This window comes from Dendrobates tinctorius, unplaced genomic scaffold, assembly GCF_039654945.1.
Source record: "Dendrobates tinctorius isolate UK_male_01 unplaced genomic scaffold, ASM3965494v1 ptg000017l, whole genome shotgun sequence".
NCBI lineage: Eukaryota > Metazoa > Chordata > Amphibia > Anura > Dendrobatidae > Dendrobates > Dendrobates tinctorius.
Window position 1 is genome coordinate 11,473,174 of NW_027361685.1, and position 72,089 is coordinate 11,545,262.

Below are 72,089 nucleotides of genomic sequence, written 5' to 3' on the forward strand. Positions count from 1 at the left end.
AGCATTTCAGGGTTAAATTTTCTCCTGACTTCTTTCCTCCGGGCAAGCGCACTGTAAAATGCAGATCCTGCACCAAAAAAAACCTTGCAGGGTCCGTCCAGGCATGCTGGCGGACGCAAAAAATTTGGCGAATCCGCAAAAAAATGGATCCAACGGACGGCCATCCGTCAATATCCGCTGGTAATGCAAGTCAATGGGGAAAAAACTGGCAGATTTTGACTGATGGTCAAAAACGGAAGCGTGAAACAGACCTTAACAGAAGCAAACAGTCTAGATCACGTGAAGTCATTATTGCCCTCTACTCCTCTTTGGTCAGACCTCATCTGGAATATTGTGTCCAGTTTTGGGCACCACATTTTAAAAAAGACATCAACAAACTGGAGCAAGTTCAGAAAAGAGCGACCAGATTGGTGACCGGTCTGCAAACCCTGTCTTATGAGGAAAGGTTGCAGGATTTGGCAATGTTTAGTTTGCAAAAGAGAAGACTGAGAGGAGACTTAATAGCTGTCTACAAATATCTAAAGGGCTGTCACATTGTAGAAGGATCAACTTTATTCTCATTTGCACAAGGAAAGACTAGAAGCAATGGGATGAAACTGAATGGGAGGAGACACAGATTAGATATTAGAAAAACTTTTTGACAGTTAGAGTGATCAATGAGTGGAACAGGCTGCCACGAGAAGTGGTGAGTTCTCCTTCAATGGAAGTCTTCAAACAGAGGCTGGACAGACATCTGACTGGGATGATTTAGCGAATCCTGCTTTGAGCAGGGGGTTGGACCAGATGGCCCAGGAGGTCCCTTCCAACTCTACCATTCTATGAAACCGCTGACCATAGACAAATGTCAGCTCTGCACAAAGCCCTGCTAGCGCTGACGTTTATCTACCGTTGGCAGTCATGAAGCGGTTAAGTTAAGGGTACCATCATTTCTGTCCAGGCCTATTTCATGAGTTTAATTTTTTTCATTCTGTGGAAGCATGGCTGAAAAGCAATGTCTGACTTTCATTTGTTCATTTTCAGAGATTTTTTATTTATTATTACTTTTGTCAGATTCAAGTTATTTCTGTGACCATTGTGGGTTTTTCTGTCATTAAACGAGGGGTAACAACAACATTGACCACGTGTGTAGGAGGAGTGAATATTTTGACTCCACAGCCACTTTCCGGAAATTAACACTTAGTGGATGTTGGAGTGGAAATTACACATTTGCCATTTTCTTACCCAGCACATAGTGCCCAGATTGTGCTCCAGGAGACACCGCAAATTAAGTGGATTCTTCTCACTATAATATTGCTAAATACAGGGATCCTAAATGTTGTTTGCGCACACTGCAAGACTCCGAAGTGAGAGCGGATTTTGCTGGAATGGTTTATAGAAACCTTGTTGCTTTTCAACAGCCTTTGAGTCACTAATAGTGCGGGAATCTCTGTTTTTCTATTGACAGATGATGGACCTGAGTGGGGACTTGTTTTTTGTGAGATGAGAATTGGTATTATTTTCGCCTACATAACATTGATTGGTTTCTTTTTATTCGATATTTGGGAGGCAGAATGAACAAACAGTTGAACACCGCACACTACTGGTTCATCCAACAAGGTTTCCTATTAGACTGTGAACTGTCATTGTCTTGGTAAATAATTAAAGTAGAAACGTTCAAAAATATAAAACTCAAGGATATTTTATTAGAAAATAATTGTTTTTATCTTAGCAGATGACTGTACCAGGAGATCAGAGGGACAGCTGACATCTTCAATTTTTAAATCTGATGATCTTGAGATCCTACAAGATACAACTGAAGTGATTGCTGTTACTCCAGATATATCATCCATTCACAGCAAAGATCTGTCATCTGATCCTATGAAACAGGTCCCATCTTCTGATTCATTACCGACTACTAAGGAAAATCAAAGTCACAAAAGAGGCATTAAAAAACAAACTTCTCCTAAAACAAAGAAGTCATTTTCATGTTCAGAATGTGGGAAATGTTTTACATGGAAATCACATTTTGTTAGGCACCAAAGAACTCACACAGGGGAGAAGCCTTTTTCATGTTCAGAATGTGGGAAATGTTTTAACCATAAAGGGCATCTTGTTATACACCAAAGAACTCACACAGGAGAGAAGCCTTTTTTATGTTCAGAATGTGGGAAATGTTTTAGCCAAAAACTGCTTCTTGTTAGACACCAGAGAATTCACACAGGGAAGAAGCCTTTTTCATGTTCAGAATGTGGGAAATGTTTTAACCAGAAATCACATTTGGTTAAGCACCAGAGAACTCACACAGGGGAGAAGCCTTTTTCATGTTCAGAATGTGGGAAATGTTTCAACTATAAAAGGGATCTTGAGCAACACCAAAGAACTCACATAGGGGAGAAGCCTTTTTCATGTTCAGAATGTGGGAAATGTTTTACCCATAAATGGAATCTTGTTACTCATCAAAGAATTCACACAGGGGAGAAGCCTTTTTTATGTTCAGTATGTGGGAAATGTTTTAGCCGGAAAGTGCTTCTTGTTACACACCAGAGAATTCACACAGGGAAGAAGCCTTTTTCATGTTCAGAATGTGGGAAATGTTTTAACCAGAAATCACATTTGGTTAAGCACCAGAGAACTCACACAGGGGAGAAGCCTTTTTCATGTTCAGAATGTGGGAAATATTTTAACCGGAAAGCGCTTCTTGTTAGACATCAGAGCAGTCACATAGAGGAGAAGCCTTTTTCATTTTCTTAATGTGGAAAATATTTTACTTGGAAATCAACTGTTAATAAACATCAGAGATGTCACATAGGGGAGAAGCCTTTTTTATGTTCATAATGTTGGAATAGTTTTAACCAAAATTGAATCTTCTTAAATGGGTTGTCTCTTGTCATTCCTCATGTTTGCTGACAAAAGGATAAAACTAAACTTTATTCCAAATGTAAAACTACACCCATAATTCACCCCTGAAAGTTAATCAGTAGGTGACTAAGAGAAAAAATATGTACCCCACAGTTCAGTGTATAGGGTGAGGTGACGTATACACACTCACTCTCCAAGCCTCTCATCTCTGAGGGTTTCATCATCCTCACCAAAGACGACTCATCAGGAGACTATTTAATATTGACCTATATTCAAGTGAGACTAGACAAAAAAAACCCCTAAAATCATGCATCATGTTATCTGAAACAGTCAGACAACTAGCCCCATATTGGCAGATCCCAGACCTCAGACTATATACTGTGTAAGTTTATAAGCCCCTCCAATGTCAGGAATTGATAGTATGTGACAATACAGTATCATTCTTGTGTTTTCCTCCTATAGGGACTGCCCTAGTTTGGTAATGTAACTGCTGATAATTAGTAGTGCAGACAAATTGTCCTAGACTAAACTCAGTCTTCAGACGGCCCAATATGTACCACTCAGGGAAAACTTACCTGCTCCAAAGATCATTAGCAGCTTCTAACTAATGGCCATGCTGCGGTCTGTCAGGGAATGAGTGCAATATCGTTATACAGACTAGGGATATGTGCAATCATAATGTCTGGGGGATCTGTGCCATTATTTAGTATGAATATGGAAATTATCTCTGAAAGGTAAGTGTTCCCTGAGTGGTATATACGGGATTGTCACATACTATCTATTCCTGACACTGGAGAGGCTTATAAACTTACAGTATATAGTTTGGGGTACTGCGGTCGGCCAATATGGGGCTAGTTTTCTGACTGTTTCGGATAACATGATACATGATTTCAGGGTTTTCTTCGTCTAGTCCCGCGTGAACATAGTTCAATATTAAATAGTCTCCTGATGAATGAATGAATCCAGTGAATATTCATGCCAGCAGGAAGCCGGTGGCTGACACTGCGCGCTACTGAAGAGGAATGAATGCTCACTGCTCTCTGTGTGCACAGTCCCGGTGAGTACTCCGGTAGCTGTGCTCTGCTTGAGAACAACGCATGACGTCCCTGCCATGTGCTGTATACAAGCATAAAGCAGTTGCTGGCATTGGAGCAGACGCTGTGAGGGAGCGCAAGGATAGGTAAGTGTAATGGGTTTTTTTAATGTCTTCTGATGGGGCCATGCATACCCGGATGGGGGTGGTGGCCAATTATAAGGATTGGCCATACATACCAGGACCGCAATGGGGGCCAATCATACCAGAATAGGGATGGGGCCCTGCAAATCAGGATAGGGATGGGGCTATGCATAATAGTATAGGGATGAGGGCGATAATTACTGTCAGGATAGGGATGAGGAGGCATGCATAACAGGATGGGAATGAGGAGCCATGCATATCAGGGTAGGGATGAGGGGGCCATGCATACCAGGATAGGGATGAGGGGGTCATGCATACCAGCGTAGGGATGAGGGGGCCATGCATGCCAGGATAGGGAAGAGGGGGTCATGCATACCAGGGTAGAGATGAGGGGGCCAGGCATACCAGGGTAGGGATGAGGGGGCCAGGCATACCAGGGTAGGGATGAGGGGGCCATGCATACCAGGATAGAGATGAGGGGGCCATGCATACCAGGATAGAGATGAGGGGGCCATGCATACCAGGATAGAGATGAGGGGGCCATGCATACCAGGATAGGGATGAGGGATCCATGCATACCAGGATAGGGATGAGAGGGCCATGCATACCAGGATAGGGATGAGGGGGCCATGCATACCAGGATAGGGATGAGAGGGCCATGCATACAGTACCAGGATTGGAATGAGAGGGCCATGCATACCAGGATAGGGATGAGGGGGCATGCATACCAAGGTAGGGATGAGGGGGACATGCATACCACGGTAGGGTTGAGAGATCCATGCATGCCAGGATAGGGATGAGGGATCCATGCATGCCAGGATAGGGATGAGGGGGCATGCATGCCAGGGTAGGGATGAGAGATCCATGCATGCCAGGATAGGGATGAGGGATCCATGCATACCAGGGTAGGGATGAGGGGGCCATGCATACCAGGGTAGGGATGAGGGGGCCATGCATACCAGGGTAGGGATGAGGGGGCCATGCATACCAGGATAGGGATGAGGGGGCCATGCATACCAGGGTAGGGATGAGGGGGCCATGCATGCCAGGGTAGGGATGAGGGGGCCATGCATACCAGGGTAGGGATGAGGGGGCCATGCATACCAGGGTAGGGATGAGGGGGCCATGCATACCAGGATATGGGATATTGAGTACAGAATTTACTACATTTTTTGCTTCAATTTTTTTCCTAATTTCCTCCTCTAAAACCTAGGTGCGTCCTATAGTCCCAAAAATACGGTATATATATATATCTTTTTTTATCAGTGAGCTCAGTCCTCATGTTTGGCCTCATTAAAATAAAAACACTCATACTCCGCTGGCGTGCCGGCTCCACTTCAGTGATGTCGATACTCACTGTCCCGGGGCTTATGTGAGGTTGTTACATCACACGAGCCCGGCACCCAATCAGCGGCAGTATTCTGACTCTTCCTGCTGGCTGTGAATCCCAAGGGTTCTTACTATCAGCTTCTTAGATAATTGTATAACTCGTACTCACACCACCAGGCGTTTTCAGGTAGTTTTAACTCCATCGGCAATGCAACTGTAGAAAGACCAAGAATACCTCTTTGTGGCGTTTTGACTTTTTTTTCTCATTACGCCGTTTAGCAATCAGGTTAATTTTTTTATTAAATTGATAGATCAAGAAATTCTGAACGCGGTGATACCAAATATGTATGTGCTTTTTTTTTATTGTTTTATTTTGAGTGGGGCGAAAGGGGGGTAATTTGAACTTTTATATTTTTTTTATTATTTTTAAAAACATTTTTTACTTTTGGCATTGTGAAAACATACAGCATTGTATCTTAATTAACCAGACGACTATTTTTAGCAAACGAAGAATAATAGAATGTTATCTGTATGTTGGCTTTAAATTTAAGTATTGATTTCTGGTTGGTCAAGAAAACAGACTTTTGTTTGTGTAAGCCGGTAATATTGACTTTTATTGTGTGCTTATCCTTGATCACTAGTGATGTTTGCTGATATGCTAATTATACATTGTGTTATGGAGCCAGTTTGATGACTTCTAAAGCAGAGAGGGAAAAACTAAGTAATGCTATAATAATCTCATCTCCATTCTTACCCTTTATGTAAATACTGAATGAGGGACACTTGTTAAGTCTAAAAATAGGTTACATGCCTCTGTATAAAGATACAGAGAGAGAGACAGCCAGACAGATTCTGCCAAGACATCTATACATCTCAAAAGGACCAGAGACAGGACAGCAGCTTTTTTAGATCATGGCTCCATTACGAGGGACACGGATCTATGATTCTATAGGAAACAACCTAGGGGTTTTCAGCCTCGGCTGGAAGAATACAGATCTGCTCCATTGACCATTGCTAAAACATAGATACGTTTGGAGAAGTCAGGTTGTGATCCTCGGTTCAGCTGTCCTTGTATGGACTGTCGTCTTCTTACGCTTATCATTACCTCCTCTGTGTGTGCCATAGGTGCGGTAGTGACTCTGGAAGATCTGTAGTCACAGCTGCTATTATCCCGGCGGGTCAGTGGAAGGGTGAGACTCTGTAATGTGCCCCATCTTGGGTACTGTGCTGGGACTGCTCTATGTGTTATCTGCCTGTTTTGTGGCTCAGTAAAGCATTGCCACACTGTTTTACCTTCACCCTGTGTTGCCTGAGTAGCATTTTGCCCATGTTAAAAGGAGAATGGGAGTTTGGCCGAACGATCCCTGGTCCATGCGTTTTCGGCTAGCGGGCAGCGCTCATAGAAATAGACTTCTGCTGGAGACCTCTGGTTGTCATGCTAACCCATCAGTGACCCACAATCATGACGGGGTCACTGAAGGGCGGGATTTCCGGCGCACTTGCTGGCATGTGCCAGAAAAGATGTGGACTCAGCGCTGGAGCAGACATCAAAGGGAGGGAGCCCGACATCCGCATACATTTACACCTGATGTTGGAAAGGGGTTAAAGGGGATTGTTTTTACAGAGACAGAAGTGGTAATCAATCATGTATACATACAAATAATAACAAAAATACACAGCTTCTAATGGTAAATAGTATAGAGTTACCACAAGAAAACATAATTTGTGTAAATCATGTGTAGATATAAAAATTCAGGCAAATGTCAAATGTAGCGCCATCTAGTGGCCATGTGCAGAAGTGCCATCATAGAGTAACATGTATCCTAAGAGAGCGTCACTATCAAGGTGGAAATGAGATGAAAGGGAAGGTGCCGTGATTTTTGATAATTTATTGTAAAAATGAAAATGATCTAAGAATATGATTTCATCTAAGCTTGACTCTGTTATGTTTATTTTTTACTCTTTTAGTGCAGCCACTGGGCGCTGCCATTTTACCTTGCAGGTCTGTAATGGCTGCTGAACGACACTTTCCATCCTCAAATACGGCAGTCCCTGGGCATAGCAGACATCAGTCGGACACCGACCCTATCTCTAACATTGCAGCCGCATCAGCTGTGACCTGGGTACGCCTCTGTGGGCTGCTCAATTCACAGCTGTAGTTGTGGCCAGACGCCATTTTATTAGAGACCAGCGCTATCCGCTAAGCTCCATTTACACTCTATCACAAGCCCTATTATGCCGGATGCTGTACTGTTCACTTCCAGCATAATAGGTCTTGGATGGTCACGTTGCGCTTACCGTAAGAGCTGCAGGAGATCAGGACAGGATACTGGACGAGTTCCTGGAATCCTGACGAGCTGCTGCCTGCTGTAGACCCGACGAGCTGCTGCCTGCTGTAGACCTGACGAGCTGCTGCCTGCTGTAGACCTGACGAGCTGCTGCCTGCTGTAGACCCGACGAGCTGCTGCCTGCTGTAGACCCGACGAGCTGCTGCCTGCTGTAGACCCGACGAGCTGCTGCCTACTGAAGACCCGACGAGCTGCTGCCTGCTGTAGACCCGACGAGCTGCTGCCTACTGAAGACCCGACAAGCTGCTGGAGACAAGATGACCTGCTGTATACCAGGTGTGTTGCAGCAAGGAAGGGAGTGGGGTGGTGACATCATCCATTGGTAACTATCAGGGCTGCATAGGTGAAGGGCCAGGAAAACTGCTTTTTGTACAGAGGCAAAAATATGAGAGGTGGTTGATGGTATATGTCAGGGGGGAAGTAGCATATGGAGGTTGTGCGTGGCATATACAGGGGGAGCTGGCATATGGAGGTTGTGCGTGGCATATACAGGGTGATCTGGCATATGGAGGTTGTGTGTGGCATATACAGGGGTGAGCTGGCATATGGAGGTTGTGTGTGGCATATACAGGGTGATCTGGCATATGGAGGTTGTGCGTGGCATATACAGGGTGATCTGGCATATGGAGGTTGTGTGTGGCATATACAGGGGTGAGCTGGCATATGGAGGTTGTGCGTGGCATATACAGGGGTGAGCTGGCATATGGAGGTTGTGTGTGGCATATACAGGGGTGAGCAGGCATATGGAGGTTGTGCGTGGCATGTACAGGGTGAGCTGGCATATGGAGGTTGTGTGTGGCATATACAGGGGTGAGCTGGCATATGGAGGTTGTGCGTGGCATGTACAGGGTGAGCTGGCATATGGAGGTTGTGTGTGGCATATACAGGGGGAGCTGGCATATGGAGGTTGTGTGTGGCATATACAGGGGTGAGCTGGCATATGGAGGTTGTCTGTGGCATATACAGGGGTGAGCTGGCGTATGGAGGTTGTGTGTGGCATATACAGGTGTGAGCTGGCATATGGAGGTGGTGAATGGCATATACAGGGGGAGCTGGCATATGGAGGTTGTGTGTGGCATATACAGGGTGATCTGGCATATGGAGGTTGTGTGTGGCATATACAGGGGTGAGCTGGCATATGGAGGTTGTGTGTGGCATATACAGGGTGATCTGGCATATGGAGGTTGTGCGTGGCATATACAGGGTGATCTGGCATATGGAGGTTGTGTGTGGCATATACAGGGGTGAGCTGGCATATGGAGGTTGTGCGTGGCATATACAGGGGTGAGCTGGCATATGGAGGTTGTGTGTGGCATATACAAGGGTGAGCAGGCATATGGAGGTTGTGCGTGGCATGTACAGGGTGAGCTGGCATATGGAGGTTGTGTGTGGCATATACAGGGGTGAGCTGGCATATGGAGGTTGTGCGTGGCATGTACAGGGTGAGCTGGCATATGGAGGTTGTGTGTGGCATATACAGGGGGAGCTGGCATATGGAGGTTGTCTGTGGCATATACAGGGGTGAGCTGGCGTATGGAGGTTGTGTGTGGCATATACAGGTGTGAGCTGGCATATGGAGGTGGTGAATGGCATATACAGGGGGAGCTGGCATATGGAGGTTGTGTGTGGCATATACAGGGTGATCTGGCATATGGAGGTTGTGTGTGGCATATACAGGGGTGAGCTGGCATATGGAGGTTGTGTGTGGCATATACAGGGTGATCTGGCATATGGAGGTTGTGCGTGGCATATACAGGGTGATCTGGCATATGGAGGTTGTGTGTGGCATATACAGGGGTGAGCTGGCATATGGAGGTTGTGCGTGGCATGTACAGGGTGAGCTGGCATATGGAGGTTGTGTATGGCATATACAGGGGTGAGCTGGCATATGGAGGTTGTGTGTGGCATATACAGGGGTGAGCAGGCATATGGAGGTTGTGCGTGGCATGTACAGGGTGAGCTGGCATATGGAGGTTGTGTGTGGCATATACAGGGGTGAGCTGGCATATGGAGGTTGTGCGTGGCATGTACAGGGTGAGCTGGCATATGGAGGTTGTGTGTGGCATATACAGGGGGAGCTGGCATATGGAGGTTGTGTGTGGCATATACAGGGGTGAGCTGGCATATGGAGGTTGTCTGTGGCATATACAGGGGTGAGCTGGCGTATGGAGGTTGTGTGTGGCATATACAGGGGTGAGCAGGCATATGGAGGTTGTGCGTGGCATGTACAGGGTGAGCTGGCATATGGAGGTTGTGTGTGGCATATACAGGGGGAGCTGGCATATGGAGGTTGTCTGTGGCATATACAGGGGTGAGCTGGCGTATGGAGGTTATGCGTGGCATATACAGGGGTGAGCTGGGATATGGTGGTTGTGTGTGGCATATACAGGGGGGAGCTGGGATATGGTGGATGTGTGTGGCATATACAGGGGGGAGTTGGCTTATGGAGTTTGTGCATGGCATATACAGGGGTGATCTGGCATATGGAGGTTGTGCGTGGCATATACAGGGGGGAGTTGGCTTATGGAGTTTGTGCATGGCATATACAGGGGTGATCTGGCATATGGAGGTTGTGCGTGGCATATACAGGGGTGAGCTGGGATATGGTGGTTGTGTGTGGCATATACAGGGGTGAGCTGGGATATGGTGGTTGTGTGGCATATACAGGGGGGAGCTGGCATATGAAGGTTGTGCGTGGCATATACAGGGGTGAGCTGGCATATGGAGTTTGTGCATGGCATGTAAAGGGGTGATCTGGCATATGGAGGTTGTGTGTGGCATATACAGGGGTGAGCTGGCATATGGAGATTGTGCATGGCATATACAGGGGTGATCTGGCATATGGAGGCTGTGCATGGCATATACAGGGGGGAGCTGGCATATGGAGGTTGTGTGTGGCATATACTCCTCACACAATGTGCCCATACAATACCCAACACGTGCACAGTAGGATGACTCTACAGTGTCCCTAGTGCGGTATGATGCAGCAACCGTGTCCACACCATAGTATCATGTCCCCACAACCACTAACACAGTATAATGCTGCAACCGTGTCCACAACATAGTATCATGCCCCCACAACCACTAACACAGTATGATGCTGCAACCGTGTCCACAACATAGTATCATGCCCCCACAACCACTAACGCAGTATGATGCTGCAACCGTGTCCACAACATAGTATCATTCCCCCACAACCACTAACACAGTATGAGGCAGCAACTGTGTCCACAACATAGTGTCATGCCCCCACAACCACTAATGCAGTATGATGCTGCAACCGTGTCCACAACATAGTATCATGCCCCCTCAACCATTAGCGCAGTATGATGCAGCAACCGTGTCCACAACATAGTATCATGCTCCCACAACCACTAATGCAGTATGAGGCAGCAACTGTGTCCACAACATAGTATCATGCCCCCACAACCATTAGCGCAGTATGATGCAGCAACCGTGTCCACAACATAGTATCATGCCCCCTCAACCATTAGCGCAGTATGATGCAGCAACCGTGTCCACAACATAGTATCATGCTCCCACAACCACTAATGCAGTATGAGGCAGCAACTGTGTCCACAACATAGTATCATGCCCCCTCAACCATTAGCGCAGTATGATGCAGCAACCGTGTCCACAACATAGTATCATGCTCCCACAACCACTAATGCAGTATGATGCTGCAACCGTGTCCACAACATCGTATCATGCCCCCACTAACACAGTATGATGCAGCAACAATGTCCACAACATAGTATCATGCCCCCACAACCACTAACACAGTATGATGCAGCAACATTGTCCACAACATAGTATCATGCCCCCACAACCATTAGCGCAGTATGATGCTGCAACCGTGTCCACACCATGTTATGATGCCCCCAGAACCATTAGCGCAGTATGATGCAGCAACCGTGTCCACAACATAGTATCATGCTCCCACAACCACTAATGCAGTATGATGCTGCAACCGTGTCCACAACATAGTATCATGCCCCCACTAACACAGTATGATGCAGCAACAATGTCCACAACAGAGTATCATGCCCCCACAACCATTAGCACAGTATGATGCAGCAACAATGTCCATAACATAGTATCATGCCCACACAACCATTAGCACAGTATGATGCAGCAACCGTGTCCACAACATAGTATCATGCCCCCACAACCACTAACACAGTATGATGCTGCAACAATGTCCATAACATAGTATCATGCCCCCACAACCATTAGCACAGTATGATGCAGCAACAATGTCCACAACATAGTATCATGCCCCACAACCATTAGCACAGTATGATGCTGCAACAATGTCCACAACATAGTATCATGCCCCCAGAACCATTAGCGCAGTACGATGCAGCAACCGTGTCCACAACATAGTATCATGCCCCCACAACCACTAATGCAGTATGATGCTGCAACCGTGTCCACAACATAGTATCATGCCCCCACAACCATTAGCGTAGTATGAGGCAGCAACCGTGTCCACACCATATTATGATGCCCCCAGAACCATTAGCACAGTATGATGCTGCAATCGTGTATACAGCATAGTATCATGCCCCCACAACCACTAACATAGTATGATGTGACCATTGCACACCCCATTCATTATGATACTGCAACAGCCCCCTCCAATGCAGTATGTTGTCCCCACAGTGCCCCCAACACCGTATGATGCCAACAGTCTTCCCCCACATACATTATGAGGCCCCTACACTGTAAGAATCTTCTACATCCCCCCACACAGTATGATGCCTCCACAGCCCCACAAAACAGTATGATGGCCCAACAGTACCCCATACACAATGTGATGGCCCCCAAAGTCTCACACACCGTATGATGGTCCCAGCTGCCTCCAATATAAAGTATGATTTCCCCCACAGTTCCCTACATAGTTTGATTACCCATACAGTCCCCTCACACAAAATTGAGGCCCCCACACATAGCATGATGTCCTCATAACTATGTCCAAGAAGTATCATTTCTCCTTGCGGAGAATGACATGCTAAGCATGTCGAGGTGAGGAGACTTAAAGCCGCAATGCTCCTCTGGGAAATATGCTAATTATGCAAATTGTCTCTTCAGAGAGGAAGAGGACTAGAACTCTAGTGCCACCTATTGGAGGTAGCAATCCTAAAAGTCAATGTTGACCCTTTAACGAGCCTAGTTACATGACTTAGGATAAAAGCCAAGCCAGAATCTCCATTTGCAGACACTGTGTTTCAGGGTACTGCCCCTCATCAGTGCAAAGTGGGAGAAGATCTGGTTTGGCTGTGAGAGAGGCATCTGACCGATATCCAAGAAGTATCATTTCTCCTTGCGGAGAATGACATGCTAAGCATGTACCCCGAAGCACAGTGTCTGCAAATGGAGATTCTGGCTTGGCTTTTATCCTAAGTCATGTAACTAGGCTCGTTAAAGGGTCAACATTGCCTTTTAGGATTGCTACCTCCAATAGGTGGCACTAGAGTTCTAGTCCCATAACTATGTACACAGTATGGTGACCCCCACAATTCCCTCCACAGCACACACAGTATGATTGCTCCTACTCAGCATGCTGGCGCCATTCCAAAAGAATTCACTGACAAAATTGTTTAAAAATGTTCTCACGCAGCCCAATTCCTCCAGTGCCCTTCACCCGTCTGTGCAGGCGCGATCTAGTCTCATCATTGTGCCTTCTGTGCTGACACTCAGATCTACAGACTGAATACAGTTCTACCATTGAATTCCACTGTATTGGCCTCGGATGCAGATACTGGTGAAATGTAGCCACCAGCACAGGGAGGGCAATGTTGCTTGACACCACGCCCCCCACACACTCACGGCTCCCATCATGGCTGCATGGTTTGCCGCTGTTAGCTTGAAGCGGGTGGCATACTGCTATCATTTAGACACTTTTGTCTATGAATGATTACTTTGTGATCGGTGGGGGTCCAACTACTAAAAGCAGGGTTCTGCAATGAGCCATCAGAATGGAGCGGTGGCGGCACATGCGTTCCACCGCTTCTTGTATTGTCTATAGGATTGCTAGAGAGAATCAAGTAGAGCTGTACGCATGTAACGGCCATCCAGGCAAAAAATTGAGTGATGGAGGCCACAACTGTTTCATCGTCCTGTTCTCTGGATCTATGGGGATCCAATCTGTCCGACTCCCACCAATCACAATGACCAATCCTGTGGAAAATGTGAAGCTAAAGACTGTTTATAGATGGACGGTAGTTTGCTGCGAGGTCAGGTGGATCTTCTGCATTGTCTCTAATGGGCCATCCAGTTGTTAGCGAAGGTAGAAATGACCATTCTCGACCAATAGAAACTTTACAGCATACTAGACTTCTATTGTAGAAAAATAAAAGTCTAGTTGTTATGCGTCTCCATTGCTTTTCTGTACAAGTTAAAAGAAAGTATACCAATGCGTATACATCAAACGTGATGATAACACAGCCCTAAACCTGAACTCCAATGCAGTTTCACATTGAAGAGCAGTTTTATAGTTACACGTAGCTAGAATTTACAGGAAACATTGGAAATTTATTGAGGCTTTTGTTTCAGTTTTCGCGCATAAAAAAAAATCACAAAGTTTGTTCCGTTTCGTGCAGCACTGAAAATTTGTTGCAAAGTACAATAATGCAGCCCGAAAAGCAACTGACTTCAAGCTTCAATTCATCTCATTAATATTATTATTATTATTATACATTTTATAGCGCCATTTATTCCATGGCACTTTACATGTGAAATGGGCAAATATGGACAAGTATAATAAACATGAGCAAAACAAGGTGCACACAAGTACAGAAGGAGAGAGGACCCTGCCCGCGAGGGCTCCCCATCTACAGGACACGGGTGAGGGTACAGTAGGAGAGAGTAGAGCTGGTCGTGTGGCAGTTCAGTAGACTGAGGATCACCGCAGGTTGCAGGCTTGTCGGAAGAGGTGGGTCTTCAGGTTCTTTTTGAAGGTTTCCGTCGTAGGGGAAAGTCTGATGTGTTGAGGTAGAAAGTTCCAGAGTATGGGGGAAGCACGGGAGAAGTCTTGTATGCGGTTGTGCGTAGAAGAGATAAGAGGGGAGTAGAGAAGGAGATCTTGAGAGGATCGAAGGTTGTGTGTGGGTAAGTACCGGGAGACCATGTCACAGATGTATAGAGGAGACAGGTTGTGGATGGCTTTGTATGTCATAGTTAGGGTTTTGAACTGGAGCCTCTGGTCTATAGGAAACCAGTGAAAGGCTTGGCATAGAGGAGAGGCTAAAGAATAACAGGGAGATAGGTGGATTAGTTGGGCAGCAGAGTGTAGGATGGATTAGATTGGTGCTAGAGGGGAGGCCAGAGAGTAGGAGGTAGCAGTAGTCGAGGCGGGAGATGGTAAGGGCATGCGCTAGTGGTTTTGTGGCTTCATAGTCAAGGATTGTATGGATCCGGGAAATATTTTTGAGTTTGTGTCAGTAGGAGGAGGCAAGGACTTGGATATGTGGCTTGAAAGAGAGGGCAGAGTCGAGGATCACCCCGAGGCATTGAGCATGCGGGACTGGGGAAAGTTTATCTCATGACAAATTCCCTCTTGTAAGTCACTTTGTAAGGACATTATTTTGTCATGTGCATATCTTATATATACTCTCCTCTCCGTAGCTCAGATCTGCTTGTCTTGTGTCAAAAGCGAGCTCCTTCTGATAAGTTTTATATATGTCCTAGTTTAGTCTTTATCCTGTGACATAATCTCTCCCAGAATGCAGAGCAGAAGACATTAGATTAGCCCACCAAGGGATGTGTCTGTCTACAGATGGTAAGCTGTTTTAGGGGCAATCAGCAGAAATGTACTACAACCAGACTTTCTGTAGTTCAGGATCATTAGACCCTTAATTACTGCTGTACAAACCTTATGGGTTCTTCTAATGAGTGCACCAGTGTTACAGGACGATGCTTCAGAAGAAGACTACAGCGCTGTGTCCTGCACTGTGCAGATGCTCAGGCTGATGCTTGCAGCCTTGAGCATTAACAATGATCGGAGTCCAAATTGGTCTAGGATCATGTAACCCCTTAGATAACAAAATGAATGGTGACTGCCAAAAAGTATAATAAAAAAACACAAGTTCTCATAAAGCTATGTTGAAAGAAAGATGAAAAAATTGTGGATCTTGACATGCAATGATAAAAAATGGAGAAAATGGTTGGTACTTGGAGCCATATTCTTGGTATCAGAAGGCACAGATCCTACTGACAGCTGTCAGTGATGGTAATTCATACATGTCTATGAGGCAGACAGAGAAGCTGCATGATGTGCAGTGTAGAGGACAGGCAGTCACCTGCGTCCTCCAAGTTTGTGAAGTCGACTCATTTGTATTGATGTCAGAGGAGAATGCAACTTTTGTTTTATTTCATTTTGGCAGTGATCCCACCGGCTTTGTCTTTTTGGTGGTAATGGCTATTTTCTGAGGCTTCAAATGCTTTGGCTTCCTATTTAAAAAAAACACTTAAGTGTGAACAGCAATGTATAAATTATGTCATGTCTAAGCTCCAGTAACAGAGGCGTATCTAGGCTTTCTGGCACCCGGGGCAAGAATTTGGTTCGGCGCCCCCCCCAGTACATATGCGACTTGCAAGTACCCACAAGCCGCTCTCCCTAATGCTCTCAATGTTCAGTAAAAAACTGAAAGCAGGAAGAGAAGCTCGTTGTCACAGGATCATAACTATGAAAATCGCATATGAGTGAAGTGTCCATGTGATGACTACTGGAACCTGCAGAGCTGAATCCTGACATTGCAGCTTCTGAATTCTCACAACGAATGCACTGCACACTTTTAGGATCCTCCCTTGCCGATGTACAGTCATGTCAGCACAAGTATGCGAGTTATATACTTCTGGCCACATTCCGACTAGACGTGCCCGGCCCCGCTCTGTTCATTTTCATTGAGTGAGGCCACACATGTCTAGTCAGCATGTGACCGTATGTATGTAAATTACCGGCACGAGAGAATCCTGACAGTGTTCAGTGAGCACTGTGAGAATTCAGAAGTCTGCAGTCACATAGAATGTCTGCAGACTCAGCACAAACCTGGACAACCCCTGTAATGCTCCTAACAAATAAAAACATGAGAATAAGTCAGTATCACAGATAATATATACATCCAGGTACCTTATAGATGACGGCGTCTCTGGAGTCGTTTTCCTTCTTTTCTTCTTCTTGTCCAGACCCCATGATGAGTTTTCTCATCCACAGCTGTCTCTGTAGACTTCCATCTTCTCCGTTCTTCTGCACCAATTCTCCACGCGATGCTTTAAAGATTGAAGTGTCATTATAATGCCCCTAAATACAAATATCTGCAATATACTGTCACCTCATACTATTCCCCTCCCTCCTCATACTGTCTCCTCATATATTTACCCCCTCACTCTCTATACTGTCTGCTCACACATACCCCTGACTCCCCATACTGTGTCTGCACACATCCCATCACCCTCACTCCCCATACTGTGTCCACATACATTTTTCCCATCACTCCCCATACTGTGTCCACATACATTCACCCGTTCGCACCCCTTACTGTCTGCACCCATCCCCCATACTGTTTCCTCATACATGCCTCGGCACACAAAATTTATGAAATATAATGCTCAACTTTATAAGACTAAAGCAATTCTGATAAAGTTATTTCAATACATATACTGTATGCTGATACAAAGAAAGTACCTCAGATTACCACCACCGAGATAAGCAATACTGTGGTAATCTGAGGTACTTTCTTTGTATCAGCATATATGTATTGAAATAACTTTATCAGAATTGCTTTAGTCTTATAAACTTGAGCATTATATTTCATAAATTTTGTGTGCCGAAGTTTTTCTACTGTACAATATATGTCTTTTAACTCTGAGCACCTAAATTGGCAGTGAGCACCCCATTCTCTACAGTATTCCTCATAAATACTCTTCATTTTGTGTCCTCAAATCACCCCACACACATTAAATCCCATCCCCACTCCAAATCCCCCCACATTAAGTATTCCCCATCCCCACTCAATAACCCCCGTCCCAACACCCAAATCCCCACACACACTCATTATGTAGCCCCCACTCATTATGTACCCCCACTCATTATGTACCCCCACACATTAACCCCCATCCCCACTCATTAACCCCCCCACACATTAACCCCCATCCCCACTCATTAACCCCCCCCACACATTAACCCCCATCCCCACTCATTAACCCCCCACACATTAACCCCCATCCCCACTCATTAACCCCCCTCACATATTAACCCTCATCCCCACTCATTAACCCCCCCACACAATAACCCCCATCCCCACTCATTAACGCTCCACACATAAACCCCCATCCCCACTCATTAACCCCCCACACATTAACCCCATCCCCACTCATTAACCCCCCACACATTAACCCCCATCTCCACTCATTAACCCCCACACATTAACCCCCATCTCCACTCATTAACCCCTCAACTCATTTACCCCCATCCCCACTCATTAACCCCCATCTCCACTTATTAACCCCCATCCCCACTCATTAACCCCCATCCCCACTCATTAACCCCCCACTCATTAAACCCCATCCCCACATTAACCCCCATCTCCACTCATTAACCCCAAACATTAACCCCCATCCCCACTCATTAACCCCCCACTCATTAAACCCCATCAAAGGTTAGAAGTGGTACCGTATCCCCGGATAACATGTATGGATAGCGTACACATTCAAAATATATGTCTATACAGCATGAGGCAGGCTCAGACGGTGTTAGGCCCAGTATGGATTGCACGTCATTGCACAAAGGTTAGAAAGGGTACCGTATCCCCGGATAACATGTATGGATAGCGTACACATTCAAAATATATGTCTCAGGAGGCAGGCTCAGACGGTGTCAGGCACAGTATGGATTTGACGGCCCAGATTACACAGTGGAGGAGCAGGGAGAGGTAAAGATTGCAAATGCTGGGGCCCTGGCCAAGCAAGGGGGGCCCACTCGTGGGCGTCGGTACTGGCACTGGGCCCCTCATAGTACAGCGGTGTGTCTGACGGCGGGTGTGCACCACCACCGTCAGAGACACTTGATTGCACTATGAGGGACCCTGTGCCAGTGCCCGCGCCCAAGAGTCGGCCTACCCACCTGTCCAGGGCAACGGCACTCGCACGGTGTCGTGCGCTAGGTGGTGACCCCGGCCATGGGGGGGGAGGCAGCACAGTTAGGGAGTTTTAGAAAGTGGCATATGTTGATGTTGGACATTCAACTGATGCAAAAGGCGAAATAGGTGAAGTACCAGGAAGAGGTGGACCAAAGCAAGCCATTTTTCTGTCACCCTATGTGTCATCAGGGGAAGGTGGGACAAAATCCTTGGAAACCCATGCGTGGTTCATTTTATTGAAGGTTAGATCATCCACATTTTGGGTTGACAGACGGGTCCTTTTTTCTGTCAGGATTGATCCAGCTGCACTGAAGACTCTTTCCGATAGCACACTTGCAGCTGGGCAAGCGAGCTCCTGTAAGGCATATTGGGCCAATTCAGGCCAGGTGTCCAGTTTAGCGGCCCAATAGTCAAAGGGGAATGACCTGTGTGGGAGAACATCGATATGGGAGGAAAAGTAGTTTGTAACCATAGTTGACAACTGCTGTCTCCTGTCACTTTCCATCGATGCAGTATTACCAGTTGTGTGAGCGGTATTTGAAAAATCAGTCCACAACATTGTCATGAAACCCCTGTCTCCAACGCCACTTCTGCTGTGTGCACCACGAACACCTCTGCCAAGCTGCCCCCGGCCCGTACGGCTCGTGTGAGAACCATCACCGCTGCTGTGTGCTGGGAATGCCTCAAGCAACCGATTTACCAGAGTTGCTTGTTTATTAGCCAATATTAGGTCAAGGTTCTCCTGTGGCATGATGTTTTGTAATTTGCCTTTATAGCGTGGATCCAGGATGCTGGCCAACCAGTAGTCGTCATCGTTCATCATTTTGGCAATGCGGGGGTCCCTTTTTAGGATCCGCAAGGCATAATCTGACATGTGGGCCAATGTTCCCGGTGTCAATGATGCACTGCGAGTGCTGGTTGGAGGAGCACTTTCTGGCAAATCCACATCCCTCCAGTCACGCACAAACCCTGTACCAGACCTTGCCACGCCAACATTTTCACTTGCCCCACGAGATGCATCCTCCTCCCCTAAGTAATCATCCCCATCATCCTCCTCCTCCTCCTCCTCTTCTTCCTCCACCTCGTCCAGGAGAGGTCCCTGAGCAGACAATGGCTGAATGTCATCAAGGATTCCCTCCTCCTCTTCCTCCTCATCAACATTGGCTGCAGACGCCTGCTCCTTAAGGTGCATCAAAGTTTGCATGAGCAGACGCATAAGTGGGATGCTCATGCTTAGGATGGCGTCGTCTGCGCTTACCAGCCGTGTGCATTCCTCAAAACACTGAAGGACTTTACAAAGGTCTTTCAGCTTCTACCACTGCACGCCTGTCAACTCCATGTCTGCTCTCAAAGTGCCTGGCCGTGTATCCTCCCACAAATGCATTATGGCCTGCCTCTGCTCGCACAGCCGCTCCACCATGTGCAGGGTGGAGTTCCACCTTGTTGCAATGTCGATAATGAGGCGGTGGTTGGGAAGGTGGAGCAATCGCTGCAGCTTCTGCATACGAACGGAGTGTACAGACGACCGGCGGATGTGCGCGCACAGTCTTCGCACCTTCTGGAGCAGGGCTGTTAACTCCGGATAATTTTTGAGGAAGCACTGCACCACCAGGTTCAAGGTGTGAGCCAAGCAAGGTATGTGGCTGAGTTTTGAAAGGGCTATGGCTGCCACAAAATTACGGCCGTTATCACTAACTACCTTGCCTGCCTCAAGATGTACACTGCCCAGCCATGACTCAGTTTGTCGCTTCAAGTACTCGGCCAGCACCTCGGCGGTGTGTCTGTCGCCCAAACACATCATCTGCAACACAGCCTGCTGACGCTTTCCACTAGCTGCTCGATAGGGGGACACATCGTGTGCAACAGTGGCAGCTGCAGATGGAGTGCTCGTACGACTGCGCTCTGTGGACGAGCTGTCGCTTCTGGAGGAGGAGGAGGAGGAGGAGGGTCGAACGCCTACAGCCAACTGTTTCCTATACCGTGGGCTAGGCAGCACTGTCCCACCACCGCTGTCCCCTGTGGACCCTGCATCCACCACATTAACCCAGTGCGCAGTGATGGACACGTAACGGCCCTGGCCATGCCGACTGGACCATGCATCAGTTGTGAGGTGCACCTTTCCGCTCACTGACTGTTTGAGTGCATGGACAATGCGGTCTTTCACATGATGGTGGAGGGCTGGGATGGCTTTGCGAGAGAAGTGGCGACTGGGTAGGTCATAGCGTGGTACTGCATAGGCCATGAGTTCGCGGAAAGCTGTGCTTTCCACCAACCGAAAGGGCATCATCTCAAACGAGATTAGTTTGGCAATGTGGGCGTTCAAACCCAGTGTACGCGGATGAGAGACTGAGTACTTTCTTGACCTACTCATAGTGTCTGGGAGGGTGAGCTGGACTTGAGAGCTGCATATGGTGGAAGTAGCGGTGGACAGGGCGGACTGAGAGAGGGTTGATGATGGTGATGGAGTTGGTGTTCTTTCTGATGGCCTAGAATCAGTCTTTCGTTGATATAACAGTGGGATTCCCTGACTGCTGTGGCCTTGCAACGACACCTCAACATTTGCTGCTGTGCTAACCGGTGGGCTTACAGTGGGGGAAACAATGTAGCGTTGCTGACTACCTTCGTTGTGATCAGTTGCACATGTGGCACTTGAGGTTTGGTGTTGTGTCCACGCTTGCAAGTGCATGCTGGTTAAATGTCTAAGCATGCAACTGGTATTCAAATTTTTCAGATTTTTCCCTCGGCTAAAGGTCTTTGCGCACTTCTTACAGATAACCTTGGCCTGATCATGAGGATTTTGTTCAAAAAAGTGCCACACTGCACTCTTCCTACTTTGGCAGACATTTTGCGGCCTAGCACGCTGTGATCTTTTGACCCTCTGGACAAGCTGTCCAGCAACTCTTTTGATGTTTGGAACCTGTCTTTGGAGTGCTCCGGGCCTGCCAGATAACAGCTGTTGCGATGTCGATGTCTGCTGTGGATGCTCCTCATCTGAGCTATTGGAAGCAGCACCCTCTTCCCCCAATGGATGCCAATCTGGGTCAACAACTGGGTCATCCATCACCTCCTCTTCTATGTCATGTGCACCTTTCTCTGTGTCACCGTGTATGGTGGTATAGTGTGCGGGAAGGGGCACCTGAGTCTCATCAGGGTCAAAATCTGGCTCTGTACACTGCGAGGACAATGTAGTGCTCTGAGTGAATGTACCAGCAGAATCATCCATCAGCGGCTGTGCATCAGTGCACTCCATGTCAGATTCATCTTGGCCTGGGTAATTCACCATTTGACTTGATAATCCAGGCATGGTATGTGAAAACAGCTCCATGGAGTAATCAGTAGTATGGCCTGCGTCATCCTTCAATCTTGGTTGGGGTGAAGGACACAAGGAAAGGTGTGGTTCATGAACATGAGCCTCCAATGACGACTCAGTGCTTTTACTTTTTACAACTGAAGAAGAGGAGGCGATAGAGCTGGAGGCTGAGTCAGCAATGTAAGACAAAACTTTTTCCTGATGCTCTGCCTTTAAAAGCGGTTTGCCAACTCCTAGAAAACTAAGCGTTCGAGTCCTTATGTAGCCAGACGATGACGCAGGGTCAGCACCTCCTGCATTCGGTCCTATTTTGCTCTTGCCACTACCATCAGATCCACCACCAACACCATCATTACCAGCTGCCAACCCCCGCCCAATTCCACGGCCTATTCCACCAGCCTTCCTCATTTTTGGTAGAAATGTAGACAAAATCCAACAAACTATATAGTAATGAGTTTTAGAATTTCTGCACACACTTGTGGACAGTGGACACTTGTGGATTGTGTGCGGCCCACTGATATCTGAGCGCTATGTGACACGCTCGATGGCACAGCTGCCTGTGACCAAAGTGACGAGAGGATAATGGAGATTTTGAATCTCTGCGTACACTTTTGGACAGTGGACACTTGTGGATTGTGTGCGGCCCACTGATATCTGAGCGCTATGTGACACGCTCGATGGCACAGCTGCCTGTGACCAAAGTGACGAGAGGATAATGGAGATTTTGAATCTCTGCGTACACTTGTGGACAGTGGACACTTGTGGATTGTGTGCGGCCCACTGATATCTGAGCGCTATGTGACACGCTCGATGGCACAGCTGCCTGTGACCAAAGTGACGAGAGGATAATGGAGATTTTGAATCTCTGCGTACACTTGTGGACAGTGGACACTTGTGGATTGTGTGCGGCCCACTGATATCTGAGCGCTATGTGACACGCTTGATGGCACAGCTGCCTGTGACCAAAGTGACGAGAGGATAATGGAGATTTTGAATCTCTGCGTACACTTGTGGACAGTGGACACTTGTGGATTGTGTGCGGCCCACTGATATCTGAGCGCTATGTGACACGCTCGATGGCACAGCTGCCTGTGACCAAAGTGACGAGAGGATAATGGAGATTTTGAATCTCTGCGTACACTTTTGGACACTGGACACTTGTGGATTGTGTGCGGCCCACTGATATCTGAGCGCTATGTGACACGCTCGATGGCACAGCTGCCTGTGACCAAAGTGACGAGAGGATAATGGAGATTTTGAATCTCTGCGTACACTTTTGGACAGTGGACACTTGTGGATTGTGTGCGGCCCACTGATATCTGAGCGCTATGTGACACGCTCGATGGCACAGCTGCCTGTGACCAAAGTGACGAGAGGATAATGGAGATTTTGAATCTCTGCGTACACTTGTGGACAGTGGACACTTGTGGATTGTGTGAGGCCCACTGATATCTGAGCGCTATGTGACAGGCTCGATGGCACAGCTGCCTGTGACCAAAGTGACGAGAGGATAATGGAGATTTTGAATCTCTGCGTACACTTTTGGACACTGGACACTTGTGGATTGTGTGCGGCCCACTGCTATCTGAGCGCTATGTGACACGCTCGATGGCACAGCTGCCTGTGACCAAAGTGACGAGAGGATAATGGAGATTTTGAATCTCTGCGTACACTTGTGGACAGTGGACACTTGTGGATTGTGTGCGGCCCACTGATATCTGAGCGCTATGTGACACGCTCGATGGCACAGCTGCCTGTGACCAAAGTGACGAGAGGATAATGGAGATTTTGAATCTCTGCGTACACTTTTGGACACTGGACACTTGTGGATTGTGTGCGGCCCACTGATATCTGAGCGCTATGTGACACGCTCGATGGCACAGCTGCCTGTGACCAAAGTGACGAGAGGATAATGGAGATTTTGAATCTCTGCGTACACTTGTGGACAGTGGACACTTGTGGATTGTGTGCGGCCCACTGATATCTGAGCGCTATGTGACACGCTCGATGGCACAGCTGCCTGTGACCAAAGTGACGAGAGGATAATGGAGATTTTGAATCTCTGCGTACACTTGTGGACAGTGGACACTTGTGGATTGTGTGAGGCCCACTGATATCTGAGCGCTATGTGACACGCTCGATGGCACAGCTGCCTGTGACCAAAGTGACGAGAGGATAATGGAGATTTTGAATCTCTGCGTACACTTTTGGACACTGGACACTTGTGGATTGTGTGCGGCCCACTGATATCTGAGCGCTATGTGACACGCTCGATGGCACAGCTGCCTGTGACCAAAGTGACGAGAGGATAATGGAGATTTTGAATCTCTGCGTACACTTGTGGACAGTGGACACTTGTGGATTGTGTGCGGCCCACTGATATCTGAGCGCTATGTGACACGCTCGATGGCACAGCTGCCTGTGACCAAAGTGAAGAGAGGATAATGGAGATTTTGAATCTCTGCTTACACTTTTGGACACTGGACACTTGTGGATTGTGTGCAGCCCACTGATATCTGAGCGCTATGTGACACGCTCGATGGCACAGCTGCCTGTGACCAAAGTGACGAGAGGATAATGGAGATTTTGAATCTCTGCGTACACTTGTGGACAGTGGACACTTGTGGATTGTGTGCGGCCCACTGATATCTGAGCGCTATGTGACACGCTCGATGGCACAGCTGCCTGTGACCAAAGTGACGAGAGGATAAGGGAGATTGGATTGCTTTTAAAAAAGCAGTTTGCGGAGCAGTGGGTAAACAGCAATGCCAGCGTGTCAGGAAGCCTTAAAAGGCAGCCCAACAACCAACACCACTGATACACCACAATATAGCCTCCCCTTGCACTGCACACACAGTGACTTGTGTGTTGTGCAGGCCAAATCGCTAGCAGCAGAAGCAGTTTTTTTGTCTTCTTCCCTGCCTAACGCTCTCCCTACAGAATCAGCAGCATCCTCTCCCTATACTAAGATCGGCAGAAGTAAGATGGCGGTCGGCGTGCACGCCCTTTTATACCCCCTGTGACGCCCACCAAAGCAAGCCAATCACTTGCATGCCCTTCTGAAAGATGGTGGTGACCCGTGCCTATGTCATCACGTTGCCCACAGTGTCCGTGGATCCTGATTGGCTGAAAAAGAGCGCAAAACAAACTTTTGAAACGCGACTTTGGCGCGTAAGTCGCCGACCTCGTGGCCGACCTCATCGTAGGGTCGGGTTTCGTTTCATGAAACCCGACTTTGCCAAAAGTCGGCGACTTTTGAATTTTTTCGACCCGTTTCGCTCAACTCTACTCACCATACATATTCATTCACATTACTAAAAAGGACCCTTCACCGGATCAAAAGCAGACAGTTTTGCTCTTATTTTATTGAATGGTCCATTTTTTTGGTTTTGCTTAAATCTGCCATACGGTTCCAAATGGAGGGGCCTCTTCATTTACTGCTAATTTTTGTATCTTTCCCAAGGGTGCGTGTCTCACAGGATTCTCTAGGGACGTGTCTTTAGGCTGCTATGGAATGTTACCCTGTGAGCCATACCCATTTGATAAAGACCATATTTTGCACTGAATAAAAACACCAAAATCTCTGGAACCATTTTGGCGAATTAAAAAAATAAAAATAAAAAACCCTGCATATTCAAGGGAGCAGCGGAAGTAAAATAGGAGCAAAAACTGTCCACCTTTGACCTGGTGGAGGTCTTCTGTAATTAGTCTAGTACTGAGTTATGGAGAAACATTCAGCATTTCTGTGAGTTCTCTGAAGACGTATGTATCTAAATGTCTGAGTTCTCGTACAACTCACAAGGTTGGTGCGGCATACATGGCCCCTTCTGTGCATTATTCTAGTAGAAGATCTGGATCATATTTATGGGTGAGGAGCTTTGGTAAGATGGTTTTGATTTTTGACAGTGGGATATGTTAATAGGTATGATGCTTATGTAATACCATGGCCGCCGGGGGATAGCTTCTGCGGCCGCTCCAGTACTTACTGTGCTGGAGGCTGTTACATCACCCATATGCTGTTCACTTTGGGGACCCGATTGACTGCAGACAGAGGCTGGAAGCAACTTTAACAACTCAGCTTTATTCTCTTCAGGGCACAGCATATCCACTATGGCTACAGGACTCTTTACTCGGTAACAGCAATACTTCTTCATCTACAGCAGTACGTCACTTCTTCCTTCACTTCACACATAAGCACCACACAGGCAAGCTGACACGTCACATGGAGCACGATGAACACGGAACTCTTCCCTTCTTCCAGAGCCCGACTTCAGCCCACAAAGGTACCCGACTTTTCTGTTACAGCTCACACCCTAAAGGCACTGTTGCTCCTGTTCGTGTCCTAGATTCACAGCTCACTAAACTCTCCACAAAGCTCCCGTACTCCAGCTGCTACTCCCACAGACCTCCCTGGCTTGCAATTCTCCAGACATGGGCTGGACTCAATAGACTGGCTTGGGTTGTCACTTCAGCTCTTCCTTGCTAGCTGACTTGACCGACGAGACTCCTTCTTCTGTCTCGCTAGCCTTACAGTCCCCAGTCCCTGACTGCAAGGCCTCCAACACCACAACGTGCCAGGTAATGCTGTAGGCAATCTGCTGTTCTTCACTCTCCTCCTGTCCTGTTCGCTACCCCCAGCTCAACTAACTCTTGGAGGGAAATCTATCTCCTTTCCTCCTGTCTAGCCACTCCTCTAAGTTAACCCCTAAGCAGTCTTCTCACTAGTTGAGCTCAGTGCCCCCATCTAGTGGCCCTTTTCTAATATTCTAATATAACACCTATCTAACTATTGTTGTGTGGACGCAAACACACACACACAACATACATACATACAGATAATACACATTAGGCGGGGGTCACACTGGCGAGGAATACGGCCGAGTGAGAGGCGCTAAAAGCACGCATTACACACGGACCAATGATTCTCTATGGGGTTCCTCGCACCAGCCGTATATTTCTCATCCGTATTCTACGCTCCGTGCCACTCGCAGCATGCTGCGATTGTCAGCGTACTACGCCTGTAATACGCCAATGCAAGTCTATGGGCGCGCAAAAAATACGGATTACACACGGACCACACATGTGACTTGTGAGAAATACGCACCCGGTGTCTTTTAGCAAAGCCGGCAATTCAGTGCGCGATACAGTAAACTGACACTGACAGGTTTAATAAAGAAACCAAAGAATAGATATAGACACATAGAATACATATATATATATATATATATACATACATTCTATGTGTATATATCTATTCTTTGGTTTATGTTATAAACCCTGTCATAGGGCTCCATTATATGTCCATTTTGCAAGGCGGCGAGAAAATCTCACCATACGGATGCCATACGGATTACATACGGATGCTGACATGCGCAAAATACGCGACCACACCTTGATTACGGATGACATACGGAGCACTATTTAGGGGTCATTCATCCGTATTACGCCTGTAAACTACTGACCGTATTTTGCGTCGGTTAGTGTTACCCCGGCCTTAATGTTACTATTTACAGGGCGAGGCCCTTGACCTCATTACAATTAATGCATCAACCCCCATGCACATTAGAGCAAAATCGGCCAAAACCATCTTTTTTTTTTTTTTACGGTCCTGACCTGAGGCCCACTGACATCCTCAAATAGATAGTGTACGGAGAAAGAAGGATCGGGCATGTTGTGTCTTAACACCTGATCTATTTGCTCTTAGAAAAGTTAGTCCACCAGTGGCCAAACTACGTATATATGTGTAAGGGAGGTCAGTAGGAATAAAGGTATATGGCAACCTTTAGCCATAAATGAAGGATGGACCAAATAAGTGGTCATAAACTTGTAAATAACTCATGAAAGAATAAAGTTACATTAAAACCAAGCACACCATTGTTTTTCTTGTGAAATTCTCAATAAGTTTGATGTGTCACATGACCCTCTTCCCATTGGAAAAAATAAAGTTGGATCCAAAATGACCGACTTCAAAATTGCCGCCATGGTCAACACCCATCTTGAAAAGTTTCCCCCTTCCCATATACTAATGTGCCCCAGAAAGGAAGTTGATATCACCAACCATTCCCATTTTATTTAGGTGTATCCATATCAATGGCCCACCCTGTACAAGCCAGGAGAACGGATGGTTCCAAAATGGCATTCTGTCTATCTGCAGTCACCACTAGAGGGAGCTTAGGAGCTCACGGCATCAATACTATACAGTGAGCTCCTTCCAGTGGTGGCGGCAGGGGATTTGGAACTTTGCATCAGGTAAAAAAAGAAGCCACCTAAAAAGGCGCAACTATATACAAGAAAGTTTGTGATGCATTCCAAGTTCATGATCACTGCAGTTCAATTTTTCATAATAAATGCTGCCAACGCAACTAGGCAAACTGAAGAAAACTGGAAGAAAACATGATGAACAAAACAAACAGGCACAATGGTGCTAATACCCTCCTGGGTAACAGTTATTTATCTGGGGACTGTTCTTTAATGTGGGTCTCCTCCTGGGATGGTGGAAGCTGGTTTCTTGGGCTGCTTCCAGGGGAGAACTTCTGATTTTCCTGTTCCTGCTGGTTGTTCACAAATTGCATGTATTCCTTCTCCCAAGGAGTGAGGTTAGTGGTTGCCTGTGTAGATGGAGTGGCAGCTGATGTAACCGCTGAAACTGTTGCCTGAGGTTCTGCAGGGGTTGCAGGCGATACCAGTGACTGGTGCACTTCAACTTCTACAATAACTAGCGGTACTGCTACCTGTCGTTGCTGGCATGGTGCAACTTGAATGTTGCCACTTGGGTTCGGAACAAGCATAGGACTATTTCTGTCCACAGGCACAGTTCCTAGCACCAGGATCATGGCAGGAGCGGTGATCATACTTGGCGCCTCCCAGTGATATTCTGGCTCCGGTGTAGGTACAGGTTGGCGAACAGTGGCAGCTGCAACCTCCGAGGCTGCCTGGTGAGCTGGCGGCAGCTGGGTCCGAGCTGGTACAGGATTGGGGCACGCCGGTAGGAGCCTGCGCTGCCACGTCAGGTCCAGGCTGGGACTCAGCCCCGGTCCCACTGTCTGCTCCAGGACTCTCATGTACCTTCTCCAGACAGGTCGCATCCAGTGACAGTACCGGCTTGGAGGTGGTGGCGGGCGCTGTAAAGGGTATCTCAGCAGCCGTATGCTCCGCAGGTGCTGTCTGGGGGAGAGTGGTTTCTCCCCACTGTTTTTTCCTGGCCTCTGTCTTTCTTCCATCATGGCGTTCTGGCGTTCTCTCTCCTTCCCGGGCTCCTTTCCCGCCACAGGATCTCGCTCCTCCTTCCTACTCCATACAAAGCCAGTATACGAACCCCTCTGGGGGTGGGCCATGTTGCTGTAGCATAGAAGTTTAGGCAGGGGAGGCCCAGGACAGTTTGCGCTCTTTTCTTAGGTCCACCTATGTTGTCACGCCCTTCTTCACCGCCCCGGCAGCTATTTTGAGAGTCCATTTTACAGTCTATCAATTTGGTTATTCTGCACATTCTCAGCAATGTTTAAGTCCAATAAATCTTCGGCACACAGAACCCGGTGGCACCGGGCTTCGTCATTCTGTTCGTGACGCCAAAAATGGAACACTTGCCAGGGCCGGTGGGGGTTCTCGGTACCGGGTCCATCAATCTCAATGGGAGTTGTCACGGCAGCCGTGGCCCTGGGCATCCATTGTAAAAGGGGAATGTTAAGTGTGCTAGTAATGATGATTAAAGTTTATGAGTGAATGATTCGTGACGCCACCTGTGGTGTTCGGCAAGGGAGGTGTTAAGCCGACGCTGCAAGCAGATCCTCTGGGACAGATGGTGTGGTGCAGCAATGATGTTGTGGCCCTCCACAGGTAGGGCTCTAGTCCCAGGGCAGTGTAGATGAAGAGATAGTCAAGCGATAGGGGAGAGATATAGATGGTGCAGTGCCAGGCACAGAGATGTAGCAGTGCTGAACATGTTGGCGCAGGAATAACTGGAGGACACCAGGGAATGTAGTTCCAAAGCTTTACTCACAGTCTGTTGGGCATACAGGTACCCGCATCCATGACGTGTCCTCCGGGTCAGGGGCTCAGTCAACCTCCAAGATAGGTGAAGCACTCCGTTCCAACACTCCGCCAACATGTGCCTTTTCTGAACGTCCCCCTCTTAGGGCCTAGGTGAAGTACTCACAGTACTGAGTTACACTGGAGTTCCTCCTTTCAGATGTTCCTATGAACTCTACTTGTACGGCAGACAGCTGTAGCCTGCTTCAGGGACTCCTGGCTACTAAGTCCCAGCTCACTCACGATGCTGTTGTGCCCCCAAGTCTTGTGTGGGAATAAAGTGGTCACTACTTCTATTCCTCCGGTGTCTGCTGCAGGACCATTAGTATCCATACAACCTCGGGGACCGGACCCCGGCCTTGCACTCAGAACTTGGGGAAGGTTTCTCTTCTAACCCTAATCCTTAGTCCTCTCCTTCCGTTCAAAACTATCTTTCTTATGGAGAATCAGGCTTTCTGAATATGTCTTTTTCCACAGTTTCTTCCTCAAACGTGGATTCACACTTTATTCAGGTGCAAGGCATAACAGGGAATCAGGTGCAGGGCACAAACAGTGAAACACGGCAGGATGCGTGCAAGGGGACGCCAAATGTTCCAGGCATAACACGTGCACGAAAACATACCAGGGTCCAGGACAGGATACGTGATAGGGATCACACAAGAGTTCCTAGAAGGGATGCATGCTAGGACACGCCAGGATCCAAGACGGGGTGCGATGGCATCGGACTCCGGACTACTGGCAACGACCGACAGGGTCCAGGCATCGGGCTGCGGACATCAGCTCGCAGTCATCTGGTTCCGGACCTCTGGCAACGGTCGACAGGTTACGGGAATCCGGCAGGCAAGCCAAGGTTCAAGGCAGGGTGCGTGCTTGGAGCCACGACAGGATTCAAGGCAGGGTGCGTGCTTGGAGACACGCCAGGGTTCAAGGCAGGGTGCGTGCTTGGAGACACGCCAGGGTTCAAGGCAGGGTGCGTGCTTGGAGACACGCCAGGGTTCAAGGCAGGGTGCGTGCTTGGAGACACGCCAGGGTTCAAGGCAGGGTGCGTGCTTGGAGACACGCCAGGGTACAAGGCAGTGTGTAGAGACACGCCAAGGCACGAGGCTCAAGACAGAGTGCGTGTGTAGAGACACGCCAAGGTCAGGGCTCCAGGACAGGGTTAGGGCCTGTGCGTACAAGAGGGCACGACAGGGAACATGGCAAAGCCTGCGCGTACTTTTACAAAAGCACGGGGAGGTATGCCATGGATAGGCGAGGGCCTGCGCGTGCTTTAGAGAGCACGCAGAGCACAGTGCGGAAACAGCGTGAAGTGCAAGGGAGCACAAAGGGCACGGCTGGGGCACTGGCTAGCTGATCGGGCTGCGGCACTGACAGACGGGCAAGACTCCAGCGAACCCGGCTGAGGCATGGCAGGTGACACAGCTGTCACTGACCGATGAGCACGGCTGAGGAACAAGCAGGCGGGCACGGCTAGGGCAGGCGCATGCAAAGAGCATACGAAGAAACAGAGCAAGGGAAGACAAGAAGAGAAAAAAGGCAGGGCTTAAGCAGAGCACAGAACCAGGAAAGTAAGCATAGGCAGAAACACAGAACAAGAACAGAACAAGAACAGAGCAAGAACAGAGCTAGCAGCGGAGCGTAGGCAGAAGCCCAGAGCCGGGCCAAGGGAGAACCTTGGGACTAGCCTAGAAACGTGCAAGAGAGCATAATAGGAAAGAGTCTAGCAGCGGAGAGTAGGCTGAAACCCAGAGCCGGGCCAAGGCAGAGCCTTGGGACTAGACATGGAAAAGAGCACAAACGGAAAGAGAGGAGGAATGGTGCGTGTGCCAGGGAGCACTACAGAGCACCATAGGAGAGAGCGAGGCAGAGCAAGCAAAGACTGAGACCATAGGGAGGAACAAGGCAAGGTATGAAACAAGGCATAGCGAAAACAGGCAAGGCAGAGAATAACAGAAGGACTACAAGTCCAAGCAGGACAGGACAAACATGGCACAACGGACAAACATAAGACAAAGCACGGAACAAGAGATGGAGTACGAGCACAGAGCGTGTGCAGAGACGCACGACAGAGAAGAGTGCAAGGGCACAGAATAGAGGCAGCACCCCACAGACCAAGCAGCCATGCAGGGACACCACACAATACTCAGGCCCTGAGCATAGGAAGGGGCGGTCTTATAGAGGGCATAGCACCTCCTCTTCCGGGTCAGGACCAGGGGAGAACTTCCTAGTTCAGATGCTCCAGGATCACAGAGTGCGGTCACATGATCAGGGTTTCAGACATGACGAGATGATCACAGAACCAGACAGTGCAGGATCTTAGGAAACGTCACATGATCAAGGTTTCAGACATGACGAGGTGATTGCAGAACCAGACAGTGCAGGATCCTAGGAAACGTCACATGATCAAGGTTTCAGACATGACGAGATGATTGCAGGACCAGACAGTGCAGGATCTTAGGAAACGTCACATGATCAAGGCTTCAGACATGACGAGATGATCACAGAAGGCAAAGCAGAAACACAGGCATCTTGCAGCTCAGCAGACATAAGGTGAGTGTGCACACTGCTCTAGGGTCATGAGGTAAAATAGACATGGCGGACATAACAGACATGGCAAGCATGACAGTACCCCCCTCCTTAAGCCCTCTCTTACCGGGGCTGGAAAGAAGAAAAAAAAATTCTTCGGCAGAATCCAGAGTTAGTACAAACCACTCCAACAACGTTGATCCGACATCTGAAACGGACACCTGCACCGGTCAAGACACAGGATCCGCGGACGAGACACAGGGATCCAGTGGGGAGGACTGCGGGTAGACAAGCAAGTCTTCTTACTCTGGCTGCCATCATTTCCAAACAAGTTCAGAGGTCAAGCGCCGGGTCTGATTTGCATCAGAAGAGTGGCCGGGGTACCGCCATTATCAAGCGAGTTCAGGAGACAGGGCAGATTCTTCATCAGACGGGTGGCCGAGGTACCAGCGGAGTCCATGGCCTGAGTATTCTGTTACGGACTCGGCTTCTGCTGAGCCCATCTTCCTTTTTAGAGTGGACCCTCTGGGCCGTGGCACCCACCCACCTAGGGCGAGCTGACCTAGTGAGAACCCACCCCCTGTACAGGGAGTGTCAGGGGCAAGACCAAGGGGGTGAGCCACCACGACTGCTGGGACCAGACGGCCGGCTCAAGGAGACACTATTGAGTGTCTGACAACAGGACGGACAGGATACCAAAGATAAAGCAAAGTCACACAGTTTCTTCCTCAAACGTGGATTCACACTTTATTCAGGTGCAAGGCATAACAGGGAATCAGGTGCAGGGCACAAACAGTGAAACACGGCAGGATGCGTGCAAGGGGACGCCAAATGTTCCAGGCATAACACGTGCACGAAAACATACCAGGGTCCAGGACAGGATACGTGATAGGGATCACACAAGAGTTCCTAGAAGGGATGCATGCTAGGACACGCCAGGATCCAAGACGGGGTGCGATGGCATTGGACTCCGGACTACTGGCAACGACCGACAGGGTCCAGGCATTGGGCTGCGGACATCAGCTCCGGACATCAGGCCGCAGTCATCTGGTTCCGGACCTCTGGCAACGGTCGGCAGGTTACGGGAATCCGGCAGGAAAGCCAAGGTTCAAGGCAGGGTGCATGCTTGGAGCCACGCCAGGGTTCAAGGCAGGGTGCGTGCTTGGAGCCACGCCAGGGTTCAAGGCAGGGTGCGTGCTTGGAGACACGCCAGGGTTCAAGGCAGGGTGCGTGCTTGGAGACACGCCAGGGTTCAAGGCAGGGTGCGTGCTTGGAGACACGCCAGGGTTCAAGGCAGGGTGCGTGCTTGGAGACACGCCAGGGTTCAAGGCAGGGTGCGTGCTTGGAGACACGCCAGGGTTCAAGGCAGGGTGCGTGCTTGGAGACACGCCAGGGTTCAAAGCAGGGTGCGTGCTTGGAGACACGCCAGGGTTCAAGGCAGGGTGCGTGCTTGGAGACAGGCCAGGGTTCAAGGCAGGGTGCGTGCTTGGAGACACGCCAGGGTTCAAGGCAGGGTGCGTGCTTGGAGACACGCCAGGGTTCAAGGCAGGGTGCGTGCTTGGAGACACGCCAGGGTTCAAGGCAGGGTGCGTGCTTGGAGACACGCCAGGGTTCAAAGCAGGGTGCGTGCTTGGAGACACGCCAGGGTTCAAGGCAGGGTGCGTGCTTGGAGACAGGCCAGGGTTCAAGGCAGGGTGCGTGCTTGGAGACACGCCAGGGTTCAAGGCAGGGTGCGTGCTTGGAGACACGCCAGGGTTCAAGGCAGGGTGCGTGCTTGGAGACACGCCAGGGTTCAAGGCAGGGTGCGTGCTTGGAGACACGCCAAGGCACAAGGCTCAAGACACAGTGCGTGTGTAGAGACACGCCAAGGTCAGGGTTCCAGGACAGGGTTAGGGCCTGTGCGTACAAGAGGGCACGACAGGGAACATGGCAAAGCCTGCGCGTACTTTTACAAAAGCACGGGGAGGTATGCCATGGGCAGGCGATGGCCTGCGCGTGCTTTAGAGAGCACAGTGCGGAAACAGCGTGAAGTGCAAGGGAGCACAGAGGGCACGGCTGGGGCACTGGCTAGCTGATCGGGCTGCGGCACTGACAGACAGGCAAGACTCCAGCGAACCCGACTGAGGCATGGCAGGCGACACAGCTGTCACTGACCGACGAGCACGGCTGAGGCACAAGCAGGCGGGCACGGCTAGGGCAGGCGCATGCAAAGAGCATACAAAGAAACAGAGCAAGGGAAGACAAGACGAGAAAAAAGGCAGGGCTTAAGCAGAGTACAGAACCAGGAAAGTAAGCATAGGCAGAAACACAGAACAAGAACAGAGCTAGCAGCGGAGCGTAGGCAGAAGCCCAGAGCCGGGCCAAGGGAGAACCTTGGGACTAGCCTAGAAACGTGCAAGAGAGCATAATAGGAAAGAGTCTAGCAGCGGAGCATAGGCCAAAGCCCAGAGCCGGGCGAAGGCAGAGCCTTGGGACTAGACATGGAAAAGAGCACAAACGGAAAGAGAGGAGGAATGGTGCGTGTGCCAGGGAGCACTACAGAGCACCATAGGAGAGAGCGAGGCAGAGCAAGCAAAGACAGAGACCATAGGGAGGAACAAGGCAGAGCAAGGCAAGGTACGGAACAAGGCATAGCGAAAACAGGCAAGGCAGAGAATAACAGAAGGACTACAAGTCCAAGCAGGACAAGGACAAACATGGCACAACGGACAAACATAAGACAAAGCACGGAACAAGAGATGGAGTACGAGCACAGAGCGTGTGCAGAGATGCACCACAGAGCAGAGTGCAAGGGCACAGAATAGAGGGAGCGCCCCACAGACCATGCAGCCATGCAGAGACGCAACACAATACTCAGGCCCTGAGCATAGGAAGGGGCGGTCTAATAGAGGGCATAGCACCTCCTCTTCCGGGTCAGGACCAGGGGAGAACTTCCTAGTTCAGATGCTCCAGGATCACAGAGTGCAGTCACATGATCAAGGTTTCAGACATGACGAGGTGATTGCAGAACCAGACAGTGCAGGATCCTAGGAAACGTCACATGATGAAGGTTTCAGACATGACGAGATGATTGCAGAACCAGACAGTGCAGGATCCTAGGAAAGGTCACATGATCAGAGTTTCAGACATGACGAGATGATTGCAGGACCAGACAGTGCAGGATCTTATGAAACGTCACATGATCAAGGCTTCAGACAAGACGAGATGATTGCAGAACCAGACAGTGCAGGATCCTAGGAAAGACATGATCAGGGATTCTAGACATGACGAGAAGATCACAGAAGGCAAAGCAGAAACGCAGGCATCTTGCAGCTCAGCAGACATAAGGTGAGTGTGCACACTGCTCTAGGGTCATGAGGTAAAACAGACATGGCAGACATAACAGACATGGCGAGCATGACAGATGGAGGATATGTATGATGGGTATATGGGCACTGGACTATGGGATAGAGGATATAATGGGTATATGGGCACTGGACTATGGGATGGAGGATATGTATGACGGGTATATGGGCACTGGACTATGGGATGGAGGATATGTATGATGGGTATATGGGCACTGGACTATGGGATGGAGGATATGTGTGATGGGTATATGGGCACTGGACTATGGGATGGAGGATATGTATGATGGGTATATGGGCACGGGACTATAGGATGGAGGATGTATGATGGGTATATGGGCACGGGACTATAGGATGGAGGATATGTATGACGGGTATATGGGCACTGGACTATGGGATGGAGGATATGTATGATGGGTATATGGGCACTGGACTATGGGATGGAGGATATGTATGATGGGTATATGGGCACGGGACTATAGGATGGAGGATGTATGATGGGTATATGGGCACGGGACTATAGGATGGAGGATATGTATGACGGGTATATGGGAACTGGACTATGGGATGGAGGATATGTATGATGGGTATATGGGCACTGGACTATGGGATGGAGGATATGTATGATGGGTATATGGGCACTGGACTATGGGATGGAGGATATGTATGATGGGTATATGGGCACTGGACTATGGGATGGAGGATATGTATGATGGGTATATGGGCACGGGACTATAGGATGGAGGATGTATGATGGGTATATGGGCACGGGACTATAGGATGGAGGATATGTATGACGGGTATATGGGAACTGGACTATGGGATGGAGGATATGTATGATGGGTATATGGGCACGGGACTATGGGATGGAGGATATGTATGACGGGTATATGGGCACGGGACTATGGGATGGAGGATATGTATGATGGGTATATGGGCACGGGACTATGGGATGGAGGATGTGTATGAATATTGTGTCCAGTTTTGGGCACCACATTTTAAAAAAGACATCAACAAACTGGAGCAAGTTCAGAAAAGAGCGACCAGAATGGTGACCGGTCTGCAAACCCTGTCTTATGAGGAAAGGTTGCAGGATTTGGGAATGTTTAGTTTGCAAAAGAGAAGACTGAGAGGAGACTTAATAGCTGTCTACAAATATCTCAAGGGCTGTCACATTGTAGAAGGATCAACTTTATTCTCATTTGCACAAGGAAAGACTAGAAGCAATGGGATGAAACTGAATGGGAGGAGACACAGATTAGATATTAGAAAAAACTTTTTGACAGTTAGAGTGATCAATGAGTGGAACAGGCTGCCACGAGAAGTGGTGAGTTCTCCTTCAATGGAAGTCTTCAAACAGAGGCTGGACAGACATCTGACTGGGATGATTTAGCAAATCCTGCTTTGAGCAGGGGGTTGGACCAGATGGCCCAGGAGGTCCCTTCCAACTCTACGATTCTATGATTCTATGATTCTATGACGGGTATATGGGAACTGGACTATGGGATGGAGGATATGTATGATGGGTATATGGGCACTGGACTAAGGGATGGAGGATATGTATGATGGGTATATGGGCACTGGACTATGGGATGGAGGATGCGTGATGGGTATATGGGCACTGGACTAAGGGATGGAGGATATGTATGATGGGTATATGGGCACTGGACTATTGGATGGAGGATACTGTATATATGATGGGTATATGGGCACAGGACTTTGGGATGGAAGATATGTATGATGGGTATATGGGCACAGGACTATGGGATGGAGGATATGTATGATGGATATATGGGCACGGGACTATTGGATGGAGGATATATACGATGGGTATATGGGCACAGGACTATGGGATGGAGGATATGTATGATGGATATATGGGCACTGGACTATGGGATGGCGGATATGTATGGTGGGTATATGGGCACTGGACTATGGGATGGAGGATATGTATGATGGGTATATGGGCACTGGACTATGGGATGGAGGATATGTATGATGGGTATATGGGCACTGGATTATGGGATGGAGGATAATCATTACAATTTGTTATAACTAACCACAGTTAGTTACTATGCCTGGGCAACGCCGGGCTCTTCAGCTAGTGACATGATAATGAGGGGCAGGGCTTGATACACACACATACACACACACACATACATACATTTGTTTTTATATATATATGGATTAACCATTGGGTTACGTATTTGTCTTCTAGTTCAATGGTTTCTTTTCCAATAATCCTATGTTTTCAGTCCGATGCTGATCCATCAAGCTCACTAGTGGTGCACAGCTTTACACCACTATACCTGTGACTTCAGAAACTTACAGAACACCAGCTCACATCTCATATAGGAAACTACTGACACAACTAAATAACACCATTAATAAATGATTTATTTACGGGCAGAACTTATTCATTCATTTCACATTCATGTTTATTCATTCTTTTACGTGACCTTTTTTGTTTTTTCATGAACCATAATTTATCTTTGTGTGACAAACTTTCTCATGAACTTTGACATATTGTGCTTTGTTGGAGTGTTTTTTTTTTTTTTCAAAAAGACTGTATATAAAACGTTCCAAGCTTGACATGTTTATCCGCTATCAGGTTTCGTCCTGAGGAAGACGTCCTGCGTGACTGTGAAATGCGTTGACTTTGAAAACCTATTTGAATAAATGTTTTTAAGGAAAATCTCCATCTTCGATCATCTCCATCAGCAGCGCAGGTACAGACACATTATACCCGGATCAGCTCTTCTGCTCGGTCTTTGGCCCCTTGTCCTGCAGCAGCTGGTTTATGCATTGAGCATGGTGTAAAGGCGCCGCTCCATCAGGTGAGTGTAATACTCCCCTACTCTCATTATATCTGGTTATCAGGTAAGACCCTATTTTTCGCTTGTTTGTTCCTCAGTATCACGACTAAAAGAAATCTCTTTAACACTTTCAGGTCACTTGGATAAAACCAATGAAGGGACTGCTGGGACCGTAACGGGGTCCATCTGAGACCCCAATGCAGAAGCCACATGTCCTGAGAACTGGACCTGCTGGACCATAAATTGTAATTTCTCCAGGGTACCAAATAAATAGTTGTCACGTAGAACCTGGAGAACCTGTCTGACATGCTCAGCATGCTCCTCCAGAGGACGGGAGTAACTCACTATATCATCCAGGAAAATTACCACAAATCTACCAATCAGTGAGAAAAATATAATTACTGACATTGTCACAGACTGCCGGAACATTGGTTACCCCGAATGGCAGCATCAGGTTTTATATCTGCCCCTCAGGTATATTGAATGTGGTCTTCCATTCGTCCCCCTGACGTACACTTATAAGGTTATATTCCCCTCTCACGTTAAGTTTGTAAAACCATTTAGCTCCAGATAATTGGATAAACAGGTCGGGTATAAGGGGTAAAGGATAGGGATGTGGAACCGTGACTCACAGGCCCAACCCTCCATCCTTCTACCAAACCCCCCACGGTGACTGGAGAGGAGCATGGCCGTATATGAGCCTCAGCCGGACTCTGGAAGGGAGGAAATAAATGAGATTTGGGCATTTTAGCTCCTGGTGTGGAGTCGACAGCACAATCATATGCCGCCATATAGTAGACGGCCAGTAACCGGTGAGAATTCCCTCCTGTGTGGGGTCTATTTGTCTCCAGAGAAATCACACGTTACATTCCACACATAACACTGAGTAGAAAAGGCGGCGCAGGGTAATTGTGCCAGTAGTGAGGGGCGAATAATGGCGGGAATGTCACTGACTGAGAAGTCTCCATGGAGCCTCTTCACTCCGGAGATCATGTGACCCCTGACTCCTCCCCTCCTGTGGCCTCATCACAGGTCCTGTGCACAGAGCAGCCATATATGTGGAGTGCGGCTCTGCAGGTGGAGGTATGTGGAGATTCCCCCCCATTACTGAGCGCTTTAATGCTAGAAATATATTGCACAGGGGATATCACAGCCAATTCCCACAAGAAGAATCCTGGAAACATCGACTCATCTTCTTCTCATTCAGGTCTCTACAATATCGGATCCTCTCAGTGAAGATCATCCACAAAAGAGAATTTTCCTGATTTACCCATCAAGGATGGATATGGACAGAGACAAGATGGCGGAGAGGATACTACACCTCACCCTAGAGATCCTCTTCCGTCTCACTGGAGAGGTGAGAGATTCTGATGACGTCACATTACATCATTCTTATCTATGGGAATAACGGATGGACAGAACTGGAGAGGTGAGGACTCTGGGAATGTCTGTAGTGAGATTTATTTATGTGTCTCTCCAAAACCAGGATTACACAGTGGTGAAGAAGACCTCTAGTGATCGCTGTCAGGACCCTGTGTCTGAGGGATGTGGGAGACCCCTGAGCCCAAACATGGGGCCTCCACCTCACCCCCTGATCCATGAGGACATCAATGACCAGAAGATCCTAGAACTCATCTACAAGATGATTGAGCTGCTGACTGGAGAGGTGACACTGCTGGGAATGCTGGGACATTATACAGTAACACTACGAAGGGATTGGGGGGATGACGGTATCATTGTATGTGTCAGGTTCCTATAAGGTGTCAGGATGTCGCCGTCTATTTCTCCATGGAGGAATGGGAGTATTTAGAAGGACACAGGGATCTGTACAAGAACGTCATAATGGAGGTTCCCCAGCCCCTCACATCACCAGGTAATAGACAGGGCTAAATACACACGGCCTATAATTATCTGTATGTAGAGAATGAATTCAGTCCCTGTATGTATTTCCTCCAGATCTATCCAGTAAGAGGACAACACCAGAGAGATGTCCCCGTCCTCTTCTTCCACAGGACTGTAACCAAGAAGATCCCAGTGCTCCTCAGGATCATCAGGTAGATGGAGAGAAGGTGTCAGGAGATCTCCCCTATGATGTGTAGACGGCTGTGAAGGTCTTGTGCTCAGTCTTGTTTTATCCACCAGTATTATATGTTTTATACTTGTGTAATGAGAACGGTGGAGATGGCAGGATTAGAGCTGATCATAGACGGGACTTCTCCATCTGTCTGTGACTTTTACAATATTTGTTTCAGGGTGAAGATCTGACCCATATTAATACTACAGAGACATATGTGAGGGGTGATGAGCGGTGTAAAGAGGAGATTCCCACATATGACTGCCCAGGTGAGTAGTAACCACTGAATGCAGAGAAGTCACAGATTCCTCTCAGTCACCGGCTGTGGCTGCTTTATCGGTGGTGTAGTCCGGCCGTATTGCCATGATCATCATTTTGCCTCTAGACCACAACATTCTCCTCCACCCAAAACTGTTGAAATGACTTTGGGCATTGAAAGCCCTTTTCTATAGAACTTACAACCTGGAGGATCCATCTACCACCTGGGTTGAGGAGACGCTGACCGTTACCTGCCCAGATCTGTAACTATAAAGCCAATTGACAGTGTACATAGAATGTGCTGACAAGTTAGAAAATCAGTTGAAGAAAAATCTTATGCTGGGCCTGTAAGAGAAAGCGGAGGGTAATGATGCTGTTCGCTTCCTAGAACCCTGAGATCTTATCGGATGAATCTTCTCTCCCTTCTGTACTGCTGAATGTCTCATGGTCCCTACAAGACCAGGTCCAGTCTTTCTGGCTAAACTTCACTTATATGATCGCCAACATTAAGTGTACAGTGACACCTGCGCTGATTGGGCGCTGGGCATCACTTGTCATTCCACCGCATCGCAGTCTCAATGCAGCGAGTGCCAACATCGCTGGAAGGGAGCCAGATGGGCAGGTGAGTATAAGCTTTATCATTTTATCGGGGACGAACATTTAGTTTAAGAAATGCTTGTCCTAGTACTGGACAACCTCTTTAACCCCTTTACCCCCAAGGGTTATTTGCAGTTAGTGACAGGGATAATTTTACAATTCTGACCACTGTCCCTTTATGAGGAGGTAACTCTGAAACGCTTCCATGGATCCTGGTGATTCTGACATTGTTTTCTCGTGACATATTGTACTTCATGTTAGTGGTAAAATTTAATTCATATAACTTGCGTTTATTTGTGAAAAATGGAAATTTGACGAAAATTTAGAAAATTTCACAATTTTCCAACTTTGAATTTTCGCGCCCTTAAATCACAGATATGTCACACAAAATACTTAAGAAGTAACATTTCCCACATGTTTACTTTACATCAGCACAATTTTGGAACCAATATTTTTTTTTGTTAGGAAGTTATAAGGGTTAAAAGTTGATCAGCGATTTCTCATTATTACAACACCATTTTTTTTCAGGGGCCACATCACATTTGAAGTCACTTTGAGGGGTCTATATGATAGAAAATACCCAAAAGTGACACCATTCTAAAAACTGCACCCATGAAGGTGCTCAAAACCACATTCAAGAAGTTTATTAACCCTTCAGGTGCTTCACAGGAATTTTTTGAATCTTTAAAAAATGAACATTTAACTTTTTTTCACAATAAAATTACTTCAGGTCCATTTTTTTTATTTTAACAAGGGTAACAAGGAGAAATTGGACCATAAAAGTTATTGTGCAATTTGTCTTGAGTAGGCTGTTACCTGATATGTTGGGTGGAACCATTGTTTCGGCGCATGGCAGCGCTCAGAAGGGAAGGAGCGCCGCTTAACTTTTTCAGAGCAAAATTGGCTGGAATTGAGATCAGACGCCATGTTGCGTTTGGAGAGCCCCTGATGTGCCCAAACAGTGGAAACCCCCCATAAGTGACCCCATTTTGGAAACTAGACCCCCAAGGGACTTATCTAGATGCGTGGTGAGATCTTTGAACCCCCAAGCGCTTCACAGAAGTGTATAACGTACAGCCGTAAAATTATAAAATCATATTTTTTCCACAAAAATGATCTTTTCACCCCAATATTTATCTTCCTAAGGGAAACAGGACCACAATAGTTATTGTGTAATTTGTCCTGAGTACGCAGATACCCCATATGTGGGGGTAAACCACTGTGTGGGTGCATGGCAGAGCTCAGAAGGGAAGGAGCGCCGTTTGACTTTTTCAACGCGAAATTGGCTGGAATTGAAATCATACGCCATGTTGCATTTGGAGAGCCCCTGATGTGCCTGAACAGTGGAAACCCCCCACAAGTGACCCCATTTTGGAAACTAGACCCCCCAAGGAACTTATCTAGATGTTTAGTGAGCATTTTGAACCCCCAAGTGCTTCACAGAAGCTTATAACGCCCTGGCGTGAAAATAAAAAAATCATATTTTTTCAACAAACATGATCTTTTAGTCCCCAATTATTTTATTTTTCCAAGGGTAAGAGGAGAAATTGGACCCCAAAAGTTGTCCAATTTGTCCTGAGTACGCTGGTACCCCATATGTGGTAGAAAACAATTGTATGGGCACACGTCATGGCTCGGAAGGGAAGTAGTGACATTTTTTACTGCAGACTTTGATGGAATGGTCTGCGGTTGTCATGTCCCGTTTGGAGAGCCCCTGATGTGCCTAAACAGTGGAACCCCCCACAAGTGACCCCATTTTGGAAACTAGACCCCCCAAGGAACTTATCTAGATGTGTGGTGAGCACTTTCAACCCACAAGTGCTACACAAAATTTCATAACGTAGAGCCATAAAAATAAATAAATCATATTTTTTTTCCACAAAAATGATTTTTCACCCCCAATATTTTATTTTTGCAAGGGTAACAGGAGAAATTGGACCCCAAAAGTTGTTGTGCAATTTGTCCTGAGTAGGCTGATACCCTATATGTGGGGGTAGTCACTGTTTGGGCACATGGCAGAGCTTGTAAGGGAAGGAGCACCGTTTGACTTTTTCAACGCAGAATTGGCTGGAATTGAGATCAGACGCCATGTCACGTTTGGAGAGCACCTGATGTGCCCAAACAGTGGAAACACCCAATTCTACCTACAACACTAACCCCAACACACCCCTAACCCTAATGGGAAAATGGAAATAAATACATTTTTTTATTTTATTATTTTTCCCTAACTAAGGGGGTGATAACGGGGGGTTTGATTTACTATTTATGGTGGTTTTTATGTTTGGCAGCTGTCACACGCTAAAAAATGCTTTTTATTGTAAAAATAGATTTTGCATCACCACATTTTGAGAGCTATAACTTTTCCGTATTTTGACCCACTAAGTCATGTGATGTCTTATTTTTTGCGGGACGAGTTGACATTTTTATTGGTACCATTTACAGGCACGTGACATTTTTTGATCGCTTTTTATTCCAATTTTTGGGAAGCAGAATGAACAAAAACCAGCATTTCATTAATTTCTTTTGGGGGGGCGTTTATACCGTTCCGTGTGTGGTAAAATTGATAAAGCGGTTTTATTCTTCGGATCAGTACGATTGCAGCAATACCTGATTTATTTTTTGTTATGTTTTGGCGCTTTTATACAATAAAAACAATTTTATATAAATAATTGTTTCTGCATCTGCGAGCTATAACTTTTTACTTTTTTTCGCTGATGATGCTGTATGGCGGGTCATTTTTTGCGGAACAAGATGACTTTTCAGCGGTACCATTTTTATTTATATCCGTCTTTTTGATTGCGCGTTATTGCACTTTTTGTTCGGTGGTATGATGATAAAGCATTGTTTTTTGCCTTTTTTTGAAGGGGTTCACTAAAGGGGTTAACTAGTGGGACAGTTTTATAGGGCGGGTCGTTACGGACGCGGCAATACTAAATATATGTACCGTATTTTTCGCTTTATAAGACGCTCCGGATTATAAGACGCACCCCAAATTTTGAGGAGAAAAATAGGAAAAAAACTTTATTTTTAATAAAATGGTGGTGCATCTTATAATCCATGCGTCTTATTGCTTTCCAGGGGTGGTGATGGAGGAGGCCGGAGTGGAACATTGCTGCTGGGATGAGGGGGTGTTTTGATGTGCAGCGTGCCGCTGCCGGTGTCTGTTACTGCCGCCGCCCTCTGTCCCCTGATGCTTGCCACCACCGCCACGCTCTGTCCCCCGGTGCCTGCTTGCCACCACCGCCGCACTCTGTCCCCCAGTGCTTGCCACCACCGCCACGCTGTCCCCCGGTGCCTGCTTGCCACCACCGCCGCGCTCTCCCCCGGTTCTTATCGCCACCACCGCGCTCTGTCCCCCCGGTGTTTGCCGCCATCGCCGCGCTCTGTCCCGTTCTGAGGGTACTTGCCGCGGCACTCTGTGCCCTGATGCTGCCGCTGCGCTGTCCGCCACCGCCGCGCTCCTGTCCCCCGGTGGTTTCTTCCGCCCCACCGCCGCCGCCGCTCTCTGTCCCGTTCAGCGTGGGGGGGTCTCTGTCGCTCCATGCCTGCTTTCTTCCTGGAAAATGGCCGCCGCGCATGCGCAGATCCATGTGTAGTCCTATGTGTGCACATATAGAGATGAGATTTCAGCGCTGAAATCTCATCTCCCGAGATTTCAGTGCCGAGATTTACTGCATCTCCCGAGATTTCAGTGCCGAGATGTCCGTCTGCGCATGCGCGGCGGCCATTTTCCAGGAAGAAAGCAGGCATGGAGCGACAGAGACCCCCCCACGCTGAACGGGACAGAGCGCGGCGGCGGCGGTGGGGCGGAAGAAACCACCGGGGGACAGGAGCGCGGCGGTGGCGGACAGCGCAGCGGCAGCATCAGGGCACAGAGTGCCGCGGCAAGTACCCTCAGTGGCAGCGCAAATGTATATCCTCTTTGTAAGACGCACCCCCTTTTTCCCCTCAATTTTGGGGGAAAAAAAGTGCGTCTTACAAAGCGGAAAATACGGTACTTTTGTTTTTTGTTATTTACAAAAAAAAGAAATTATTAGGAAATTTTTTTTAAATTTATTTAGGAATTTTCTAAAAATTATTTTTACGCGTTTTTTTTTCTTTATTACGTTGTCCCAGGGGGGGACATCACTATACAGTGTCAGATCGCTGATCTGACATTTTGCAATGCACTGTGTCATCAGCGATCTGACAGGCAGTGCAGGTGGCTTCTCAGCGCCTGCTCTCAGCAGGCACTGAGAAGCCACCTCCCTTCAGGACCCAGAACGCCCCCGTGGCCATCTTGGATCCAGGGGCCTGAAGTGAGGAGGCCCTCAGAACAACACGAGCACATTGCTTTGTTCTGAGGGTCTCAGGGAAGCGCACAGGGAGCCCGCTCCCTGCACGATTCTCCCTTATGCTCCGGGAAAATCTGCGATCATATTTGATCGCAGTGTGATGGGGGTTATTGTGCTGGGAGCGGTCTGTGACCGCTCCTGGCACTTAGTGCCGGTTGACATCTGTGATAATCGCCCCGTGGGCGCAGCTGATCACAATGGTGTACTATCCCAATCGGTCATACGGGTCCGGGTTACCTGGATGGGATAGTACGTCATATGTCAGGAAGGGGTTAAGAAATACTATAGATATGTGCTAAATACACTAAATGACACTGATATATGCATTACTAAACGTCTATGTGTATGGCTGGGCAGAGTAGTCAGGGGCACCCATACACTTAAGGAGATGATTAAATCGATAATGAAGCCATACTGTGTCTTGGATATATACTGTGTAGGATGATGCAGAGTCAGCAGCGTTCAGGCCGGCTGCGCTGATCCTAACACCTGCTTGAAAAGGAAAGAGCTGCCGCCCTATGTCTGCGTGATGTCACTACACTGCCGGCTCTCTTCTATTGCAGAAAAGAGTGATATTATCCAATGCGTTTCTGAGGCTTCGGTGTCCTTCATCAGGGTACCCTTCTTTTTTGCAATAGAAGAGCCGGCAGTGTAGTGACATCACGCAGACATAGGGCGGCAGCTTTTTCCTTTTCAAGCAGGTGGCAGGAACATAGTGCAAATCCAGGACACAGTACGGCTTCATAATCATGATCACCTCCTTAAGTGTACGTGTGCCCCAGCCTGCTCTACCCAGCCATACATGGAGACGTTCAGTAATTCATAGATCAGGGTCATCTGTGTATGTAGGGCATATCTGCTGTATATATTTACTGCATTTCTACACGTTAAGCCATAGAGCAGGCAGGTGCTGTATGCAGATTCTTGACCCTGTCACGCAGTGGTAATGCCAGTGCATTCATCAAATTTACGTCCCTGTAATATACATTTATTCCCGCCTGCAGGAGATGTGTTCAATAGAAAAAATAAAGACGCGCACTCGTGCTGTAGGAGGAGGTGCTGACTGAACGTGGATATACCACAGGTAAAAGTCAACGGGTAGACAGTCGCACTCAAAATTGAATGTCACTTGCATCAGAGTCATTAAAGGAATTATTATGATTTTTATTAATTTTTTTTCAATAAATCAAGAAAAGTGAAAAAACACCGCAAACAGAGATCAGATTCCAAACAGGAGTATTACACGGTTACGTTTCGACCTATACCTAGGTCTTTCTCAAACCATACTGCAAGATAAACATGCAAAGAAAAATTATTTACCACACTAAACAAAGTGATCAAGATAATGTACAAAAGGCTAGAGACATAGTGGACATAAATATGTACAAAATTAATAAAATTTAAAAAGGGTGTATGCTGAAAAACCCTATAGATACAAAATATATAAACATCTATATGTGCACACATAGGACTACACATGGATCTGCGCAATAACAGGAATGCAGTGTAAGACAAGAAGATGGTCATAGGAGATATTGCAGACTATTGGCAAACAAATATACAGTACTAATCATAATGTGCTTGGATAAATGGAAAACGAAGCTGGGTGGTGGAGAAAGGAAAGTATAGCAAACATGAGATACTAACCTCAATAGGAGTGTCAAGGTATATGGAAAGAGGACAATTTTTCAGAGTCCCAAAGTAAGGGCTGTGGGAAAAAAAAAAAAGGAGAGATCATAAGAAAAAAGGAACAGAGGGTAAGCAAGGCGCCAGGGGGTGCTGCTGTACTGACCTGTGGCAAGAGAGCGGCAGGGATCTGCAGTGTTGTGGGTGGAGGCAAGAATGCCTCGGTTTATATATGTTGAGTGTCACTATGAGGCTGGGAGGAGGCCGCTCTCTTGCCACAGGTCAGTACAGCAGCACCCCCTGGCGCCTTGCTTACCCTCTGTTCCTTTTTTCTTATGATCTCTCCTTTTTTTTTTTTTCCCCACAGCCCTTACTTTGGGACTCTGAAAAATTGTCCTCTTTCCATATACCTTGACACTCCTATTGAGGTTAGTATCTCATGTTTGCTATACTTTCCTTTCTCCACCACCCAGCTTCGTTTTCCATTTATCCAAGCACATTATGATTAGTACTGTATATTTGTTTGCCAATAGTCTGCAATATCTCCTATGACCATCTTCTTGTCTTACACTGCATTCCTGTTATTGCGCAGATCCATGTGTAGTCCTATGTGTGCACATATAGATGTTTATATATTTTGTATCCCTAGGGTTTTTCAGCATACACCCTTTTTAAATTTTATTAATTTTGTATATATTTATGTCCACTATGTCTCTAGTCTTTTGTACATTATCTTGATCACTTTGTTTAGTGTGGTAAATAATTTTTCTTTGCATTTTTATCTTGCAGTATGGTTTGAGAAAGACCTAGGTATAGGTCAAAACGTAACCGTGTAATACTCATGTTTGGAATCTGATCTCTGTTTGCGGTGTTTTTTCACTTTTCTTGATTTATTGAAAAAAAATTAATAAAAATCATAATAATTCCTTTAATGACTCTGATGCAAGTGACATTCAATTTTGAGTGCGACTGTCTACCCGTTGACTTTTACCTGTAGGAAATGTCTTGGCATGGCTCCAGCCCTGGTGTCATGGAGTCACTCCACGTCATAAATTACATTGTTTTTGATCCTAAGGAATTCAGATTACTGCACAATCTCTCCTGAAATGGGGAGCAATATTATTTTCTGTAATCTTCTGGTCAGGATCCATAGCAGCTCCAATGGTCCACCATAAATGAGGGCAACTCTGGTTTAATGTTGTTGGGGATGCAAATTTTTTTTTATTCTTTGCTGATTGGGTTACAGTTCTTCGCTTTGTATGATTTGTGGAGGGATCGGCCTGTCTCACTTATGTGAGTCTGTAACTCCCTCATAGTCTTTAACATAAGCTCTCCATTACCTCTTCCAAATGCCCGAGATCTAAATTCAAGACATCTCAGCTCTGCACTATTATACACAGTTCTCTATAAATGTGTAATATTTCTTCTTGAAACTCATCTGACAGAAAATATTGGAGCTTACGATAGTTTAGATTGTGACGTCACCGAGCCCCATACTCTAATTACCCCAGAGAGGTTTCACCACTAGCTGCTCATTTATTACTGATGGAGACTGTGGAGTTAGGCAATAATACATCTACTGAAATGATCAATCTTCAGTTTTCGACTACAGTAGTTAGTGCCCAAAATGCTGATTTAACCACTTCTCGCAGCCAGTTTTGTCTTCCTAATCAGACCCCAATTTTCAAATCTGACATGTATCAATTTATGTGGTGATAACGGTGAAATTCTTCACAAAGGATAATAGGAAACAAATTGACATTACAAGTTATTTTCCAACTTCTCTTGAATGCGACAAAACCCTATATACGGTTGTACACTACTGTCTTGGCACATGGCAGGGTTAAGAAGGGAAAGAGCGCCATTAAGCTGTATGAAGGCAAATTTTGCTGGAATAGTTTGCCGACAAAATTTATTGGGGGCATTGTACGTGGTCAATTGGCAGCTCAAAAGATGTCCACCATGAAGAGGCTTGGCGCTATCTACTCCATTTTCCAGATCCAAGGGATTGTCTTGCTCATCACCCTTTAACCCTTCTACATGGATCTGGACTTACACAAAGACCCCTAGGCTTGGGCGATGGTGTTACCTGCTGTTTTGTGGTGTGAAATAGCAAGAAGAATAGATAGTTGAGTCAGGACCAGGAGAGGAGAGAAAATAAAAAGTTATAAGATGCAAGAGTAGTCTGTAAACAGAGCGGCTTCATAACAGGAAGCAAATGCACAAGCCGGGAGCTGAGCACCGAGGACTGAACCGGAGCAGGCCAAGGCTGTATCTGACAGCCTTCGGTAATATGCTTCAAGCTTTAGTACGGTGCGGTGCTTTCCAATTGGCTGAAGCAGGGAGCAGATAACTTCACCTGGACAGCACCCACACATACTGCCAGACTGGACGGTACTACTGGTCCCAGGCACTCTAATCTTAGTGGCTGAACAGTGCCTGTGCCGCCTACAGCTTCTGTTTCTAATGTCACCTCCATCACCGGTGCTGCCTGCAGAATGAATAAGATGGGACCTGGTGACAGAAGCAGACGTCACAGGAGCAGATCCTGGAGAAAATGGGACATACCGTTTGCGGAAGTCTCAATATGACAAAATGTCAGAAATCCAGAGCAGTAGAAATCCTCATAAAGTGACTACATTTTGGAAATTATAACCCTCGGTCAAGTAATCTATAAGAGTAGTGACTATTTTGACTTCACAGGGACTTTGCGGAAATTAGCACACAGGGGATGTTGGAGAGTGAAGATTAGAAATATGCCATATTATTGCCCAGCACATAATGCCCGGATTGTGCTCCACTAGACACGCACATAGAAAACTAAGTTGGTCCTTCTCATTACAGTGATGCCAAATACAGGGATGGTAAATGTGGTTTAGGTACACTGCAAAGCTCAGAAGCGAGGGGGAGATTTGACTTGGAAAGAGTGCATTTTGCTGGCTTTGTTTATGGAAGCCATGTTGCTTTTCAAGATTTCAAGAGTCTTTGAGCCATTAGTAATGTGGACATCTGTTTTTTCAATGACAGATGATGGACCTGAGTGGGAACTTGTTTTATGTGAGATGAGTAGGAGTTGTTATTGGTGGTATTTTCGCCTACATATCATTGATGGGTTGCTTTTTATTTATTATATTTGGGAGGCAGAATGAACAAACAGTTGAACACCACACACTACTGGTTCATCCTCTAACTTTTTGTATTAGACTGTGAACTGTCATTGACTTAGACAGTCATTCAATAATTTTACATAACTTGCCATTTTTACAGACAGTTTAAGTAGCCATTTTCAAAAATATAAAATTCTAGGATATTATATTCAAAATAATTGTTTTTTTCTTAGCAGATGACTCTACCAGGAGATCAGGACAGCTGACATCTTCAATTTTTAAATCAGATGATCGCAAAATCCCACAGGATGCAACTGAAGTCATTGCCATTGCTCCAGATATACCAGCATCCCTTTACAGTAAAGATCTGTCATCTGATCCTATGAAACAGGTCCCATCTTCTGATTCATTACTGACTACTAAGGAAAATCAAAGTCACAAAAGAGGCATTAAAAAACAAACTGCTCCTAAAGCAAAGAAGTCATTTTCACATTCAGAATATAGAAATAGTTTTCCCCTCAAAAAGTCGTTTCTTAAACATCAACAAAATCACACAACGGAGAAGAGATTTTCTTGCTCCAAGTGTGGGAAATGCTTTAACTGGAATTCAGAACTTGTTAGGCATGAGAGAACTCACACAGAGGAGAAACATTTTTCCTGTTCAGAATGTGGGAAATATTTTAAACATAAACCTAATCTTGTTAGACACCAGAGAACTCACACAGGGGAGAAGCCTTTTTCCTGTTCAGAATGTGGGAAGTATTTTAACCAGAGATCATCTTTGATTAAGCACCAGAGAATTCACACAGGGGAGAAGCCTTTTTCCTGTTCTGAATGTGGGAAATGTTTTATACAGAAATCAGATTTTGTTAATCACCAGAGAAGTCACACACGGGAGAAGCCTTTTTGCTGTTCAGAATGTGGGATGTGTTTTCACCAGAAATCAAGTCTAGTTATTCACCAGCGAACCCACATAGGGGAGATGCCTTTTTCCTGTTCAGAATGTGGGAAGTGTTTTAACCAGAATTCAGATTTGGTTAATCACCATAGAACTCACACAGGGGAGAAGCCTTTTTCCTGTTCAGAATGTGGGAAGTGTTTTAACCAGAATTCAGATTTGGTTAATCACCATAGAACTCACACAGGGGAGAAGCCTTTTTCCTGTTCAGAATGTGGGAAATGGTTTACACATAAATCAAATGTTGTTAGGCACCAGAGAACTCACACAAGGGAGTAGCCATTTTCCTGTTCATAATAATAATAATAATCGTTATTTATATAGCGCCAACATATTCCACAGCGTTGACAGTTTAACAGTTTCAAACACAACAGTCGTAACAACGTTAACAATAATACAATAATTAAAGCAAAATAAAACGACCCTGCTCATGAGAGCTTACAATCTACAGGGTGGGCCATTTATATGGATACACCTAAATAAAATGGGAATGCTTGGTGACCCAGAGCGGCTCACTGAATTTGCAGAATGGGCAAAGCAAAAATTGGAACAGGACCCTCAGTTTACACAGAACATTATGTTCAGTGATGAGGCAAACTTTTTTGGGTGGGCCATTTATATGGATACACCTAAATAAAACAGGAATGGTGACAGTTTTCTTGCTTATGGTGTCTTGCATTGAAATCTGCTGCAATGACCCCGGTACTGCGTTCAACAGACATCAACACAATTTCTATCAGCTCCTCACGTGTTAACCTTTGCAACATGTCAATGGCTGTAAACAAAGAGAAACTTGAAAATAACTCATGAAACAATAAAGTTATGTTAGAACCAAGAACACTATTGTTTTTCTTGTGAAATTCTCAATAAGTTTGATGTGTCACATGACCCTCTTCCCATTGAAAAAAATAAAGTTGGATCCAAAATGGCCACCATGGTCACCACCCATCTTGAAAAGTTTTCCACCTCCCATATACTAATGTGCCACAAGCAGGAAGCTGATATCACCAACCATTCCCATTTTATTTAGGTGTATCCATATAAATGGCCCACCCTGTACAATGAGGTGAGGGAGATACAAAGTACAGGTGTATATTTACAATGATAGTCCAGTCATCTTGAGGGAGTGGCGGTTAGATAGAGATAGTGAATTGGCTACATATGCACACTTACAAATAAAATGGTTTTTGATTAGGGAATGTGATAGGCTGCTCTGAACAAATGTGTTTTGAGGGAATGCCTAAAACTGGGCAAGTTGTGGCTGGTCCAAATTTCTTGTGGTAGAGCATTCTAGAGGATTGGCGCAACAAGGGAGAAATCTTGGAGTTGGGAGTGGGAGGTACGGATTAGTGCAGAGGTTAGTCAAAAGTCATTTAAAGAGCACAGCAATCGGCTAGGCCGATAGACAGAAATGAAGCAGGAGATGTAAGGGGGTGCCGCACTGTGGAGAGCTTTGTGGGTGAGAACAAGTATTTTGAATTGGATCCTATAATGAATGGGCAGCCAGTATAACGACTGGCGAAGAGCGGACGCGTCCGAGTACCTATTAGCCAGATGGACAACCCTGGCTTCTGCATTAAGGATGGATTGGAGAGGGGAAAGTCAAGTGAGGGGGAGGCCAATTAATAGAGCATTACAGTAGACCAGGCGGGAGTGTATCAGGGCGACAGTGAGGGTTTCTATTGTTTCCATGTTGAGAAAAGTGCGGATTCTAGAGATGCTCTTTAGGTGTAAGCGGCAAGAGCGGGCAAGAGATTGTATATGGGAGGTGACGGAGAGATTGGTGTCAAACATAACACCCAGACAGCACGCCTGCTGCTGGGGTATAATTATAGTGCCACCCACGGAGAGGGAAATGTCAGATTTAAGGAGTTTAGTAGACAGTGGGAGCGGAAGAGTTCAGTTTTGGAAAGGTTGAGTTTCAGATAGAGAGCGGACATGATGTTGGAGACTGTGGACAGACAGTCACTGGCGTTCTGTAGTACAGCGGGGGTAAGGTCAGGGGATGACATGTATAGTTGTGTGTCATCAGCATAAAGATGGTACTGAAACCCAAATCTGCTTATAGTCTATCCAATTGGGGCCGTGTAGAGAGAGAAGCAAAGGGGGCCAAGTACTGAGCCCTGAGGTACACCAACAGTGAGAGGAAGAGGAGATAAAGTGGAGCCAGCGAACAAAACACTGAAGGAGCGGTCAGAGAGATAGGAAGAGAACCAGGAGAGAGCAGTGTCATTAATGCCTTGTGACTGGAGTCTAGAGAGTAGGAGATGGTGGTCAACAGTGTCGAAAGTTGCAGAAAGGTAAAGAAAAATGAGCAGAGAGTGGTCACCGTTACATTTTGCCATCAGAAGGTCATTGGTCACTTTAATGAGTGCAGTTTCTGTCGAATGTAGGGGGCAGAAGCCGGACTGTGAAGGGTCTAGAAGGGAGTGAATGGAGAGGTAACAGGTTAGGTGGGAGTAGACCATGCGCTTCAAGAGTTTAGAGATGAAGGGGAGATTGGAGACTGGTCTGTAGTTGTTTGTGGAGGATGGGTCGAGAGCAGGTTTCTTTAATAATGGAATAATGATAGTGTGTTTGAAAGAGGAGGGGAAAATGTCCGAGGAGAGGGAGAGATTAAAGATTGTAGTTGGGTGGCTTGTGACGTCTAGAGAGAGAGACTGGAGTAGATGTGAGGGAATGGGGTCAGTAGTTCACGTAGTTGCACAAGAAGAGAGGAGCCTGGAGACGACTTCTTCTGTGATGGGATCAAATGTGGAGAGTGAGCCAGGGGAAATGCAGGGAGGGATGAGACTCACAGCACCTGGTGTCTGGGAGCGGATTTCCTGATGTATTATCTATTTTGTTTGAAACTGTTCAACTGTAAAGCGCTGCGGAATATGTTGGCGCTATATAAATAAAGATTATTATTATTATTAAGTGGGAGGCCAGGTCATCAGCACAAATGTCTGTGATAAGGGCTTGTGCTTTCGGCCTGAGGAGGGAGTGAAAGGGGTCAAAAAGTTTCTTGGGGTTGTCGGATAGTGAGGAGATCAGGGTGGTGAAGTAGGGCTGATTGGCGAGGTGAAGGTCAGAGCTATAGGTTCTTAACATAAATTTGAAGTGGATGAAGTCTTCTGGTGGGAGAGTTTTCCTCCATAAGGGATGGTGGACCAGGGTTGGAGAAGATGTCCCCTAAAATCAGTAGGAGTAGGAAGATAAAGAGCAAGTAGTTATTGGAATCGTCAGAAGTTTTTTTGTGCGATGTGTTTAGGCAAGATGGGCTGAGGTTTTTCAGGAAGTTGAGAATTGCATGGGAGCTGTACATGCAGTGGCGGATTATAATGAGGTCAATTTGGGCCGTTGCCCCGGGCCCAGTGGGGTTAAGGGGCCCACAGCCCAGGCCAGTAAATTGCCCCATTATAATCCACCACCGCGCAGGGCCGGATTATAGGCAGGGCAGGCGGGGCTTCAGCCCCGGGGCCCCCACCACAAGAGCTTCTAAGGGGGCCCCCACCACATTCCTGCTGGCTGCTGCAATGGCACTCCATCTTCTCCCCACCTAAAAGTGAGTGACCGTGGGGGCGGCATTATGTGCTCTGCTACCAGCAGCATCTACAAGTAGCGTGAACGCTGATGCTGCTGGTAGCGTGCAAAGGCTTGTGATGAGATCACAGGAGGTAAGGTGTCAGGGCCCCCGATCATGTGACCCCTGTCTCCTCCCCTCCTGTGACCTCATCACAGGTCCTGTGCGCACAGCACAGAGCACTGAGAGCAGCCATGTATGTGGAGTGCGGCTCTGCGGGTGGAGGTCGGTGCTGGAGGCCCCATTATTCTCTATGTGGAGTGCGGGTGGAGGTCGGTGCTGGAGGCCCCATTATTCTCTATGTGGAGTGCGGCTCTGCGGGTGGAGGTCGGTGCTGGAGGCCCCATTATTCTCTATGTGGAGTGTGGCTCTGCGGGTGGAGGTCGGTGCGGAGGCTCCATTATTCTCTATGTGGAGTGCGGCTCTGCGGGTGGAGGTCGGTGCTGGAGGCTCCATTATTCTCTATGTGGAGTGCGGCTCTGTGGGTGGAGGTCGGTGCTGGAGGCTCCATTATTCTCTATGTGGAGTGCGGCTCTGCGGGTGGAGGTCGGTGCTGGAGGCCCCATTATTCTCTATGTGGAGTGCGGCTCTGCGGGTGGAGGTCGGTGCTGGAGGCTCCATTATTCTCTATGTGGAGTGCGGCTCTGCGGGTGGAGGTCGGTGCGGAGGCTCCATTATTCTCTATGTGGAGTGCAGCTCTGCGGGTGGAGGTCGGTGCTGGAGGCTCCATTATTCTCTATGTGGAGTGCGGCTCTGCGGGTGGAGGTCGGTGCGGAGGCTCCATTATTCTCTATGTGGAGTGCGGCTCTGCGGGTGGAGGTCGGTGCTGGAGGCTCCATTATTCTCTATGTGGAGTGCGGCTCTGCGGGTGGAGGTCGGTGCTGGAGGCTCCATTATTCTCTATGTGGAGTGCGGCTCTGCGGGTGGAGGTCGGTGCTGGAGGCTCCATTATTCTCTATGTGGAGTGTGGCTCTGCGGGTGGAGGTCGGTGCGGAGGCTCCATTATTCTCTATGTGGAGTGCGGCTCTGCGGGTGGAGGTCGGTGCTGGAGGCTCCATTATTCTCTATGTGGAGTGTGGCTCTGCGGGTGGAGGTCGGTGCTGGAGGCTCCATTATTCTCTATGTGGAGTGCGGCTCTGCGGGTGGAGGTCGGTGCTGGAGGCCCCATTATTCTCTATGTGGAGTGCGGCTCTGCGGGTGGAGGTCGGTGCTGGAGGCTCCATTATTCTCTATGTGGAGTGCGGCTCTGCGGGTGGAGGTCGGTGCTGGAGGCTCCATTATTCTCTATGTGGAGTGTGGCTCTGCGGGTGGAGGTCGGTGCTGGAGGCTCCATTATTCTCTATGTAGAGTGCGGCTCTGCGGGTGGAGGTCAGTGCTGGAGGCTCCATTATTCTCTATGTGGAGTGCGGCTCTGTGGGTGGAGGTAGGTGCTGGAGGCTCCATTATTCTCTATGTGGAGTGCGGCTCTGTGGGTGGAGGTCGGTGCCGGAGGCCCCATTATTCTCTATGTGGAGTGCGGCTCTGCGGGTGGAGGTCGGTGCTGGAGGCTCCATTATTCTCTATGTGGAGTGCGGCTCTGCGGGTGGAGGTCGGTGCTGGAGGCTCCATTATTCTCTATGTGGAGTGCGGCTCTGCGGGTGGAGGTCGGTGCTGGAGGCTCCATTATTCTCTATGTGGAGTGCGGCTCTGTGGGTGGAGGTCGGTGCCGGAGGCCCCATTATTCTCTATGTGGAGTGCGGCTCTGCGGGTGGAGGTCGGTGCTGGAGGCTCCATTATTCTCTATGTGGAGTGTGGCTCTGCGGGTGGAGGTCGGTGCTGGAGGCTCCATTATTCTCTATGTGGAGTGTGGCTCTGTGGGTGGAGGTCGGTGCCGGAGGCCCCATTATTCTCTATGTGGAGTGCGGCTCTGCGGGTGGAGGTCGGTGCTGGAGGCTCCATTATTCTCTATGTGGAGTGCGGCTCTGCGGGTGGAGGTCGGTGCTGGAGGCTCCATTATTCTCTATGTGGAGTGTGGCTCTGCGGGTGGAGGTCAGTGCCGGAGGCTCCATTATTCTCTATGTGGAGTGTGGCTCTGCGGGTGGAGGTCGGTGCTGGAGGCTCCATTATTCTCTATGTGGAGTGGGGCTCTGCAGGTGGAGGTCGGTGCTGGAGGCTCCATTATTCTCTATGTGGAGTGCGGCTCTGCGGGTGGAGGTCGGTGCTGGAGGCCCCATTATTCTCTATGTAGAGTGTGGCTCTGCGGGTGGAGGTCGGTGCTGGAGGCTCCATTATTCTCTATGTGGAGTGTGGCTCTGCGGGTGGAGGTCGGTGCTGGAGGCTCCATTATTCTCTATGTGGAGTGTGGCTCTGCGGGTGGAGGTCTGTGCTGGAGGCCCCATTATTCTCTATGTGGAGTGTGGCTCTGCGGGTGGAGGTCGGTGCTGGAGGCTCCATTATTCTCTATGTGGAGTGGGGCTCTGCAGGTGGAGGTCGGTGCTGGAGGCTCCATTATTCTCTATGTGGAGTGGGGCTCTGCAGGTGGAGGTCGGTGCTGGAGGCTCCATTATTCTCTATGTGGAGTGCGGCTCTGCGGGTGGAGGTCGGTGCTGGAGGCCCCATTATTCTCTATGTAGAGTGTGGCTCTGCGGGTGGAGGTCGGTGCTGGAGGCCCCATTATTCTCTATGTAGAGTGTGGCTCTACGATTCGTGACCCCCGTCACGTGACGAGGGGGGCCCACAGAGTCTGAACTGCCCCGGACCCTGGCTACCCTTAATCCACCCCTGTGTACATGGGAGAGGGAAGTATATAGGGGCTGATGTGTATGAGTCTTGATGGAGGGGGATGGGGCAATGAATGTGGATGGCAAGGGAACACAGGGGGATAGAAATAAAGCACATGGCTAAAAGGGAGAGCAAAGTGTGAGTTACCTGGCTCCTGCCCTGACTAACTGCCATGGATTAACTGCTTCATCTAGAGGCTTAGCTGCTGGGATGCTTTGCTGAGGAGATGCGTGCACCCCACACTGCGTGCACACCTTAGAATGCTTCTAAATTTATAGGCCACACTACAGGGTCAGGAGAGAGGGATTGTGGGAGCTCATTTGGGATAATTTAGCAGCTGTTTCAACACCAGGGGGTGGATAGATGATAAAAACACTTGTCCTGGCACCATCTCTATGCTATAACACCTTTCCCAAGATAATATCTACAATGACCCCAGCCATGGATGTACAGCAGTGAGTATTGAGTACAATGCAACAGATGAATTATAGAAATAATTCAGCAAGCAAAGTTCTATGTTATATACCATTAAAGTTGTTACAGGATAACTTGGCAGTAGTTGATAGCAGAGTTCTATGTTCTATACCATTTAAAGAAATGTTGCAGGATGATAAACAGCAGAGAACAGCAAGCAGAGGTTGTACCTGTGTGAAGAGAGAAGATGGATGTTAATTCCCTGCCATGGATTAATTGCTTCGTCTAGATGTTTAGCTGCTGGGATGCTTTGCTGAGGGGATGCGTGCACCCACAGAATGTGGGAAATGTTTTACACAGAAATCAAATTTTGTTAAGCACCAGAAAACTCACACAGGGGAGAAGCCATTTCTCCTGCTTAGAATGCGGGAAGTGTTTTAGCCAAAAACCAGATTTTGTTATGCACCAGAGAACCCACACAGGGGAGAAGCCTTTTTCATGTTCAGAATGTGGGAAATTTTTCTTTTATTTTTTATATGTATTTAACTGTTTTTATTGATTTGGAAGTTTTAATAAGGGGAGGAGGGAAATGTAAGGTTTTAGGAAAAGGGGGAGGGGGTACAATAAGGAGAGGGGGAGGAAAGGGAAATGGGGTGACAATAAAAACTAGAAAACTTCAAATATACATTTCCATAGTTTTGCATATGAAATTAATGCAGATGTAAACTGTATAAGCTTTATCTAACATAAGTTTATATCATAAAAAAAACTGTTGGCACTTAATGATCAGTATAATAATGAAAAAAAATGGTTATGTGTTGACCAGATCTGTGGGAGTATTCCATCAGCCGTACCATAGCGCAGATGTCGTTTATTATTTGGACAATAAAGTATATCTTTGGTTTAAGCCGTAACAGGAATTGATTTCCATTTGTCCCATTTTTTTGCGTGTTTCTTTAAGTTATCATTAATAATAGCGAAGCGTAGTTCCAAAGAGTAGTGCGAAGAGATTTTCTCCAAAATGTCTGAAAACTTTGGCACATCCACTCTTTTCCAGTACAATGCCCGGGAATTCCTAACCACCAGGAAAATATGTATTATAACAAACCTTATCGAAGGGTCGAACTCTTCAAGGTCAATAGAGAGAAGAGCGGCCTTTGGAGTTAACGGGTAATGCCTCTTGAGAAGGGAGTCCATATATCGATACCTGTTTCCACAGGCTTTTAACTTTAGAAGATTACCGTGTAGTCCGCGATTTCTCCAACATAAGGGTGAGTTCTTTTGGTCAATATGAGCTAGGTGAGAAGGGGTGTATCGCCATCTAACGAGGGTTTTATAGTAAGCCTCGTGAAGGATCATAGAAATATTGGACGAATATGAGTTTCTGATAGCGTTTTCCCATTGTTCGTGGTTAATAGAATATTTAGTTCTGATTCCCACTTTACCATATACGAGTTTTTATGGAAGGTATTATCTTTATTTAAAAAACTATAAAGATTTTTGGTGCTCCATATAAATTTATTATTAGGATTTTCTAATAATATGGCAATAATTTCTGCCTTTGGATTTTTGTTGCTTAGAAATTTACCAATGCTATCTTTTAGAATTAAAAAGAACATAAAGGGACACTTATAAATCACAAGACTCACCGCATGCAGAGAAACACAGCGGAAGAGCTCGGAGCTGGGGGGCAACAGGGTGAAGACACTGACAACAGATCAGCAGGCAAGGCTGAGATACAAAGGAACACATTGCCACCCGCTCTCCAGACACCAGTCTAAAGGCACGGAGCTGCAGCAGCTCTAACAGAAGGAATGAAGTGCACGGCAGTCCTGTACTCGAGCTGTCCTCGCTGAGACAGTAAGACAACAAACGCTGTGCTATCTGAATAATCGCACATTGGCCTTAAGAGAAATACAGCATCAAACATAATCCCCTCGAGCTATTAAGCAAAACCCATCTCTAGTTGCATAACTTTCGTGGAATTCTCGTTACATTACTTTTACTGAACTCTCGATATATAATTTTGCTGAAATCTCGTCACATAATTCTTTATATAACCCTTACTGATCGCCCGGACATTTAAAGGGCAGGTGTCTGTTAAGTAAAACTTGACTGTCGGGGCCTTCGGGAGGCGTAGCTTGAAGATGGCCGCATTTTAATAGAGCTCCCTGACGGCAGATTGAATCCGCTGCCATCACACCGCAGCACTGAGCGGGGCAGCAGGGATAAGGCCCGGGCAAGGTTCCCTTGATAGCGGGACCAGCTCTCCGGGAATCCCGGAGGTCCTAGGCGCAGGCAGCGCTGACATCCACGCGAAACGTGGATTCCAATACATGGGGCACACGCTGGAGTGCTCCCCGCTGCATCACTGGATTGCAAGGTAATCGGGGCAGTTACATGTGAGGCAGATATTCAATAGCGACGCCACTGCCAAACCTACTCAAGCTCATCAGGTCTCTTTTTCACTAAGGAAAAATTCATAGCCAAATCTGGAAAATCCAATAGATCCTCGACTAGGCACCAGAATACTACCTCCCCACCAAAGATGACCGCTGATGCAGAACGGGAGGATACGCAATCTATTGCTCAGGTCATTACGGATATTTTAATGCCGAAAATAGACTCTCGACTGGTGGCATTTCAGTCAACTTTGGATGCTATCGCCGCTCAGGTTAACACACAGGGGCACACATAACAGCTGCAGAACAAAGAATGTCAGATCTGGAGGACATAGTTACAGAGCTCTCCAGGAAGCTAGAACGGAGGGATGAAGATGTCACATTTCTTCTGGATAAAGTCGAGGATCTAGAGAACAGATCTCGGCGTAATAATCTGAAGCTTGTTGGTCTCCCCGAATCTATCAAAATGCCTCCTGATTTGATGGGGATAGTGTCAGAATGGCCCCCAAAGGCACTAAATTTACCACCGCCCTCAGGTGCCCTGAAGATCGAGAGAGTTCATCGCCTGGGCTCTCCTAGGAATGATACGGATTCCAGACCACGTCCGGTAATCTTCAGGGTCCTAGATTTCCAAGATAAAATCAGATTGCTATCGGCATACAGGAAGAAGCCACCATTATCCTATGAGCATCATAAACTTTCTCTTCCAGGATTACTCAGCTGCGGTGGCAGCCAAACGTAAAGCTTTTCATCCCGCATGTGCCATGCTGGTGGATAAAGGTATCCGTTTTGGGCTCCAATTCCCTGTAATTCTACACTTTTCTTTGAATGGGAAAAACTGGATCTTTACGGAGCCAGAAAAGGCTTTGCAGCATCTTCAAGCAGATAGTCAAGCTGCAGTGCAGACCTCAGACAAGACCTGATGAATGCAATTGATGTTTTTCACCACTTTGTCACCTAGCAGGGTGGCTTCGCTTTTGTTCGCTTTTGTTGTCTTTGATGCTTAGTGTTGTGTTTTATTTTGTTGAGATATTAATCTCCTTTCTCCAAACAAGTTCGCCATCATATCTCCTTTGAGCATGGTTCCTGGCGGGGTTAGATTGTTAAGGGTGGGGTGGGTGAGTTCCTACATATGTTCATCGCACCTTTTTCTTGATGTGGCCCCTACGCCCACTCGCTGGGATGGGTATGGGGTTCATACGCATCTGATATTATTTGGGAAGATTACACCACGTTCTGGTATAGGTTAAATGATAGATAATAGCAGTACTTCTTTGTCCACAATGCATTCATTATATTGGTGTTCTTGGAATGTGAATGGCCTAAACACTCCAGTCAAGAGGAAAAAGGTTGTGCATTACTTACAACGCTTTAACTTTCATATAGTCTTTTTACAGGAAACCCATTGGGTGAGGGATAAGCATCCATCTTTATTCAGTGAAAAATACACGTTGTGGGCTGAGGCATCATATTCCAAAAAACAGAGAGGGGGTGGCGATACTTATCAATAAATGTCTTAATTATGATATTTTGGACACCTGGGAGGACCCAATGGGGAGAATTTTAATAGTCAAAATAAAAATAGGAGTTTGCTATAATTTGGTAAATATTTACGCACCTAATGGCCCAGACTCGCAGTTTCAGACTCAGTTACTCTCTAAGTTGGCGGGTTGGGACACAACCAATTTGATAATTGGGGGGGACTTTAATGAAGCACATGATATGTCTATGGATAGATCAGGATTACACAACCATGGAGCTACCAAACATGAAGGTCTCATCCAGAGGCTGATGGATCATTTGGGGTTGACGTATATTTGGAGGTGGCAGCATCCCACTGATAAAGATTTCTCGCACTGCACTCATGTTCATAATACACATGCAAGATTAGACTATTGGTTATTGGGATTATTGATGGTGTCCCTTGTTCTATCAACAGATATCTTGGATGTTCAGATATCTGATCACGCCCAGGTGGTTTTCAAATCTAGATTGGTAAATCCGGCATGCAAGGAAAAGAGGTGGAGGCTTCCCTCTTAACTATACTCGTCTGATGATTTTAAGGCTTATCTGCAGATGTCGTGGAATACATACAAAGAAGACAATTAGGGAGCACTGTGCTGATCCTCATTTATTTTGGGCCGCCTCTAAGGCAGTTTTAAGGGGACAAGTCGTCTCCTATGTCGGGAATAAATGGAAAAAATTATTAGAGGCCGCGTTGGCAGCTCAGGAAGAATTGACCCAGGCATATAAAAATTTAAAATGTTCTAATACCCCCACAAATAAACAAAAATTCATAGAGGCTAAAGAGACTGCCGAAAATATTGAGCACGAGAGAGCGCTGTACAGTCTAGACTATCAAAAACACAAATACTTTAAATGGGGGAACAGGCCGGGAAGGTTACTGGCCTCTCTCACTAAACCTTTCAGACAAGCAACCAGGATTGCCAGAATTCGTAATAAAAGTGGCACGGTCACAGCGGACAATGAACAAATAATAGAGGAATTTAGATTTTTTTTGGATCTTTGTATGTAGGAGGGGAGAGGAGATTATGGAGGCATCATGTTTCTTTGGGGATGGGGTGGCTCCTAGTATTACGGAGGATCAGAGAAACCTCCTTAATTCACCCATTACCATTACGGAAGTTCTGTCGGCCACCTCTACTCTTAAGATTTCTAAGGCACCGGGTCCAGATGGGTTTAGTAGAGAATATTATAAGATCTTAGGCCCATGGGTAGGTCCACACCTAGTTGAGATATTTAATGGAATCATGGAAAAGGGTTATATTCCAGATAGATTTAATGAGGCTTGTATTATTATGCTTCCTAAGCCTGGGAAAGATCCATTGCAGGTGGAGGGATACTGCCCAATCTCACTGCTCAATGCAGATTTTAAACTCTTGACAAAAATATTGGCAACCAGGGTTCAGCAGATTATTCCTAAGTTAATTTCACCACATCAGACGGGGTTTGTACATGGGAAATCGATAACCTATAATATAAGAACAGCAATAAGTACTATATCTAGTTGTAGAGTCAATAAGGGCAAAAGGAACAGTGGTGGGTCTTGATGCAGATAAGGCCTTTGACAGGGTCTCCTGGAATTATTTACATAAGTTGTTGGAGCTCAGAGGGTTTGGGTCATGGCTCTGCAATGCTATTAAATTGTTATATAGGGACCCCACATCTAGGCTTTTTAGAAACAACACCCTGTCGGTGCCCTTTGCCATTCGGAGGGGCACGAGGCAGGGATAATAATAATAATAATAATAAATTTTATTTCTATAGCGCCGACATATTCCGCAGCACTTTACATTTCAGAGGGGATTTGTACAGACAATATACATTACAGCATAACAATAATCACATAGATCATAACAGATACCAAGAGGAATGAGGGCCCTGCTCGCAAGCTTACAATCTATGAGGAAAAAAGGGGAGACACGAAAGGTGGGTGGTAACAGTTGCCCTGATTGTATGGACCAGCCATAATGTTAAGTGTGTAACAGTACGGATGCAGAGGGCTAATGGATGCATAAAGCATGTGGGCACATGATGCGGGGAACCTGGTTATGGTAAAAAACTTTTGGCTGTGCCACATAGGGATAGATTAGGTTAATGTGTTGAGGCGGTAGGCCAGTCTGAATAAATGAGTTTTCAGGGCACGCTTAAAATTGTGGGGATTGGGGACTAATCGTATTGACTTGGGAAGTGCATTCCAAAGAATTGGCGCAGCACGTGTATAGTCCTGAAGACGGGAGTCGGAGGTTCTGATTATTGAGGATGCTAACCTCAGGTCATCAGCAGAACGGAGGGCGCGGGTAGGATGGTATATTGAAACAAGGGAGGAGATGTAGGGTGGTGCTGAGCAATGAAGAACTTTGTGGGTGAGGGTAATAAGTTTGTACTGGATTCTGGAGTGGATGGGTAGCCAGTGTAATGACTGGCACAAGGTAGAGGCATCGGTGTAACGATCTTTCAACACAGATTGGAGGGGGGAGAGTTTGGTAAGAGGGAGACCGATTAGAAGGGAGTTACAATAGTCGAGACGAGAATGAATAACAGAAACAGTAAGAGTTTTTGCAGAGTCAAAAGTAAGAAAAGGTCGAATTCTAGAAATGTTTTTGAGGTGCAGATAACAAGAGCGAGCCAGTGATCGGATGTGGGGGACAAAGGAAAGCTCGGAGTCAAGTATGACCCCAAGACAGCGGGCATGTTGCTGGGGAGTAATAGTAGAACCACACACGGAAATGGCAATGTCGGGTATAGGTACATTAGTAGCGGGAGGAAACACAAGGAGTTCAGTCTTTGACAGGGATGCCCATTGTCTCCATTATTGTTTAATTTAGCATTAGATCCCTTGTTGATAACTCTTCAAAATATGCCAGATTTTCATGGGATTCCTACAGGGAACAAGGAAACAAAATTATTGGCACTCTGCGGAAGGAATGGTCTTGGGATGCTAAAACCTCGGGTCCGGCGAGATGGATAAAGGATATGGAGGGGTTGGAAGCTGGAGATATATTAGAAGCTACTGAGACACAAAGGAAAGTTATTCCATATAATAGTTATACCGATATGGCCATATTAATATTTCATAGAGCTTATATTACCCTGTACGTCCAATCCAGAATGTCTCCAACAGATTCTTATCAGTGTGTTAAATGTGGTTTACATAATACTGATATCTACCATCATATGTGGGGTTGCCCCAAAATTCAAAAGTTATGGCGTGATATTCACTCTGACTTACAACAATTGAGTGGTTTTGAGTTCCCTCTTACCCCGCAATGGGATATTTTTAATATTCTAGGGGAGACCCCAAGAGTATTACCAAAGCACACCAAGGCCATGTTAGTGATTTGGGCCTCAGCAGTAAGAAAAAGTATATTACATCAATGGTTAAACTCAAATGTTCCGTCGAAAAATTCATTTTCTGTTTAAAATGGACTGGTTGGAAACCTTGACTAACAAAGAAAAGTTAACAGAGAAGTTTTTCACCAGATGGTCGTTTCTTATTCCCTCCTTGGATCCAGAGTCTAGGAACAGACTTAGGAAACAATTCGAGAGCACCAGATGGTACTTGCTACAAAGCATTGGAGGGCATGCACCAATTTAGGGAATCTTTTTAAATGATGACATTTGCAGGAAGGGGGGGTGGGTAAAGGTGGGATTACGGCTTAATGTCATGAACATACTGTAATTGTTTGTACCCCTTTTCCTTGTTAAATTAATAAAAACAGTTTAAAAAAAAGAAATCTCAGGGTTCAGGAACCTCACCAGGATGTTGGTGGGACACAGGGACATGTCAAAGAGGCGTTGGGAAAACACCTGTTGGGATGACCTCGAGATGACTGGGTGCAGCTTCAACAGGAAGATAGAGAACTAGCTCAGTTGAGACAGTGGGTGGCCCTAAAACAACTCCCAAGCTGAAGTGAGAGAGCCACCTTGTCCTCATGAATGCTGCAGATTCTCCGGCTGTGGGACAGGCTCCAAGTGGAAGACGGTTTGCTGTATCAGAAAGTACAGTTGGTATGGGAGTTGGGAGTCACCTGGCAAGTGGTACTCCCAGAAAAGTTAATCAGTGAGGTGGCCACGGAAGCTCATGCAAGAGGAGCTCACTTTGATCCTGAGAAGATGTTTCAGTGGTTGCAGAAGCTGTTTTTTTATCCCCTTTTGAAGACTGCAGTGGAAGAGGCCTGTCGACAATGTAGAAGTTGTGAATTAGCTAACCTCCAGAACAGGGAGCCCCTATGCAGACCATTGTGACCTCTGTGCCTCTGGAACTGTTAATGATCAACTACTTGACCGAGGACCCCACTCATCTCGGATACGAACATTGCTTTGTAATGACCAACTTTCATCAAGTTTGCTGTGGTGACTCCGACAAGAGACCAAATGCTGAGTCAGCTGCGCAGGCCATCTGTCCGAAAAGGATTCATTCTGATCAAGGTTCAAAGGTTTCAAAGTCAAGTGATGGAGGAGCTCCATTGCCTGTGTCAGATTGAAAGTCAAGGTTGCCGCCCTACCATCCACAGGGGAATGGAGCCTGGGAGCGTTTTAACCGGACACTGATTCAGGTGTTGAGAACGTTGGTAGAAGACAAGAAAGTCTGAGTTGATCTGGGTGTACAACAACTGAGTGCACAGCACAACTGGATAAACGACATACACCTTGCTGTTAGGCCGAAAAGGACAAGATATTACTGAACTGGAGTTGGACCCAGAAGAGGACTATCCACGGACCGGGATGTCCACCTGGGTCCGCGAACATCGACATTGTTTGCAAACTCTACATCGACTGGTACAGTTTCGGGAACTTGAGCACCATGAGACGACACCCCTACGAGGGACAGGTCTCAGGGCTGGAGACCAACTATTGGTTCGAGACAAGCGACCTCGAGGCAAGTTAGAGCATCGATGGGAAAAAACTGCGTATCGGGTGAAATGCCGAATTGGATCTAATGGCCCCGTCTTTGAAGTTCAGTCTGAAGGGGAAGATGGGGCCCCTACCCGAGTAGTCCAGCAACACATGCTATGCCCTTACCTGTCGAGAGCGAAAAAGAAGAGAGAACGCCAAGTGTCCCCGAAATGCCCACTCCTGCGGCCTTCAATTGCGATGAAGAAGAACCATCTCCCTCATCCTCTGACCTGGACGGTCTGCTACCCACCAGCCTAGGAGAAGTGCGAGAACTTGAAACTCCCGAGATGGCTGCTCCATTGAACTCGGATGCGTCCCCATCCTCAACTGCCCAACCTGACTCGAACACTCAACCCGACCTGTGCGCACAGAACAAATGACAGCAGGAATACCTGCCAATTGTTATGAACAAGACCAATTTATTTGGCAGTGGAACATTTTAAAGATGGAGAAGTGTCAACGTCTACAGCAAGAACTATCGCCCGTGGAATGGCGAGCTAAAGGAGAGGGAGAGTGTAAGAAGGAAGACCGGGCTGTGGGTACCTGTGCTGAGCCAGGTCTGGAATTGTTGAGGCTGCCTCCCATGTTGCTTGGGGAAAGGAATGAGGGGCCGAACCAACCTCATGACCAAAGTAGGAAGGGCATGATAAAAGCAAAAGCGTGTGCAGTGGCAATTAGTTTGGCGTGAACAGACGGTGAGCAGTAGGGTAAGGAGTGTGCTCTGTCTCTTGAGCACTGGTGCTGTGACAGGCTTTGGTTGTCGGCTCCCGTCAACACCAGAGAGAGATGCCGTGCACCGAGAGACTGAGTACTGCACACGTGTGGAGGAGAGAAGGCCGAGTACCGGAAACTCGTCGTTTGCCTCCCCTGCCATTTACTGTACATCAGCCCATGTTTAACTCTGAGAGTGCAGTGGCCTGGTTACCTTTGGCCGCACAAGTTCATGGACTTGTGGCTTAGCGGAAGGTACCAGAGACCAACCGCTGCCGCCAGAAGACGGGAATAAGGATTGTTATAGAAAGCCGACATATAATCCCCTGCGATCATATTCAACACAATTTTGTCATATGATAAAAGGAGCCAAAGATAATGGAATCATTACAAAAGAATTGGTATTGGCCCTGCAATATGACAAGCCAACTTATACAGTCTCTACTTTTTACCAAAAATCTATAAAAATGAGATAACACCACTTGGAAGACCAATCATTTCTGGCAGCGGTCATTATTTGGAGACCACAAGTAAATTCATTGATGCCAAACTACAGCCTCTACTTGAATGTTACCATCTTTTATTCGTGAGACTGGTGACTCATTCAAAAAAATTGATGAACTTCACATTGAAGCAAATACAAGGAGAAAAAGTATTTTAGCGCACCACATTATATAAATAAAAATATGTATGATATAGGGGTGCAACCAAGTAGTCAACCAAGACTGTAACTAAAGAAGAAAAAAAGGCACTACCGGAATAATGCACAACACAAACAACTATATATGAAAAATATAAATCACAACAATTTTATTGGCACACAATTACAATTAAAACACACTTAAAAACCATAGAGCTGTGTCCACAGAGACAAATTAATTCAATAATGACTCCCATACATGAGAGAAGGCAATAAATGACCCCAAAATAACCCCTTCCCTAGTGGCTCATGAGGCTAAAGCAATACATATAAATGTAACCTGTCCAATAGGACCTGGAAAGCTTGATAGAATAGTAATCCCAAAGGGAGAATAATCCCAAGGGGAGAGCAAAGAAAAATATAAACTGTCTCACCAGTCTAATAACCGGTGGACAATATGAACCCAGAAGGAAAGCTCAAACAATGAAGACACCTTCCAAAGAAAGCCCCAGTGTCAGCATATTACCAGGAGAGTCATGAACCCATTGCTCCCAAGGGTCAGAGATCTGAGTGCAACGCAGATGTAACCCTACGTGTATCGCCCCATCAAGTGAGGCTTCGTCAGGGGAAGTGAGACACATTATGGCCAATCGACCTTAAATACAATGAAAATAATGATTTAATAACCCACCGGTGTGTGGCATGCCAGCAGCCCAGGGCCAGGATACGAGATGTACCGCGCATGGCTGCTGTAATCACAGTAGGGGTAGCAAGACACCCATGTCATGTGGGGCATAAAGACGTCATTGTGCATAAAAAATTAGAATGAACTGCGCATGACCATTCTGTAAAGCAGAGACGATGAAGCGTAGGACGCTCCTGCATCAACACAGGAAGCACGGAGTCAGTGCGCCTGCGCAGAGTAGATCGCCAGGCGTCACAGCACATGCATAAGATGACAGGAAAAAGAGGCCCCCTTATACCCAGAATAAACAGCGCATGACCACCCAAGATACAACAAAGAGGTGAGGGAATCAGGCCGGCATTAATATAAAAAAAATGCAGGACGTCAAAGCGCCTGCGTGTGAGGAACCGCAGGCCTCAATACGCCTGCGTGAAGTGGGACGTAGGCAGATCTCCCCAATGGGAAGAAGGGCAGAAAGCTGCAGCTGGGTGGGACAGAAAACTGGCATGGCATAAATTACAGGGGCATAACCCGGCGTTTAACGCATTAGATAGCAGATGGCCACCGCAGTGACCAAACTTATATAATATGAAAGACGCAAAAAGCTTAAAGCCATCCACCATGCATAAGCATACATGCACATATAACCCCCGGGGGAGGGAAGGCAACCATACCATACATACACAAATGAAACAGGCATGGAATAAGAAAGACACAAAATTGTGGAATCACAGGCAGATATGAATTTATAAATGCTTCAAGTAAAATTTATTATTATCATATGATTAGCACGTTACTATAAACATCAAAATATTAGTATAAATATAAATATTCAGTTAGGAATATAAATAATGAGCGTAGAATAGGAAGCCCTAAAAGGCACGTTTAAAAATCCGCCCATGAATAACAGAAAATGGCCCTAAATAAGCCATTCAAACTGACCCACAATGGAATACCAACCCCTGTGCAAAATATCCCAAGGCATCCACATAAAGAAATAAATGCATGTATGCGTCCCCATGAGACAATGAGGACCCCCAAGCCCCATGAGCCAATCTACATCCCCTGTCCCACCATGAAATAAACCATACAAAAAACCAAGACCCCACGTGTATAATGTAAGCCAACGAGGGCCTGTGAACCATAGACAGGAACAATAGCTGATGACATTATAAAATAAAAAAGACATCGCCAATGATATCCCATCATCAATACCAGAAAGGGCAGAAGCTCCCAAGCGAGATTCCTCCAATATATTGATCAGAATGTCCAAAACTAATTAGCAGGCAAAAAACGGAATAAAGAACAAGTCCCAGATGAGGTGACCCAAATGCACCAGATCCAACCTAACCCAGGAATCTGGTGAAGAGTAACTCCTCGTTCAAACCTGTGGGAGAAACAGAACCAAGGTTAAATATCCATCTCGATTCAACTTGGAGCAAAAGCTTCCTAGGACAGCCACCTCTGTTGTGAATTTGCTTTCTGGCCTCCCTCTGGTTATTACTGAAGGTAGTGGAGCTGGTCAGATTTGACAGAGGGGTTGCGAGTTCTCTTTCTGGGCTCCCTCTGGTGGTTACTGGAGATAATGGAGCTGATCTGATTAACAGAGGCTTGCCACCTGATAATGAGGATGACGATTGGAGATCTGGGGTTTCAGATTGGGATTTAAGACAGCCGACTCCCTCTATCCCTGCTGGTCATTTTTTCCTGCCTCCTGAGGTCTTCGTTTCCAGCTCAGTCCCTGCATGGTTCAGCTAAGTGTTCATTTGCTATTCTGTTTGCATTTGATCTGGTTTTGTCTATCTCAGTTTTGTGCAGGTCAGCCGGCTCTGGCTGGGGCTGTGCTGAATCACCGTCCATATGTTACTGCTTGTGCCAGTTTGTTTTTGTCCCTTATTAGATTGGCCTTTTTGCTCTGCTTTCAGAATATACCAGAGTGCTGATATAGTCGGCGAAGTCGTGCAACTTCAGTGTTTTTTGCATCAGACGTGTTGGACTTTTTGTAGGGTTTTTTGCATGATTGCAGACAGCGTCTTTCCTTTCCTGGCCTGTCTAGTCAGTTTGGGCCCCATCATTTGCTCAGTCTATTTTCCTGCCTGCATTTGTGTTTTCATCTTGTCTCACTGACAATATATGCTTGGGGGCTGTCTATTTCTTTGGGGTCTGCTCTGGGGCAGCTTAGATTTCCCCTTTCTTGCTTTAGGCTTAGTTAGCTCTCCGGCTGTGCCGAGGCATCTAGGATCATCGTAGGTACGCTCCACGGCTACTGCTAGTTGTGTGGATAGGATCAGGGGTCTGCAATCCGCTTAGTTACCAAACTCTCTGGTTTTCTGTAGCTTAGCTTGGGCCTGCTCTCCTCCTCGGTGACCCAATCATATCACACCTCTATTGGATCTGAAATCTCTGTCCAGTCCAATAACTTGTATGTTATTAGTTTGGCCAGAATGGTGGGCCAAAAAGCGGCTTTTACTCAAATCACTAGAAGCCAGATTGATACAGGAAAGATGTATATCTTAGCCATTAAAAGGTATCAACTACTGAGGACTCTCAATTCTGAATATTTTTCTTAGAAGCCAGATTGATAGTTGAAAAATGTTTTTGCACCCTACATCGCAACTCTTGAGACGTCTGGCCAACAAAGATGTTGACAGGGGCAAATTAAAACGTATAGCACACAAGCAGTT

At 46.9% G+C, this 72,089-nt stretch overlaps 1 protein-coding gene and 1 long non-coding RNA gene across 2 annotated transcripts; one reads left to right on the plus strand and one right to left on the minus strand.

The window, feature by feature from the left end:
• Positions 1-41,127: 41,127 nt before the first annotated feature.
• Positions 41,128-54,636, plus strand: LOC141082287 (uncharacterized). The gene is made up of 2 exons (XM_073566234.1): positions 41,128-41,197; positions 51,084-54,636. Exon 2 carries the CDS (start codon positions 51,233-51,235, stop codon positions 52,085-52,087), a length of 855 nt encoding a protein of 284 aa, XP_073422335.1. The 5' UTR covers positions 41,128-41,197; positions 51,084-51,232; the 3' UTR covers positions 52,088-54,636.
• LOC141082223 (uncharacterized) lies at positions 47,354-47,975 on the minus strand. Its single transcript, XR_012230470.1, has 3 exons — positions 47,910-47,975; positions 47,765-47,825; positions 47,354-47,403 (listed from the first exon to the last, which is right to left on the minus strand). It is a non-coding gene; the product is annotated as an uncharacterized lncRNA (long non-coding RNA).
• Positions 54,637-72,089: the final 17,453 nt, after the last annotated feature.

Coding starts and splice junctions, on each gene's coding strand:
- LOC141082287 (XM_073566234.1), top strand. CDS start 51,233: ATGAAACAGGTCCCATCTTCTGATTCATTACTGACTACTAAGGAAAAT.